This window comes from Choloepus didactylus, chromosome 21 (assembly GCF_015220235.1).
Source record: "Choloepus didactylus isolate mChoDid1 chromosome 21, mChoDid1.pri, whole genome shotgun sequence".
In the NCBI taxonomy this organism is placed as follows: Eukaryota; Metazoa; Chordata; class Mammalia; order Pilosa; family Megalonychidae; genus Choloepus; species Choloepus didactylus.
The window spans coordinates 7879248-7951336 of NC_051327.1; the positions used below are offsets into that span (position 1 = coordinate 7879248).

Here is a 72089-nt window from a genome sequence, read left to right on the forward strand (position 1 = left end):
AGTCACCCACTTCTTGGGCTGCACCACTTCTGAAATCTTTCTTCTCTTAAAAAACACTAGATAGTGGAGTCTAGACTGAATACAGAAGAACATTAAAACAGGAGGAGATTAACAGATAGGGGGGAAATAGAAAAAAAATAGCATTTCTCAAAGTGTTATCAATTTACATATTCATTAACTATATATGAATAGCCATTAGCCAATGTTATGTATTACTCTTTTTAAATGTTCACCAATCTTACAGATGAAAAAAGTGTTTAATTACTCCTTTAATATGCATTTCTTAGATTACATGTGAGGCTGAATATCTTTGATAATATTAGCTTTTGTATCTTTTATTTTGTAAATTGCCTTTTCATTTCACTTATCCATGTTTCTACTGTGTTGTCATTTTCTTATTGAGTAAGAGTTCTTTCTATATAGGACAATAACCAGGATCTCCCTTGCATAACATAAAAATGCAAATATATTCTCCATTTTGTCTTTTATTTTTTGCTATTTCTAAAGAGTTAATTTAAAAATTTCCTGAATTGTATATCTGTTTTCTTTTTCTTTACGGTTCCTAAGTGTGTGTGTGTGTGTGTGTGTGTGTGTGTGTGTGTGTGTGAGAAAGAGAGAAAGGGGGAGGAGAAGTGAGGGGAGAAAGAGGGAGAGAGAGAAAGGGAGGGAGGGAGGTTGAGAGAGGTTGAGGGAGAGGGTTTTGGTTTTTTTTTCCTTTGCATCTGTTACATGTTATATAAGTTTTTTAATATAAGTTACATATGAACATGTGAACATACAGAACATGAGAGGAAGACACAAGTTCACGTCAGCTCCTCTTACACTCTGACATCCCTCCCTGGACGTAACGAACGCATAGTTAACTGCTTGGTGTGCTTCCATTCAGTCCCTTTTCCGTGCACTTATAATATAACCACACATACATTTAACATAATAGGACAATATGTGTATTGTTCTGCAATATCCTTTATTCACTACATTGGAAAATTGTGACTGTGCCCACTAGGTGGGGGTAGAGAGCTGTAAAATGGAGGATTAAACTTCAAGTTCTTTTTCAATCTGAAATCCAGTTTGAAAGACAGAATTTCTTCTTGTCTTTTTCCTACCAAAGTGAAAATTCTTTAGAGGCAAGGGCTGAGCCTTGTTCTTGAGGTCTGCTATTAGCAGAGAATTGTGGAAGAAATGAATCAAAAAAGGCACACTTACCAAGGTCTAGGAAATATGGTTCCAAAGATCTTAAACACAAAAACCAGAAACAAGAACCAATAACGAACTAGTAAATACAGTTTGGCATTGTTAGTTGGCACAAAGAAGCTGTGGGGATGGGAATCTTACAAAATGGAGGAACCTTGAAAGCCTTATGGTAAGTGGAAGAAGCCAGTCACAAAAGCCACGTATTGTAAGATTCCATTTATATGAAATGTCCAGAACGGGCAAATCCACAGAGACAGAAAGTCAATTAGTGGTTGCCAGGGGCTGAAGAGAAGGGAAAATGGGAATTGACTGTTAATGGAAATTGGGTTTCCTTTAGGGGTGATGAAAATGTTCTGAAATTATATAGTGATGATGGTTGTACAATCTGGTGAATATACTAAAAGCCATTGAATTGTACACTTTAAAATGGGTGCATTATATCTCAATAGAGTTGTTCTATTAAGAAAAGAAGAAGAAAGAAAGCAACACTGAGTTAGCAAGACAGAAGCACAGAAAGTCATTAAAGTGGCAGCTGGGACATTTTGAGGAACACATTTTGAGAGAGTTCCTTTTTAGAAAGGACAAGCTGGGGACTCAACTGTCCTAGAAGAAAGAAAGGCTTAACCTTCATGAAAAGAGGTTTTAGATAGATTTGAGAATTTCCAAGATTTCCATTCTTTTCAATTTCACACTTGGTCAAAAGGCCAAGAATGACCAGAATTTTCTAGTTCCTGTTTTTGAAGGTGTTCCAACAAGTCAGGTTCAAACATCTGAAAGAATGTTTAATGAAGTAACTTCTGAGGTTGGTTCCAAGCTGGAGAAGTGAGTGAATTAACGAAATCACCTATAAGACACTTAAAGTTAAACTGTGTCCTTGGGCTTAACCATGTAACTATCTTTAAGAGTTATTTTGCTGGAGACTGAGCAGTTTCTAAGGTTATTCCATATAAATCCTAAGATGAGATACAGAGAGGTCCCACGAACCCCCTTCTCACGCACCCTAAAATGAATCTCCCTTCATATCATTCAGGCTGGTGGGTTCTCTATTAAAGAATAAGGTCAGTGGACACAACACTTACTTGAGTAAGTGAAATTCCTGTGGAAGTCAAAATATGATTCACTTCGGCTTTTTATTAAAAGGTATCATGTCAGTTTTGCAAAGAACCCATAGAAAATAGATTTAGAAAAGGGGTACAAAGGCAGATATTGTCCCGGCCCGTGGGACGATCAACGGAAGCTCCAAGTCCTGTGAAGGAAGAATGGTATGGGACAAGAGACACGAGGAATGACAGCAAGACAGGTTTCCGATCAAGCTGCAAAATTTTATTGAGGAGGCTGAGCATATATACTCTAGGGTAGGATGGGGGTGGCTAGTAAGGACGGGTGGCGATCTAGGATTGGCTGCTGCTGTTGCTAGGGTGGAAGGCAGATGTACGGGGATTGGTGGTTGCTGTTGCTGGGGTGGAAGGCAGATGTAGGGTTAGTGCTTTTGGCGCGAACCGCTTCCGTAAAGAAGGCGGAGGGCAACCCAAGCTGTTGTTGCATCAGCCCTGGTGGCCATGTTTCCGGCATTGCTGAAAAGTGGACTTCATGCATGCTACCTTAATCGCCCACAACAGATATAAATAGGCACTTGGTGTACTCTGGACTTGTTCTATCAAAAAAAAATATAATGGAGCTCCAATCATAACTAAAAAAATTTCTAGTAGTCACTTTAAAAAAGCAAGAAGAAACAGGTAGAATTGATTTTGATAATATACTTCATTTAACCTAATATATCAAAATATTATCATTTCTACATGTAATTGATATAAAATTTAATTATTTATAAGATTTTGACATTTTTGGGGGGTACATTCGTACATTTTTTTGTACTTTGAAATCTGGTGACTATTTCACACCTACGAACATCTCAATTCAGACCAGTTATGGTCCAAGTGTTGTAGCCACTTACGGCTTGCAGTTGCCTCATTGACTGGTAAAGATCTAGATGGAAAACTGGAAACACTTCAATTCCCAGGAATCATTCCACCAGAGTCCCCTTTTCCTGACATTCTGTAGTTATACCAAGCTACTCTAGGGTCTCTGAAAGAATTATGATGCTGTCTTACCTTTGCTACCTTCTGTTCCTTTCAACTATAATCTTCATCTCACCTTCTTGTTTGACCAATGCATCTACATCCTTCAGTCTCTTCTTGGATATCACTCTGTCTCGGGGTGCCTTCACTGAACACCAAGCAGGGCCAGGCCAGGACATGTAAGCTCCTTGGGAAAGTGAAGGATTTGGGGATGCTCCAAACCAAAATTATTTTATGTTAGCCCCCTTTTTAGATGAACTGCTGCTCATTGCCAGGGAAGAGAGAAGGAGGGTATCTGACCTCATTGTGAGGGACAGTTTAGCTCTGATTCAGCTTTGAATATTCCACTCAGCAAAATGAGCCCTCCATTCTGGAAATTTAGTGCCTACACTGAATTTGTGGGTATAGCCACCTTCAAGGCTGCTGGGGTTACAACCCAGTCCAGTTGCCTGATGTCTTAGTTTGCCAGGGCTGCTATTACAAATACCACAGATTGGCTGGCTTAAACAAGAGTGCATTTAGGGTCTCACAGCTTTGGAGGCCAAAAGTTGACAGAGGTGTTGGTGGGCCATGCATTCTTGATGTCTGTAGTGTTCTGGTGGTGACTTGCCTGCAATCCATAACTCAATATGTCTCCATCACCTGACTGTCAGTTTTCTTCTGTCTCCTATTGTCTCTTGCTACGACTGTGTCCAAATTTCCTCTGCTTGTAAGGACTCCATAATATTGGATTTGGCCCACACTGACTCAGTTTCTTTCTTTGAAGACTCTATTTACAAATGAGTTACATAATGTCTTTGTTGGGGATGTGATTCAATCCATAACACCTGAGCTCAGTGGGACTTGGCTCAGGCAGGATTTGGGGTTTGGAGTCAAGAAAGCTGAAATGGACTGAGAAACTCAGACTGGGGCAGGACACAAAGCACTGAGGCAACTCCTGGGGGTTTGGAGAGGCCAGGACTATGCAACACCCAAGCCCACTGTGTATGTGTGTGAGTGTGCTGTGCATGGTTCCTGTGTGTTGGGGTGCATGCCCTTAGCAGTGTGATGTGTTTGTGTGTGTGACTGGTGTCTATATGGGCTGTGTGAGAGAGACGTGTGCCCTCAGCATGTGTGTCTGTATTTGGAGGATGGTGTGTGTGACTGTGTGCTGTGTTGGCACAATGTACCTGTGCTAAGTGGTTTGTATGTTTGTGTATGTGTGTGACTGTGTGGTGTGAATAGGGTGTGGAGGGAGTGTGCACTCATTAGTACACATGGTTTGTATGCATATGTGGGGTGGCACGTGTGACAGTGTGGTGTGTGTATGTGGGGGGTAGTCATGCATTCCTGAGTGGTGTGTGTACATGTGGTGTGCCCTTAGCATATGTATGTGTTTGTTTGTGTTTATGGGTGGTTGTGTGGTGCACCCTTGGAAGCGTGTGGCTTGCCTTGATGCGCGTGCTTGTGCGTGCGTGTATATAGGGTGGTGTGTGTGAAAGCTGTCCATGTGCCTGCAGCTGCCCTCCCCCTTCCCAGGCCTGCCACCTGCCCAGAGCTCAGCTGGCTGTCGTCCTGTCCTGTGGTCACTTCTACGTTCCCTCCTGTGTCATGGGTTTGCCCATCGTCCTATCCCCCAAATGGAACACACAATTCCACTTGCTGAAGTTCCAGCAAAATATGGTACAGGTCCTCTCCAGAAAAACTTTCCTAATTTTTGTAATCTGTTCTTGGCCTCCCTCCTTCCTGCTGTGCTCAAACTTGGTTTGTGAAAACACTTCACTCCCAGAGCTCTGTCCCTGTACACCAGTGAAGGGCAAGCCAGGCAGAGGGCTGGATTTGGAGATTAGAGAGTGAATGGCTAAGGCAGCCAGATTATAAGGTGGGAGTGACTCCAGGTATAATATTCTGGGTATGTCCAAGATTAAACCTAGTTTTGGGCTTGGACCAGATCTTTCATGGTGCCTTAAACACTGTTCCTTCATACAGGGAAGAAATCAGGGCAAATGAGAACAGGGTTCCCTCCATCCCCTCTGTTCCCATCAAGCTCTTTAGGATTTTCCCACATCTGACTCAAGTGTGCTATGCTCTAAGTATTCAAGTCTATTATTGCAGCTTGAGGTTGCATCATCTTTCTTGAAACATTTCATCCTCCTAGAAGATTTCCCCAATTCTGTCTGCAGTTCTGGAATGGGAGGTGGACACTGGGCCAGTGCTGCACCTACAATTATCCACACCTGATTCTGTTGACAGAGGGCGGGTCAGAGCTGTGGGTCCTGGATCTGTGAAAAGATGAAAAGTGGAAGGGTGGAAGGAAGGTCCTGGAAAGTGAAAATGAGGGTTGGGGTGGGGGGTGTAGTATAATGAAAAACTGGGCTGGTCTTTGTCCCAGTTCCTGAGAGATAGCCTCTAAATCTTTGAAACTTCCCATGATAGGAGTATCTTTGGTTATTCATGGTGGGCCCTCCAGACCACACCTGATCGTTCATATCCTAAGGAGATGACAGAGTGAGGGCAGCTACACCTGCAGCCTTAGGGTGGGGTCTAGTCACACCAGAAAGACCAACTATTTGATGAGGGGGTTGGAGCTTTGAGCCAGTCAGGTCATTTTCACCTCCCTGACCTCTGGGAAGGAGGGCAGCTGCAGACTGAGTTCAACTTCATAGGCATTGAGTCTATCAATCATGCCTACATATTGAAACCTCATATGGAGTTGGGACACTTGAAGCTGGGGTGACCTTCCACGATTGATAAGATACATTGCTGTTCCAGGAGGGTGCGGTGTTCTGACTTCATGTGGAGAAGACCCAGAAGCTTGCATTCAAGACCCTCCCAGGCCTTGCCATCTTTTGGTTTCTTCTTATTTGAACCCTATTACTATAATAAAACAATAATCAACTTTATAGTGTTTTCAGTGAGTTCTGTGAGTTGTTCTAGTGTGTTATTTAACCTGAGTGGTTGGTGGGAACACCAAATTTGTAGCCAGTTGGTCAAAAGTGCAGGTGACCCTGGGGACACCTAAATTTGTACCTGGTGTCTCACTGAGGACAGGGCCATGAAGGATTTCCCTTAACCTATGGAGTCTGGCTTCACTCTGGGTAGTCAGAATTGAATTGAGTTACTGCAGTATTTGCAGTTGGTGTCCGAAGCTGTTGGAAATTGGGGATTGAACTCATTGAAACTTTTTATAGGGAGTCACAGGAAGCAGTGGGCATTCTAATTAGGAGGTAGGTGCTGCCTCTGAAGATCTGAGGAATAATGAGGCCGCCAGGCCAAATTTTGTGTACATGTATTGTAACCGAGAAGTTACGGTTTAACAAATGATTATGAGTAATGAATCATTATATAGGTAGTTCCTTTTTACTTTTTGGTTATTAGTTGCCAGAGGGAAATAACTGAAATTGCTGAACTGTAATCCAGCTGCCTTGTTCTCTGATAATGATGGTATAAATGTATAGCCTTTATCTTGTGACTGTAAAAAACTTGTGACTGATCCCCACTTGTACCCCCTTATCCTGTTTTTCAACTTTAGAGACTTATGATCACTAAAGACAGCCCCTAATGTTTAATAATTAAGGGCCTTGAGTCAGCCCAGCATCTCAAGCCACTGTGCCCACTATCCTAAAACCTTCCCATCTTTTGATACTATAAAACTATCCGAGTTACTGCAGTTACTCGGGGAGAGAGATTTTAGGCTGATAGGCCATCTGATCTCCTGCTTGGCGCCTAGCCATAAACACTTTCTCTCCTTGAAACCCCAGTATCTCGGGAATTGGTCATTTGAGCACATTGGGCAGAGAACCCATCGCTTTTGATCGGTATCAGTATTGTTGCCATGACTCACTCCCTCTCTTCCACCTTCTCTCAGGGCCTCTATTTTTTTTCTTGAATACTTCCTACAATTGTACTTTTCCTATCTGATCTTTTCAGTTTTCTCCTTTAATAGGCAACTTGGTTTTTGGCATCTCTGATGAATATTCCACTCCATATGTAAAATCCTTGTTGGGGGTCTGGAAGACCCTTCTGTTACTTCCATTTCTCCCTTTTTGCAGCTCAGTCTGTAGTATCTCTAGCTCTGACTTGAATTCTCTAATCTTTATTTCCACTGGTTCAAAAGAGGGTACCATCGGCACCAGCAACTCCAGAGCCATCCTCATTTTTCCCTTTTGTGCCATTTCTCCTGTCTGCATCTCCAGATCCACTCTCCCCACTTCTTCATGCTCCAACTCTGCTGGATCGCAGAGTCTCTGTTAGAGACGATAGATATATGAACTCAGCAAATGTGCAGGATACAAAACTAACATGCAAACATCAGTTTTATTTCCATGCACTATCAATGAACAATCTGGAAAGGAAATTAAGAAAACAATTCAATTTACAATAATATGAAAAGAATAACATAATTAGGTATAAATTTAACCAAGGAAGCAAAGACTTGGATAATAAAAACTATAAAACAGTGCTGAGGAAAGTAAAGAAGACCTAAAAAAATGGAAAAATACCCCATGATGAACTTGTGGATTCAAAGACTTAATATTGTTAAGATGACAACATTTCCCAAAGCAATCTACAGATTCAACACAATCCCTATCAAAATCCCAGCATTGTTTTTTTTTTTCTATCGTCAAATTAATTTAGATTGCAAGGGTTCCCAAACAGCCAAAAGAATCTTGAAAAAGAAGAAATAAAGTTGGAAGACACACACTTCTTGATTTCAAACCAATAGTATTCAAAACAGCATGGTAGTGGCATATGGATAGACATATAGACCATTGAAATAGAATAGAAAGCCAGAAATAAACCCTCACATACATGAAATCAATTGATTTTCAACAAGGTTGCTGTTAAAAGAAATAAAACAAAACAGAGTTATTGTGGCTAAGAGATTTAACATGGAGTCAGAAGGTCATTCTGGATGTTACTCTTAGACAGGTTCAAAAATGGCCAAAGTATGCAAAGCCTCAAGCACCAATGTTCCTCAAAACCCCAAGGTTATCTGGATCATAAAACAAGCTACGAGTTAAGGAACTCAGTTAACTAACCTGAAGGACAATTAGAGTACCCCAAATATTCACCAATCACAAACAACTTGTATAATGCTCTTCTTTTCCTTTAAAAACCCTTTCCTAGAAATGCCAAGATGGGATATGATTTGGGCTGCTACCTGAATCTGTGCTCCCTGAATTGCAACTCTAAGACCCCAAACTAATGCCTTTATTGTCTTGTGGTTTAGTTTGTTATTTCTCTGTTGAAGTGCCAGCACCATTCAATGGGGGAAGGACCATCTTTTAAACAAATGCTACAGAGAAAACTGGATATCCACATGCAAAAGAATGAAGCTGGACCTCTACCTTACACCATGTACAAAAATTAACTCAAAATGGATCAAAGACCTAAATTTAAGAAGTAAAATTGTAAAATTCTTGAAAGGAAATATAGGGGAAAATCTTCATGACCATGTATTTGGCAATGGATTCTTAGATATGAGACTGAAAGCACGAGCAATAAAAGAAAAATTAGCAAATTGGACTTCAGAAAAATTAAATACTTTTGTTCCTCAAAGGACACTATCACAAAAGGGAAAAGACAACCCACAGAATTAGAGAAAATGATTGCAGATCATATATCTGATAAGGGATTAATATCCAGAATATATAAAGAACTTCTACAACTCAATAACAAAAAACAAGCAACCCAATTACAAAATGGGCAAAGAACTTGAATAGACATTTCTCCAAAGAAGATGTACAAATGACCAATAAGCACATGAAAAGAGGCTCAACATCTTTAACCATTAGGAAAATGCAAATCAAAACCAAAATGAAATACCACCTCACACCCACTGGGATGGCCATTATCATAAAAAAAAGAAAATAACAAATGTTGGCAAGGATGTGGAGAAGTTGGGAATCTCATACATTCCTGGTGGGAATGTAGAATGCTGTAGCCCCACTGAGAAAAGCAGTTTAGCGGTTCCTGAAAACTTAAACATTGGATTATAATATAAGCCAGCAATTCCATTGCTAGCTATATACCCAAAATAATTAAAAACAGAGACTCAAACAAATACTTGTACACCAATGTTCATAGCAGAATTATCCACAATAGCCAAAAGGTGTCCATCAATAGATGAATAATGAACAAAATGTGGTATATTGTACAATATAATACTATTCAGCCATAAAAAGGCATGAAGTTCTTCTACATGCTATAACATGGATGGACCTTGAAAACATTATGCTAAGTGGCATTAGCCAGACAAAAAAGGACAAATATTGAATGATTCTACTTTTATGAGGTATCTCAAATAGGCAAATTCATAAAGAGAGAAAGAGGAAGACGTTACCTGGGACTGCAGAGAGGAGAATGAAGAGATGTTGTTTAATAGGTATCAAGTTTTTGTTTGGGATGATAAAAAATTCTGGAAATAGTGGTGATTGTTAGACAACACTGTGAATGTACTGAATGTCACTGAATTGTACACTTAAAAATAGTTAAATGGTACATTTTAACATGTTTATTTTGCCATAATAAAAGAAGAAAGGAAAATTGATTGGATTTGGAGGTGGGGGCAGACACTGGATGAGACTTTGGAGTTGGTTTCCATGGGAAGGGTTGAGTGTATTCCATGTAGCTGTGGCCTGTACTTTAGGTGGATGTTTAGTGGTGATGTGAGTGGACCATGGGCAGATATTGTCAGTTGCCACTCCAGTTGTTTTATACTCACTCATCCTTGGTGACTGACATTGCCTGCCATAATAGAGGCTTGGTGACAGATAATTTTCCAGAATCTCTCGCAACTAGGGTTGACTAAGTGACCTGGCTCTGGCTAATGAGATGGGAAGCATCTGTTGGGGGGCATTTAGGAAGTATTTTACTCCTTAATAATTAGGAAGAGGAGCAAGGAAATAAATCTCCTTCCCACACACTTTTTTTCTGGCTTTGGGTATAGTCATGTAAGCATTGAAGCCTGTGACTTTACAAACCATCCCATGACTATGAGGTCCCAAGTGTGAGAATGGACATCAGCATCCTGAGGATTGTCTAGTGGAATAAATGAAGGAGCAGGGGTCTTTGATGATACGGTAGATCCACTAAACCAGCCATGGTGTATACTACCTCTGTATTGCTTTGTTAAGTGAAATAATATAAATCCCAAGTGTTTATGCCACATTTAGTTGCATGTTCTGTGACTTGTAGCTGAAAGCATCCTAACTTAGAAGTCCTTCCATTGTAAATATGTGGCTATATACTGTGGGGAATCTTCTCTGTTTGCTTTGAAATAAACTAATCTATCTGTTTACTTTGGAATTTTCCATTGAAATAATGCCACAAAGAAAGTCATGTTTCAAGGTTTTATAGAAAAATTTTTGTAAAATTATGATTGAATATTTGCTTTCAAAAAAGAATAAGTTGTAAATTTCCCTGGCAACACAAGACATGACTCCTGGGGATGAGCCTGGACCTGGCATTGTGGGATTGAGAAAGCCTTCATGACCAAAAGCAGGAAGTGAAATGAAACAAAATAAAGTTTCAGTGTCTGAGAGATTTCAAATGGACTTGAGAGGTTACTCTGGAGGGAATTCTTATGTGCTATATAGATATCCCTTTTCAGCTGTTAGTGTATTGGAATAGCTAGAAGGAAATACCTGAAACTGTTGAACTGCAACCCAGCAGCCTTGATTCTTGAAGATGATGGTATAACTATGTAGTTTACATGGTGTGACTCCATGATTGTGAAACCTTGTGACACATACTCCCTTTATCCAGTGTATGGACAGATGAGTAGAAAAATGAGACAAAAATTAAATGAAAAATAGGGTGGCATGGGGGGATGGAATGCTTTAGGTGTTCTTTTTTACTTTTACTTTTATCTTTATTCTTATTTTAATTTTTTTGGAGAAAGAAAAATGTCCAAAAATTGATTGTGGTGATGAATGTGCAACTATATGATGGTACTGTGAACAACTGATTGAACACTGTGGATGATTGTATGGTATGTGAATTTATCTCAATAAAACTGAATTAAAAAAAAAGAATAAGTTGAGTAGATAGCAAAGCAGAATGACAAATATTAAAAAAAATCCCCAAGGTTTTTATGACCTGTTCTTCTGAATATGTATTTAAGTTACATTTAGATCAAACTATATGTAAATGCCATTCTTTGAAGGTCAAAAATTTTCAGTATTGGTAATTTCATATGGTTCATGTGAACCTAAAATAATTTAAAATCTGAAATACATATGTGACATAATGCACAAAATGGCATCTCTGGAGATTTCTTATACTAAAAATCACTGTTGTATTTTATTTTTATATGCTTTACAGGAAATAAAACATAGTGGCACATATGCTTTCTTTACCCTTTTGCTGAAATATGTAAATAATCGTAGCATGTTTTACTGAGCCAACTCTGCTATGAACAGGAGCCATTAATTTAAAAGAGAGGTTTAATCTCTCTAGAAAAACTGATCTGTTTCAGTTATTAGTGTAAAATATTCAAAGCTTAGAAATAGGTTGACAAATTCAGACAGGATGAAATTGCTATGAAGTACTCAGTGTATTTACTCCTGAAGCAGAACATATGATTAGCCTATGACCCAGAGATTCCACTCTCATCTATGCTCAACAGAAAAGTTACCTAGATAACAAAAAAACTATTCTATAAGATTCAATGTTAATCCTGGACCTACTTTAGAGAATCTAGACATTTCCAAAAGTTTTCTTAATTTGATCAGGAATATATATCATAAAATAAACAACCTAATTAATAGTAAAATCTTTTTAACATTATAACAAAAAGCAAAAACTCTACCCGGTAGCCCAAATCATCACAAATCTTATACAAGATACTAAATAAGGAAATGAAACCTAGAAAAATATATGGGAATAAGTATGCATAAATAATGGAAAATAAAAACTTTGCATAAGTGCATTACTATGTATATAAAAGTATATCAGATCAGTTTGGTGGTTCTATATGAATCAGTATACAAAAACCAACTCCTTCCTCGTACATCAAAAATAAGATTAAAAATGTAACAAAAAATATCACTTCAAAATATCAATGAAAGGCCTCTAATATCCCAAGGAATTAGATGAACAAAATTACTGAATGAGAGTACTAGTTTCCAAGTGCATTGTAGTTTCCAAGCATTTTTGCCCTTCCTAGAGGAAAATTTCCCTTTCCTATCCCACTGAACTCAGACTTGAAATGTGTGACTTTCTGTGATGAATAAAATTTGGGCAGATCCAAGCAGAAGTAGCATGATCTGTAATAGGATTCTCAATCTCTCTTTGTCCTCTGCTTCCAACAGCAGCAGTGTCCCAGATCAGAGCTGCTTTTTCACCTGGGCCTCAGAGTAAAGAGATAATTCTAATGCTTAACAGATATACAGTATAATAAATAAATCAATCTTGTGGCTGCGAGCCACTGAAAATTTGAGATTCTTTTTACCCATGCAAAAAGTAGAAAGAGCTAACTGACACAGACATTAGTATTAGTTTGAATTGCCTTTTTGTAGGACATATCTGGTTAAATATCAGCAATTTCCTATGGACAGATAATGCTTTTAAATTCATATCTATAGATTAAGAGGGTTGCATGCAGGTATGATTTAGAGACTATCATGAGCCTGACAACATTATTGGCTGGAGTTTTCCTTTTCTTTCCCTTTAGGAGTGGGTGTGTGCAGAAGGTATGGAAGCAAATATTTGTGACCAAGAGGGAATACTATAGTAGATTGCATTATTGATGTCAGGTGTTTCTTTCCTCAGTGTGGGAGGATTTTACATTCCCACAAGAGTGACATTAAGCTTGGCCATGTGACTTGCATTTGAAAATGAAACATAAGCTCAAGAGATACTTCCCTTAAGCAGAAGGTTTGCAAGCCATGGTGTGGTCCTGCCAGTTCTCTTCTACCTCTGTGACAACATCACCAATGTCAAGAGTGGAGTCTGAGTGCTGGAGTGGGGACCCTGATTGATGGGCTTGTAAAATGAACATCACTTAGTGAAAGGGGCTGGTGCAACTAGTTACAAAACATATTTATATAAAGAGAGGCACCATGTTTCCGAATGAAAACTCTAAAGGAAGTACATATACATAAATTCTCCCCCAAATACATGCAAAGTTCAGGAAAAGTATAAAAATCTATATGGCAACAGTATTTTTAATGACATTTCCAAGATGATTTTCAAGTGAAAGAGAAATGTACAGGAAATTCAAGTCAACTTTGAACAGGAAGAACAATGAAAGAAGACTTGTGTTACCAGCTATCTAAACCTAGTGTAAGTTAAGATAGGACATATCAGTGAATACAGAATCAAACTCATAAATATACAGGGGTTTTTATATAATAAATGTAGCATTTCAAATTAACAAGGAAAAGAAGGAATAATTACCAAATGGTCATGGAGGAGCTAGTTAATTTACTTAGGAGAGGCTTTAATTTGAGAGAGGTAAATGGAGAAAATATGAAAATAGAAGAAGAATGCTACCGATAGGTGGGTTAGTAAAGACACTGTTGGAAGGAATGGCAACCATTCATAGATGTTACTCCAAACATCACTCTGAGAGAAAATTTAGGCCTGAAACACCTGGATGATTGTGAGTTATGGTACCCTGACACTATGAAACACAGGAGAGTCTCATGACTGCTGAAAATTGTGAAACTCATCCAATTTTTAGCTCATTATTTCATATCTTATTAAAGGAACAATTTAATTCAGATGTGGAGCCCAATTTACCCAAGACAAAAAAGTTTCCTCCTAGCCCCATAGAACTTGTTTTATCCCTTAGCAACATCAGGGTCTTCCTCTTGGGCCTTAGCAGTATAATGTAGCACTTGGGAGCAAAGATGCAGCCCAGGAACCCAGCACTGGAGGCCAAGATGGAAAAGATCTCCACAGCCACCATGGCCTTCCCTTTGGTGCTGTGATAGACAGGAAGGAAGGCGACCCAGACGCTACAGATCACCAGCATGCTGAAGGTCAGGAGCTTGGCTTCATTGAAGGCATTAGGCAGGTTCCTGGCCAGGAAAGCCAGTGTGAAGCTCCCCAGGGCCAAGGAGCCCAGGAATCCTAGGACACAGTAGAATGCAGTGATGGAGCCCTTGTTACACTCAATGATGATGCTGCCAGGCTCGGAATGAGTGTCTCTGTCAACGAAGGGTGGAGAAGTTCCCAGCCAGAGTCCATAGATAGTCAGCTGGATCAGGGAGCAGGCAGGAATGACAGAATTGGGGGCCCCTGAGACCAACCGCTGCCTCATCCTTCTTCCCGGGGTTGTAGCCTTGAAAGCCAGAATCACAGTACGAGTTTTAGCCAAAACCGTGGAAATGGCCATGGTAAATGCAACTCCAAATGCTGCTTGTCGGAGGATGCAGGTGGCTGTGTTGGGACGGCCAATGAAGACCAAGGAGCAGAGGAAGCACAGGATGAATGAGATGAGCAAGATGAGACTCAGTGTCTGGTTGTTGGCCTTGATTATGGGAGTATCTCGGCGTTTCACAAAGATCCCCAGGACCGCAGCAGTGAGGAGAGAGCCACAGAGCTGTGCAGGCCAGAGCTGCCCCCAAAGGGTCTCCATAAGCCTGGGAGATCACGGCCTTCTGGAGGCAGCGATCCCTCTCAGTATTTGGGTATTGAGAGTCTGGACACTTGATACACAGATCCATATCTGTTAAGAAATGCAAGATGTGAATATCTCTGATTTGGTAATTTTCACTTCTTCATGGATCCTGAAATTTTGCAATTTGGTTTAAAATTTCCTTCTTATAACTAATTAGCTAACAAATACAGGCTGTTAAACAGATAACAACACAAAGTTGGTAAAATAATCTACTTTATTCTTTTTTATGGAAACAATCTTATTGCGTGTTCACTCTTGCATTTTCTTCACAACATAACACTTCCATATCAGCCTGTTATCTATTATAATTACCTTCTCTGTGTCATACCTTGGGTTATTATATCAACACAGAAAGCATTTAATGAGAGACTGGAGTAAGACAGGCAGCCTGCTGTGTTCTGGGGATATAGAAGTGATCAAGTCTAGAGCCCTCACTGGCAGTGCTTCAAAATGACTGTATTTATGGTGTCTGATATATTCTTAAATTCAACTTCTCTTTATTTTCACTTGCTCTGTATTTTTCACATGTTAATTTCTCACTATGTATTGTAACAGTAACTTGGGTCTTTATCTTTCATCCAATCAACACCACTTAGACATTGTTAATATTTCTCAAAACAAAGTCTTAACATTTTATTTCTTTGCCTAAAATACTACAATGGTTGTCCTTAATCTTTAGGAAAATGTCTAAACTTCTAACAGGCTAAAAAAGACCCTTTCCAGTCTCAGTTTCACCCTCATCTCACTTCATCTTTTCACACTTGTAAATTTGATGCAAACTTACTTGCAATTCTCAAGTCACTTTGCTCCCCCAGATTTGTATGCCTGTGTGCAGACTTCTGCTCTCCAAGCTTCTTGTTGTTCCCTCTAGTCCAGAATTCAAATTCACACCTATGATTATAAATTCTGCGTGTGCCTTTTCACCTGGGAAGCACCCTGAGCTGTTTTGTTTACCACCTCCAAGATTTCAGAGCACCCTTCCCACACCTCTATGAACTTTTCATATCTTGCTGAAATTCTCTATTTATTTACCTATTTATAGTATTAAGGATGATAAATGACAGCCTTTTTTTTGTTCAAAGAAAAAATATGAGCGTTAGATAAAATGGGATTCAAACTGCAGCTTGTCTACTTGTAGGAATGTGATCTTATTTATTTCAGTTACTAGTAAAATGGTGTTGAGGATGAAATCCTTCCCCCTTAGGATGTGATGTGGAGTGAATGCAAGTACACGTAATGGGCCTGTAGCACCTTTCATCTCTCAATAAATGGCAGTTATAGGTAGCACAACATTTCCACATATCTATGACCAGTTCATAGTGAAGGGCATTTAAGGTTTTTTTTTTTCTTTTTCAATAAAAGAATGAACAACTGGAGAGGCAGGGCAAGATGGCAGATTGGTGAGCTGTATGTTCTAGTTACTCCTCCAGGAAAGTAGGTAGAAAGCCAGGAACTGCGTGGACTGTACACCACAGAGCAATTTGACTTTGGGCATAAGTCATACAACACTCATAAACACGCCGAACTGCTGAGATCAGTGAAATCTGTAAGTTTTTGTGGCCAGGGGACCCGTGCCCCTCCCTTCCAGGCTCAGTCCCATGGGAAGAGGGGCCATCAGCTCTGGGAAGAAGAAGGGAGAACTGCAGTGGCAGCCCTTATCGGAAACTCATTCTACTGATCCAAACTCCAACCATAGATAGACTGAGACCAGACACCAGAGAATCTGAGAGCAGCCAGCCCAGCAGAGAGGAGATAGGCATAGCAAAAAACAGCAAGAAAAACTCCAAAATAAAAGCAGAGGCTTTTTGGAGTTCTGGTGAACATAGAAAGGGGAAGGGCAGAGCTCAGGCCCTGAGGCTCATTTGCAAATCCGGAAGAAAAACTGATCTTTCTGCCCCCTGGATCTTTCCTTAATGGCCCTAATTGCTTTGTCTCTTAGCATTTCAATAACCCACTAGATCTGCGAGGATGGCTTTTTTTTTTTTTTATCTTTTTTTCTTTCTGTTTCTAGAATAATTACTCTAAGAAGGCCAGTACAGAAAGCCTCAAAGACTTGCAATTTGGGCAGGTCAAGACAAGAGCAGAACTAAGAGAGCTCTGAGACAAAAGGCAATAATCCAGTGGCTGAGAAAAGTCACTAAACACCACAACTTCCCAAGAAAAGGGGGGCATCTGCTCACAGCCATCATCCTGGTGGACAGGAAACACTCCTGCCCGTCGCCAGCCCCATAGCCCAGAGCTGCCACAGACAACCCAGTGTGATGGAAGTGCTTCAAATAACACACACACACCACAAAAATGGGCATGGACATTAACCTTCCCTGCACCCTCAGCTGGTTGTCCCAGAGTTGGGAAGGTGGAGAAGTGTGAATTAACAAAGTCTCATTCAGCCATCATTTCAGCAGACTGGGAGCTTCCCTACACAACCCAGCAGCCCAGAACCACCCTGGGGGGATGGCACTCACCTGTGACATAGCACAGTCATCCCTCAACAGAGGACCAGGGGGCACACGGCCTGGAAGAGGGACCTACTTGCAAGTCTCAGGGGCCATACGCCAATACTAAGGACTTGTGGGTCAGTGGCAGAGACAAACTGTGGCAGGACTGAACTGAAGGATTAGACTATTGCAGCAGCTTTAAAACTCCAGGATAACCAGGGAGATTTGATTGTTAGAGCCACCCCTACTCCCTGACTGCCCAGACACATGCCCCATATACAGGGCGGGCAACACCAACTACACACGCAAGCTTGGTACATCAATTGGACCCCACAAGACTCACTCCCCCACTCACCACAAAGGCAAAGCAGGGGAGAACTGGCTTGTGGAGAACAGGTGGCTCGTGGATGGCACCTGCTGGTTAGTTAGAGAAAGAGTACTCCACCAAGCTGTAGATCTGATAAATTACAGATAAGGACTTCAATAGGTCTACAAACCCTAAAAGAACCCTATCAAGTTCAGCAAATGCCAAGAGGCCAAAAACAACAGAAAATTCTAAAGCATATGAAAAAACCAGACGATATGGATAACCCAAGCCCAAGCACCCAAATCAAAAGATCAGAAGAGACACAGTACTTAGACCAAGTAATCAGACAACTAAAGATGAACAATGAGACCATAGTACAGGATACAAAGGATATCAAGAAGACCCTAGAAGAGCATAAAGAAGACATTGCAAGACTAAATAAAAAAAATGGATGATCTTATGGAAATTAAAGAAACTGTTGACCAAATTAAAAAGATTCTGGATACTCATAGTACAAGACTAGAGGAAGTTGAACAATGAATCAGTGACCTGGAAGATGACAGAATGGAAAATGAGAGCACAAAAGAAAGAATGGGGAAAAAATCAAAAAAATCAAAACGGACCTCAGGGATATGATAGATAATATAAAACATCCGAATATAAGACTCATTGGTGTTCCAGAAGGGGAAGAAAAGGGTAAAGGTCTAGGAAGAGTATTCAAAGAAATTGTTGGGGAAAACTTCCCAAATCTTCTAAACACCATAAATACACAAATCATAAATGCCCAGCGAACTCCAAATAGAATAAATCCAAATAAACCCACTCCGAGACATATTCTGATCACACTGTCAAACACGGAAGAGAAGGAGCAGGTTCTGAAAGCAGCAAGAGAAAAGCAAGTCACCACATACAAAGGAAACAGCATAAGACTAAGTGGTGACTACCCAGCAGCCACCATGGAGGCGAGAAGATATATTTAAAATTGTGAGTGAGAAAAATTTCCAACCAAGAATACTTTAACCAGCAATGCTCTCCTTCAAATTTAAGGGAGAGCTTAAATTTTTCACAGACAAACAAATGCTGAGAGAATTTGCTAACAAGAGACCTGCCCTACTGGAGATACTAAAAGGAGCCCTACAGACAGAGAAACAAAGAAAGGAGAGAGAGACTTGGAGAAAGGTTCAGTACTAAAGAGATTCAGTATGGGTATATTAAAGGATATTAATAGAGAGAGGGGAAAAATATATATGACAAACATAAACCAAAAGATAAGATGGCTGATTCAAGAAATGCCTTCACGGTTATAATGTTGAATGTAAATGGATTAAACTCCCCAATTAAAAGATATATATTTGCAGAATGGATTAAAAAAAATGAACCATCAATATGTTGCATACAAGAGACTCATCTTAGACACAGGGACACAAAGAAATTGAAAGTGAAAGGATGGAAAAAATATTTCATGCACGCTACAGCCAAAAGAAAGCAGGTGTAGTAATATTAATCTCAGATAAAATAGACTTTAAATTCAGGGATGTTTTGAGAGACAAAGAAAGCCACTACATACTAATAAGAGGGGCAGTTCAACAAGAAGAAATAACAATCATAAATGTTTGTGCACCCAATCAAGGTGCCACAAAATACATGACAGAAACACTGGCAAAACTAACGGAAACAATTGATGTATCCACAATAATTGTGGGAGACTTCAACACATCACTCTCTCCTATAGATAGATCAACCAGACAGAAGACCAATAAGGAAATTGAAAACCTAAACAATCTGATAAATGAATTGGATTTAACAGACATATACAGAACATTACATCCCAAATCACCAGGATACACATTCTTCTCTAGTGCTCACGGAACTTTCTCCAAAATAGATCATATGCTGGGACTTAAAACAAGGCTCAATAAATTTAAAAAGATTGAAATTATTCAAAGCACGTTCTCTGACCACAATGGAATACAATTAGAAGTCAATAGCCATCAGAGACTCAGAAAATTCACAAATACCTGGAGGTTAAACAACACACTCCTAAATAATCAGTGGGTTAAAGAAGAAATAGCAAGAGAAATTGCTAAATATATAGAGACGAATCAAAATGAGAACACAACATACCAAAACCTATGGGTTGCAGCAAAGGCAGTACTGAGGGGGAAATTTATAGCACTAAATGCATATATTAAAAAGGAAGAAAGAGCCAAAATCAAAGAACTAATGGATCAACTGAAGAAGCTAGAAAATGAACATCAAACCAATCCTAAACCAAGTAGAAGAAAAGAAATAACAAGGATTAAAGCAGAAATAAATGACATAGAGAACAAAAAAACAATAGAGAGGATAAATATCACCAAAAGTTGGTTCTTTGAGAAGATCAACAAGATTGACAAGCCCCTAGCTAGACTGACAAAATCAAAAAGAGAGAAGACCCATATAAACAAAACAATGAATGAAAAAGGTGACATAACTGCAGATCCCAAAGAAATTAAAAAAATTATAAGAGGATAGTATGAACAACTGTATAGCAACAAACTGGATAATGTAGAGGAAATGGACAATTTCCTGGAAACATATGAAGAAACTCAACTGACCAGAGAAGAAATAGAAGACCTCAACCAACCCATCACAAGCAAAGAGATCCAATCAGTCATCAAAATTCTTCCCACAAACAAATGCCCAGGGCCAGATGGCTTCACAGGGGAATTCTACCAAACTTTCCAAAAAGAACTGATACCAATCTTACTTAAACTCTTTCAAAACATTGAAGAAAATGGAACACTACCTAACTCATTTTATGAAGCTAACATTAATCTAATACCAAAACCAGGCAAAGATGCTACAAAAAAGGAAAACTACCGGCCAATCTTCCTAATGAATATAGATGCAAAAATCCTCAACAAAATACTTGCAAATCGAATCCAAAGACACATTAAAAAAATCATACACCATGACCAAGTGGGGTTCATTCCAGGCAAGCAAGGATGGTTCAACATAAGAAAATCAGTCAATGTATTAGAACACATTAACAGTTCGAAAGGGAAAAATCAAATGATCATCTCAATAGATGCTGAAAATGCATTTGACAAAATCCAACATCCGTTTTTGATAAAAACACTTCAAAAGGTAGGAATTGAAGGAAACTTCCTCAATATGATAAAGAGCATATATGAAAAACCCACAGCCAGCATAGTACTCAATGGTGAGAGACTGAAAGCCTTCCCTCTAAGATCAGGAACATGATAAGGATGCCCGCTATCACCACTGTTATTCAACATTGTGCTGGAAGTGCTAGCCAGGGCAATCCAGCAAGACAAAGAAATAAAAGGCACCCAAATTGGAAAAGAAGAAATAAAACTGTCATTGTTTGCAGATGATATGATCTTATATCTGGAAAACCCTGAGGAATCAACGATACAGCTACTAGAGCTAATAAACAAATTTAGCAAAGTAGCGGGATACAAGATTAATGCACATAAGTCAGTAATGTTTCTATATGCTAGAAATGAGCAAACTGAAGAGACACTCAAGCATAAGATACCATTTTCAATAGCAGCTAAAAAAATCAAGTACCTAGGAATAAACTTAACCAAAGATGTAAAAGACCTATACAAAGAAAACTACATAACTCTACTAAAAGAAATAGAAGGGGACCTTAAAAGATGGAAAAATATTCCATGTTCATGGATAGGAAGGCTAAATGTCATTAAGATATCAATTCTACCCAAACTCATCTACAGATTCAATGCAATCCCAATCAAAATTCCAACAACCTATTTTGCAGACTTGGAAAAGCTAGTTATCAAATTTATTTGGAAAGGGAAGATGCCTCGAATTGCTAAAGACACTCTAAAAAAGAAAAATGAAGTGGGAGGACTTACACTCCCTGATTTTGAAGCTTATTATAAAGCCACAGTTGTCAAAACAGCATGGTACTGGCACAAAGATAGACATATAGATCAATGGAATTGAATTGAGAATTCGGAGATAGACCCCCAGATCTATGGCCGACTGATCTTTGATAAGGCCCCCAAAGTCACTGAACTGGGTCATAATGGTCTTTTCAACAAATGGGGCTAGGAGACTTGGATATCCATATCCAAAAGAATGAAAGAGTACCCCTACCTCACACCCTACACAAAAATTAACTCAAAATAGACCAAAGATCTCAATATAAAATAAAGTACCATAAAACTCCTAGAAGATAATGTAGGAAAACATCTGCAAGACCTTGTATTAGGCGGCCACTTCCTAGACTTTGTACCCAAAGCACAAGCAGCAAAAGGAAAAATAGAAAAATGGGAACTCCTCAAGCTTAGAAGTTTCTGTACCTCAAAGGAATTTGTCAAAAAGGTAAAGAGGCAGCCAATTCAATGGGAAAAAATTTTTGGAAACCATGTATCTGACAAAAGACTGATATCTTGCATATACAAAGAAATCCTACAACTCAATGACAATAGTACAGACAGCCCAATTATAAAATGGGCGAAAGATATGAAAAGACAGTTCTCTGAGGAGGAAATACAAATGGCCAAGAAACACATGGAAAAATGTTCAGCTTCACTAGCTATTAGAGAGATGCAAATTAAGACCACAACAAGATACCATCTCACACCGATTAGAATGGCTGCCATTAAACAAACAGGAAACTACAAATGCTGGAGAGGATGTGGGCAAATTGGAACTCTTATTCATTGTTGGTGGGACTGTATAATGGCTCAGCCACTCTGGAAGTCAGTCTGGCACTTCCTTAGAAAACTAGATATAGAGTTACCGTTCGATCCAGCCATTGCACTTCTCGGTATATACCCGGAAGATCGGAAAGCGGTGACACGACCAGATATCTGCAAGCCAATGTTCATAGCAGCATTATTCACAATTGCCAAGAGATGGAAACAACCCAAATGTCCTTCAACAGATGAGTGGATAAATAAAATGTGGTATAAACACACGATGGAATACTACAAGGCAGTAAGAAGGAACGATCTCGTGAAACATATGACAACATGGATGAACCCTGAAGACACAATGCTGAGCGAAATAAGCCAGGCACAAAAAGAGAAATATTATATGCTACCACTAATGTGAACTTTGAAAAATGTAAAACAAATGGTTTATAATGTAGACTGTAGGGGAACTAGGAATAGAGAGCAATTAAGGAAGGGGGAACAATAATCCAATAAGAACAGATAAGCTATTGTGGGTAAATTTAACATTCTGGGAATGCCCAGGAATGACTATGGTCTGTTAATTTCTGATGGGTATAGTAGGAACAAGTTCACAGAAATGTTGCTATATCAGGTAACTTTCTTGGGGTAGAGTAGGAATATGTTGGAAGTAAAGTAGTTATCTTAGGTTAGTTGTCTTTTTCTTACTCCCTTGTTATGGTCTCTTTGAAATGTTCTTTTATTGTATTTTTTTAATTTTTTTTATTTTTCATACAGTTGATTTTAAAAAAAAAGTTAAAAAAAAAAAAAAGGAAAAAATATGTAGAGCCCCCTTGAGGAGCCTGTGGAGAATGCAGGGGTATTGGCCTACCCCACCTCGATGGTTGCTAACATGACCACAGACATAGGGTACTGGTGGTTTGATGGGTTGAGCCCTCTACCATAGGATTTACCCTTGGGAACATGGTTGCTGCAAAGGAGAGGCTAGGCCTCCCTATAATTGTGCCTAAGAGCCTCCTCCCGAATGCCTCTTTTTTGCTTAGATGTGGCCCTCTCTCTCTAGCTAAGCCAACCTGAAAGGTGAAATCACTGCCCTCCCCGCTACATGGGATCAGACTCCCAGGGGAGTGAATCTCCCTGGCAACGTGGAATATGACTCCCAGGGAGGAATGTAGACCTGGCATCGTGGGACAGAGAACATCTTCTTGACCAAAAGGGGGATGTGAAAGGAAATGAAATAAGCTTCAGTGGCAGAGAGATTCCAAAAGGAGCCGCGAGGTCACTCTGGTGGGCACTCTTATGCACAATTTAGACAACCCTTTTTAGGTTCTAAAGAATTGGGGTAGGTGGTGGTGGATACCTGAAACTATCAAACTACAACCCAGAACCCATGAATCTCGAAGACAATTGTATAAAAATGGAGCTTATGAGGGGTGACAATGGGATTGGGAAAGCCATAAGGACCACACTCCCCTTTGTCTAGTTTATGGATGGATGAGTAGAAAAATAGGGGAAGGAAACAAACAAACTAACAAACAGACAAAGGTACCCAGTGTTCTTTTTTACCTTAATTGATCTTTTTCACTTTAATTATTCTTGTTATTTTTGTGTGTGTGCTAATGAAGGTGTCAGGGATTGATTTAGGTGAAGAATGTACAACTATGTAATGGTACTGTGAACAATCAAATGTACAATTTGTTTTGTATGACTGCGTGGTATGTGAATATATCTCAATAAAATGAAGATTTAAAAAAAAAGATGAATAAAAAAATAAAAAAGAATGAACAACTGCTTTAATTTTCAAAAAGCAACAGAATAAGAAAGCCACATTTTCATCTCCCCTAAGTACAGATTTCCAGGTTTCACTGATAGTAATATTTCTTTGTTTCAGTCTATGGTTTAAGCTTTCTGGCTAGCCATCTGAGCACCATCAAAAGTGTAAAAGTTTTTTGTGCCTTTGGATGTCCAAAGAATTTGGTTTTTATGCAGTCAAACCTGTTTTAAATGTTATTGGTAATATTTGCCATTGGCTTATGCTTGGGGAATTGACCCAAAGATATTTGATGCATATCTGCTTTCTTCTATGTTTCCTGGTATATTGGTGTTTTAAAATGGGAAAAGAATCATATGAAGAAGAAAAGGGAAGGAAAAGTGGCATTACAATAGAAAATTTTCTGATATTTATCTGTGCTATGGAAACCTGAATCCTTTTAAATATATTCATGTTTGTAAGTTCAGTGCTCAATATAAATAAAGTCAATGAAGCTAGGTTAAAGTATTCAGCTAGTCTGTTAAAAGTTCTGGCATAAAGTTATCCTGGCTACATTAGTCTACATTTTGGGGGAAATTGCCATTGAATGTATTTGTGTTTTCAAGGTTAATAGTAATTGTGCCGGTTTGAGTGTATTGTGTCCCCCAATTGCCATTATCTTTGTAGTTTTGTGGGGCAGATGTTTTGGTGCTGGTTAGATTTGCTTGGAATGTGCCTCACCCAGCTGTGGGTGATGATTTTGATGAGATGTTCCCATGGAGGTGTGGCCCCACCCATTCAGGGTGGGCCTTGATCAGTGGAGCCATATAATTGAGCTGACTCAGAGAGAGGGAACTTAGTGCAGCTGTGAGTGATGTTTTGAAGAGGAGCAAGCTTGCTAGAGAGGAATGTCCTGGGAGAAAACAGTTTTGAGGCCAGAGCTTTGGAGTGGACGCCGGCTGCCTTCTTAGCTAGCAACGGTTTTCCAGAAGCCATTGGCCATCCTCCGGTGAAGATACCTGATTGCTGATGTGTTACCTTGGACGCTTTGTGGCCTTAAGACTATAACTGTGTAGCGAAATAAACCCCCGTTTTATAAAAGCCTATCCATCTCTGGTGTTTTGCATTCTACAGCATTAGCAAACTAGAACAGTAATATTTTCCAAAATTTTTCTATAAATTGAAAACCTAGTCCATTTTGTAAAGTCTTAGCAACAAAAAGAGATGACAGGAAGAAATCTAGCTTATGTTTTCCTTTTAAGACTTGGCTAAAAGAGATGAAGATATAAAGAATTTTGTCCCAATTAACTAACTAGTTTTCCTCATACCAATGATTAACTAGTTTTCCTCCTACCAGTCATTAACTAGTATGTGTGGTTGATGGATTTCAGACTATTAGTATCAGTGTAATATTAAAGAAGTTACTTAATCTCTCTGTCTCAATTTTCTCATCTAGAAAATGGAAATAATAATATAATAGTGTCTACATCCTGGAATTGTGAGGGTTGAAGGAGTTAAGATACATAAAGCACTGAAAATAATGCCTGACACATATCAAGTGCTATCTAAACACTTGATGTTATTATTTCTTCTGTCACCAATTTGTTTATTATGTGGCATGAAACTCCAGGATTCTCTGTACAGTTTCATGGCTCTATTTATTTTGTGTTAATATCTCATTTCTTTATTATTCAATGTTTTAAAAGTATATTTTAATATCTTGAATTTTGAGCCCCCAATTTTAACATTGTTTGTCAAATGCTTTGGATACTTTTTCTGATTAATCTTCCAGGAAAACTTTATAATTCATATAAGGGTCAAAATATTTATTATCATTTCTGTAAAAAAGGAATTTGTCTTACAGTTAATTTATCACTATTTGATATCTTTCAAGTTGAGACACTTCCAATCAATACTCAAGTCAACATTAAATACTCCATAATATTTAATATTTCTTTTCCTATTAGACATGCATACTTCTTGTGAGTTAATTATTAGATATATTAATTGTTTTTGCTGCACTAAATGGGATATTTTTCTACTCCATTATAAATGATTATTAACTAGGTATAATAATTGCTATTTTTCTGTAAGTAATTGGTACCTCACCATATTGCTAAATTGCATTATTAATTCTAATAACTGTTCATACTTTGGTTTCTTGATAGATAGACATATCACCTATCAATAATATTAATGTTTCTTATTTTCTATACTAAATATTTACTTTCTCAATTCTTACTCCACTGAGCATATCTTCCAAATAATGTTAAATAATAGTGGTAAAATGAAAATCATTATTTTTTACTAGCCTTTCAGAACAATATTGAATCCATCTTTAATGAAATTTTGGCTTTATAATAATCTTTGTATAAGAAGGTGTCAGAAATGGGATCCCCCATCTCAGTTTCCCAGGACTGCCGTAACCAAGGACCACAAACTGAGTGGCTTAAACAACAGAAATTTACTGTCTAGCAGTGGGGGCCAGAAGTCCAAAATCAAGGGGTTGGAGGGGCCATGCCTCCTCTGATGCCTACAGGGGAGAATCTGCCCCTGCCATGCTCCTGGCTTCTGGTGGTTTCTCTACAATCCTTTGGCTCCAATCTCTGCCTGTGGCCTCTTCTCCCTCTGGTATCTTCTCTCTCTGGTGTCCAAGTCTCCACTCCTGTGAGGACACCAGTCATGTGGATTAAAGGACCACCCAGTCCCATCTGGCCTCATCTTAACTAATGATACCCTCAAAGACTCTCTTTTCAATAAGGTCAATTCACAGGATCAGGGTTTGGGATGTGACTATGTCCCTGGGGAGACAAAAGTCAACCCACAGGACCATTCAATTATTTATATTCTTTTACTTTATTTTTTCAGACTTGAATGTTCTACTAGATGAAATTGAATATGTAGTACACAAAAATTTTACTAGTTTCTTAAGGGTTTCACTACTGTTTTCATCTGCTTCTGAATGGTCTTGGAAACAATCATGACTTTTTAAATTATGTGTTTCTTGAAGTTTTGTACTCCCCAGCAATTTGATACAACATTAAATAATAATAGTATGAATACTAAACTTTTGTTTTGCTAGCAAATATAATTGGGGGCATTCTCTAAGTGTTTTCTTGTTTAATAGGTTTGTTGTCTGTGCTAAAATATTGGTCTATGGCTGCTGTAACAAATGACCACAATGTTGGTGGCTTAAAGCAAGAAAAATTTATCTTCTCACAGTTCTGAAGGCCAGAAGTTCACCATCAGCATCACGACCATCAGGGTGGGCAGGGTCGTGTTCTCTCTGGAGGTTCTAGGGGAGATTCCATTCCTTGCCGCATGCACCTTCCCACGACAGTCAGCGTTTCCTGGCTTGAGGCTGCGTCCCTGCAATCCCTGCCTCCGTGGTCACATTGCTCCCTGCTCTGCTGTGTGCACCACATCTTCCTCTGCCTCTCTCAGAGAGACTAGGATTGGGTTTAGAGACCCCTGGGGAATCCAGGAAACTCTCCCCATTTCAAGATCCTTCACTGAGTCACATCTGCAAAGTCTTTTTTTTTCCCTTGTAAATTAATATATACATATTCCAGATATTAGGATCTGATGTCTTTGGGAACCACTATTCAGTCTGCTACAGTCGGTTTTTGGCTAGTTACTGTTTTTCTGTCCTTTTACAGCAATGCAACTTACTGCTTACATGATCACGTGTGTTCAAGCCATATTGAAAGTTCATTTCAGTTATTTTAATATAAGAAGAGAAAGTGATGCCATTTATATGATCTCTGCAAATAATTTTTTCCCTTCACTAATCTGAATGTTTACCTGTCAGAATATAACTCAAACACTTTCTGCAAGAATTCCCTGAATTCTATAAGTAAATTAAAAAAAACAGTCATGTTTTGCTCCATAGGTTCTTAAACAATAGTACTTTTACCATAATGATTATGGCAACGACCTAGGATGATTTCACTACAATTTTGCCTCTTGCTTTTCTGTGAACTACAAGAGGGTAGGGACAATTATTGAAGGTAGCATAATTACATTCAGCATTTTGCTGAGTATATAAAACAATATCATAGTGCAGCATTTTCTCATTTTATTTATTAAGTCATTTCATATTCACTCATTTATTAATTTTAAGAATCTGTTTGCAAATACCCACTACTCTCAGAAATGGTGCAAAGTACTTGGGAGATGGAAATGATACAAAAAATGCCTTAGACATGATTAGGTGAAGAAGAAAAAGCAGTGTACCTTGACAGAGGGAGAACACATGTCAAAAGTGATTTTCTTGAAGAAATACCTGAGTGTGTCTAAAATATGAAGAGGAATAAGCCAGAAGGAAGCAGAATGTCACATGAAGGGGTTCGTGTTAATCACAGTAATGAAATTCTTGAATAGCTGAGTGAATAGCTTTGACTCTAAGGTCCTATTTCAGATACTTTTTGTTTTCTTGGACTAATGGTGGTAAGAGGGTGAGAGAAAGATTAGAGGAGATATCTGTAGACCTGTACCTGTTTCATTAGAAATCTCATTTTCTGGGCAAGGGGTGCAGTCAAAGCAACAAGCAGCCTTTCCCTCTTGAGGGGTTTTCCAGAATCCAGGATCGCAACTTTTGCTGCATATAGAGTGGGGTGTCTAAAAAAATCAGAGGAGAAATATTATTAATATACATAAGTAATATCCTGTTGGCAGTCAACAAAACTAAATTAAACTAAATTGGCTGATTGGAAGCACTCAAGCTTAATGATATTAAATACAGCCAATTTGGGAAACATATGCTTTATGCTATGTTTCATAACATAGTTGTACAATTGTTAAGGAAAATTACTCAAGTTACAAGGCAAATTATACCCACATATGTGACTTCTAGGCAGTAAAAGGGGGTGCAGAATCTCATGGCATTGCTTTTTCTAAATTATTTATGTGTAGCTGTGTAAAGTCAAACTGTCTCCTACCAACCTCTTTAAAACCGATGGCCCACTCTATGGCCTCTTTATTTATGGAAAAACCTTGACCCTGTGGAGCCTGTGGAACAAACTGTCCTACTTTCACCTGTAATCCAATTCCATGAGGAAAACTCCCATAGTTGAGTATATCATATGTGGCCTTAGAGATTCTTTTGTCATCCAAAAGCATATGCTCACCAGCACTCTTGTTAAAATGGACATCCTTCAGCATGGAGTGGAGCTACAAGACATGCATAATTTTGTGAATAAATAGAGTTCTGGGTTTGAGGACACCTGAACTGGATTCACATTAGTGAAACCTGTTATATATATGACTTTGCAAACAAACTCTTAATCTCTTTAATTCTTCATTTAAAAATTACTCCAACTTCTTAGCAGTAACATAAAGTCATGCACATGAAGCACATGTTAAACTTAGTATCATATGAATATACATCCTTGAAGGATGGCTTAAGGACAGAAAGATCAAAATATTTTTCTATGGAAGAGATTCAGTCAAATCTTGCTTACATTCAATGCAGCCTCCAACATTTGACACGTTTAGAGTTTCAGTCTCATCTGAAAAATGGATGTAACAGTATCTGTTGCCTAAATTATTGCAGAATTAAATGGAATATTCTTTAAATTCACCACCATAACAACTAGCAGTAAGAGGATACTGAGACCTCGTCCCATCCCCATTACCATTTAATGACTCCACATGCTACATTCAGATATACTTCAGGTTGGAGAGATATTGAGGGAACTTTGTTACACAAGGTATTGCTTTAGATTCACAGCTGACTATATTCCATCTCTGGCATTTGTACTTTCTTCTGATAACCATTTCTACAGAAACAGGTTGAAACCAAACTAGGTGGGATTCAAGTCCCATCCTAGACAGTGAAAAATCACAGGTGCTTCTCAATATCTGGTGCAAGTAACCTAAGTATACTGTTTTGCTTGAGGTCTTGTTGAGCTTCTCAATTACATTTATGCATATGCATGTGAATCTACTCAACACATGTGTTGAATCAATGAAGCCAGACTATTGTAAAACACTACCTGCCAAGGGTGAAACTTGACTTTATTTCCTATTTCCATATAGTGCCTTTCCACCTGTTGAAGAAGCATTTCATGCAGGGTTTGGCCAGGGCATACACAGCATTATAGACATAGTAACTCCATTCAGACATGGTTGTGTCAAACTGGTGCAAAGGCAGACTCCAACAAGGCATTTGGTGCACAGCCCTCCAGTTTATCACAGTCAGATTCAGAAATTGAACAATCAAAATATATAAGCCATAATTTACTGAGATAAAAGTCTTCTGGGTATTTGGAAGGGTTTGCTATCTGGAGAAAATGTTTGAATACAGGGATCTCACTGTGGTTGTGAGAAAATGTTAGTGTCCCATGGAATGTGTCAAGCATGGAGAATCTCTCACTGGTGGTAAAATCCCATTGTGATGTTGTGATCCAGACTCTCCATGTCACCACGTAAGTCCATCTATGAAAGTTCAGACCTAGAAATGAATCTGTGTCTCCATAAATGACAACAACCCTTGCTGATGACTCTTGGATTCTGAGGAGGTATTTGATGTCCAGTATAAAATAACTTCTCTCAGTGACGGAGATCATTTCCACAAATTCCACACCGACCTCATTTCTCTCCATCTTGTCCTCTCAATTCTGACAGAAATTGAACACCTTTCATATCTTCTGAGGCAACCAGCCCAACCCATGTCCAGTGGAAATGCAGCATTAATAACACCATGCCAATGGGCAGAGAAGTATCTTTGGGGGCCATTTGACAGAGTGATGGAAATTGGCTATTTTCATGCAGAAGAGGCTCAAAGGGGCCATAGATAAGCGAAACAATGAAAGGACGAGATCATCATATCTGAGTTCAATGGAAGCATATTGCAGTGAATTCACTCAGGAAGTTTGATAGCTCTTAATGGGTATTTAATAAAGTACAGAAGGGAAGATTTTTTTCTTTTCAGTATCACTGCAAAATGTCCCTTGGAGAGTTCTCTAGGAAAATAACTTTCATTCTGAGAGCTTTGTTGAGATGAATAGCTCACACAAACTCCCATAAACCACCTCCCGTAAGGTTTTTTAATATTTGTGTTTCCTTCCATGGTTTCTCTCCATTCTCTATCTCCACCAGAAATAAAAGGTATAAACTCACACACACACACACACACACACACACACACACACTCAGACATTTCTATATTCAAGTTGTACTCCCTGGCTTGAATAAGCACAGTTTGCCCCTTCACATCTTAGCCACCTGAGAATGGATGAAGAGGGGTTGGCATTTCTCCCTTTTCTCCTCACATCTGACAACACCTATTGAAATTTGTAGAGTTCCAGCAGTGTCCCCATTTGAGCAGAGATTGATGAAGTGGTTCCTGTAACAACTGCTACAGACTTGTTCTATCTTTCACAGAAATAATTAGGGATGGCCTTCTCAGGGCCAGACAGCCATATCAGACAATTCTCCAATGTCCTTTGTTCACTGGGCAAGGCATTGTAGAGATCAAATCCCAAGGACATGTTAGGTAAAAGATGAGGGTTCTTGTTGATATTCTCAATAGCAAAATCAAAGGCCAGAACATACTGGTAGTGTTTGGAGAGAAACCTGCAGGAGTACATAAAGATGCTTAAGGAAAACTCTCAAGTCCCATCCTTTGACATTATCCCTAATCAGGGATCCTACCTTGGTAGGAGATGGGTACCCAGAAAACTTATTCTATGTGCACCAATAGCTGTCACTCCCATCACCCTTGGCATTTGTACTAATATACTCACCATACTCTATTCTCCAGATGTCTTTAATTTAGTGCTAAGTATTCTGAAGGTGGTAGTCAGTACCCAAAATAAAGTGTTATTAATAGAGTAGTAGATCATAGTTAAAGTAGATTTCTCAGATGTGTTTAAAAGGTTTCAGTTCTCAGACCCATGCATGTGTGTTCATTTTTGCACTGACAGGTACTTCATATACATTCTTGTTGCTGTCAATGGAACCATGATATTTCTGTGCCAAACACTAAATCCTATGAGAAAGGACTGGGTTAGGCAGAGAGGAAGAGCATAAGTAAGATGAGACAGGGTCCAGCAAAAGGCTTCTATCACATGCCTTAGCCTCTGCACGGTCAGAGACTCAGGGATCTGCACATCTAAAAACCAAGATACAGGAATGGGGTTTCACAGTTCTCATGGGTGGGGCATTTGGGAGAGAAGCACGAGTCATTGAGAGAAGCATGTGATGATGCTGATCCATGCCTCAGAGGGTTGTAAGAGATTAAAGAGATAGGGCTTCTCAAATGTCATCATCAGTAAAATTAAAAAAAAAACAGTTTCATATTGATCAATGGAATTGAATTGAGAATTCAGAAATAGGCCCTTAGATCTGTGACCAACTGATTTTAAAAAAATATTATTTATTGTCTATATAAAAAGTGATAATTACCATGTATGATTTAACAAATAGTTATGGAACAAATTTCAAAGAATTTTATGGGTTACAGTTCCACAATTTCAGTTAATTCCTTAATTGTGAAGTATAACGTATACAGAAGAGTGATAACTTTCAAAGTAAGATTTAACAAGCAGTTATGGATAAAATTACAGAGAATGTTGTGGGTTACAGTTCCACCATTTCAGTTATTTCTTTCAAGTTTTTCTAATACTGCAGATTCTCTCTCTATATATATATATATATGTGTGTATTCAGTATTTTAATCTTTTGTAAAATCCTATCTTGTCTGTTGCTACCCCTCCTTCTCATTTGATCACTCTCTCAATCCTCAGGGATATCTGGACAGTGACCCCCCTAAGTTGCTCATATTGAAAAGGGGTGTTGAAATTATGGGGATGGAGGATGCATGTGGTTGACATTCTTGGAGAGGTTGTTGCCTCTGGGTTTGAAGACTTATGTGGCATAAGCACAATCTGGAGGATTTAAGTTTCTGTAAAATAAACTTAGTGAGTGAAACTTGTATAGAGTCTCAGATAGTATTCTTTAGGATTTTGGGGACTACTGTTGATTTGGGCTAGGCATATTGTGCTCATTTGGAATATCTAACTGAATTTTGCATAAGAATAACCTCCAGGATAGCCTCTCAACTCTATTTGAAATCTCAGACACCAAAACCTTATTTTGTTACCTTTCTTTTCCCCTTTTGGTCAAGAAGGCACTCTCAATCCTTGTGTCAGGGTCAGGCCCATTACTGGAATCTGTGTCCCACATTGCCAGGGAGACTCAATCCCCTACAAGTTACATCCCACATAGGGTGGAGGGTAATGAATTTATTTGAGAGTTGGACTTAGAGAAAGGCCACATATGGGCAACAAAAGAGGTTCCCTGAAAGTGACTCTTAGGCACAACCGTAGGTAGGCTTAGTCTCCCTCTACTGCCATAAGTTTCACAGGAGCAAGCCTCTAGACTGAGGGCTTGACTTAGTAAGTAGGGGGTTCCTAATTTCATGTAACATATATTCTGTCCAAGATAAAAGATCAATGTCTTACATTATCTTCACTTAGTTGTACAGTCATCCTCACTCTCAATTTTAAACAATTATTGTAATGCCAAACACCCCAAAGCTCTTATCACCCTTAATTATTTATCCCCAGTATTAGTGTGGTACTAGTAAGGTATTCCTATTACGTATAATCCATAGAATGCAATAGGTACTTTTCCCACATACCACTCTGTTTTAACTCTTTGTACCAGTGTCATACATTAGAATTAGATCATGCAAGCGCTTATTTATATTTGTAGTACAAACCTGTGGGACACACGCCTTTAAATAACCCCTTTCAATCATGTTTGCCTTCAATATGGCACTGATACTTATAATCACATTAATGAACCATTATCACCCTTGTCCTTTCCCATACATATGGAATATTATTCAGCAGTAAGAAGGAATGAAGTCATGGAGCAGGCAAAAACATGGGTGAAACTTCAGGACATTATGTTGAGTGAAATAAAGTCAGACACAAAAGGAAAAATATTGAATAATCTCGCTAATATGAACTAATTGTAATATGTGAACTCACAGACATAGAATATAGAATATAGGAGAGAGAATGAGGCTAGAGAATGGGGAGTTGGTTAAGATGTACAGAATTTTTAACTAGTTTGAATTTAAATGCATAGAAATGGAAGAGGTGATGGAGCACAAATTTTGTGTTATTGTGTTGAATTGTGTATGAATGTGGTTAACGGGGAAGTTTAGAGCCATATATATCACCAGACGGAAAGCCAGAGGATAAAACTTGGGACTATATAACTTGGTAAATCTTGTAGTGGATGATGACTGTGATTAACAGTACAAATACAAAAATTTCTTCCATGAACTAGAACAAATGTATGAAATTATCACTAAGAGTTAATAATAGAGTGGTATATTGGAAAAACACACCTATTGCAAACTATGGACTATATTTTACAGGAATATTTTAATATTCTTTCATTAACAGTAACAAATGTACCACACCAATGTTAGGGATCAATGATGGGTGGGAGGGTGGTGATAAGGGATATGGGATATTTTGGGTTTTCTCTCCTTTTCTTTTTTGAGTAATGAAAATGTTCTAAAATAGATTGTGGTTATGAATGCACAACTATGTGCTGGTACTGTGAGCCATTCCTTGTATAATTTGGATAGATTGTATGGTAAATGAATATATTTCAATAAAATTGCATTAAAAAAGAAAAATAATAACAGTCTCTCTGCAAAGAAAAGTCTGTAAGTCTTGCCTGGTATAAGCAATTTAATGGTAAAACAGTGGAGTAACTTGTGATTATTTTAAGCCTCTTATCTAAGTTGTTTAGGCCAACTTTTTTCACACATAGTTTTGTTTTTTTTGTTTTTTGTTTTTGTTTTTAACTTCTGTGCATGTTTATTAAGGTACACCTACTTATTTACTAATATTTTGCATTTTTCCTTTTCAGTATTCTTCTCTGACCCTATTCCTTTTTTCTCAAGTGTGTACTTCGGAAGTTCTGGATGCCTTCATCTTTCATGTTCTGCAATTTTCATGAAAACCTTTACATGATTAATCTACTTTTCTTTTTCTTCTTGGGTATGATTTTTACTTTCTGAATGTAGTCTTTCGTCTGTTTCAGAAAATGATTGAACATTAGCTATTCAAATATTGTCTCCCTAATATCTCCTCTCTTGCTTACATGTCCTCATTTGACTTAGAATTTTTTAAACTGGGTGTAGTCTTCTTCTGTCTTAAAAGCTATTGTTGATGGGTATTTTAGTTGTTTATAAACTTATATTTTGCAGTTTCTTGTCTGTCCTAAATTCTGACTAATTTCTTTTATTTATCCTCCAATTTATTTTCTCTTCACCTTTGTATAAGCTCTACTAAAATGCATTATATGAATCTCTCAACATTTATACATTTATTTATAATGTTTTTAATTTCATAAAATGTTCTTGGTATTCTTGGTGGATTCTTTTTGCATGCTCATTACTGTGATCCCATTGTGTTATTTTATAATTTAATAATAGTTTATTTTAGGGGTCTGGTAATTACAGAAGCTAAAGTCTGTATGGCTCTAAATATTTATTTTTATACTGAGTGGTATTTATTGATGTGCATTCTCTTATATGTTTGGGGAAATCATTAGTACATTGAGAGCTCATATTTGCTTGATTTTAATGTGTGCATAATCTGGGCCTGTACTGAGTATTTGTCTCTCTACAGAGGATTCCTACTGCATTCTGCATCTGGAGGGACTTTATCAACCAAGGTGGCTGCCAGGCCTCTGACCAGACCCCAGGCTTCCCTCTCTCAGCTCACGAGGCCCAGGCTTCCTTCTGCTGTTCTGTTAAGCTCCCCCTTTGCAAATGCTAAATAGTTCAGTGCTCACATTTGGGTTTTTTCAGTTGCTCTTATTTTTGTCCCTGGGATTTGCATTTACTTTGTATGATACAAAAAAAAAAAAAAAAAAAAAATGCATTGAAATTTAGGATTCATTCAGTTCCTAGTTGAATTTTATGAGGACCTTCACAGAATCCCATACATCATACAATCAGAAATGGAAGTCTCACATTTCTTTGCTATTATTTTTCAAAACATGTGTTCTTTGTGTGGAAAAAAAATCTTGGTATTCTACAAAATAAGCTGTGGTATAGAATGTTTTACCCACCAAATATCATTGAGCATATAGAAATTTATATTTTAAAATGGTTTTAATAAATGATATTTTGAGGAATTGGTTAGATATAAATAAGAGCTATAGATTGGAAAATAGTATTGTATCAATGTAAATGTCCTGGTTTTTAGAATAATACTGTGGTTATAATAAAATAATGTATTTGTTAATGAATATAATATTTTGCTATGAAATACTATTAGGAAATATCTGCAATATATTCCCAAGTGGTTTAGAAAAAAATTAAAGGATGGTGGAAAGCAAGGAGGAAAGCCATGGCAGCATATTGAATTTCTTATTGAATATAGTAAATATAAAGAAAATAAAAAATAAACTGAAACATAGACATGTATTATATTTAAAAGGCTACACACTATATATCATTGAGGATATATTTTTGACCTGCATGTATAAAACATTACATGCAAATTGGTTCAGACTCAGCAAATTAAAATGAACCATAGATAATAAGAGGACTATTGATGGTATTCAATACAAACTTTTACTCAAAGAGAATTTACAGAAGCAACATTATCCATTTCAAGTAAGAAATTAACAGAGACAAAGGAGGTTAATTCATAAAATGTGTACACTTGATATCATAGTGTCAATACATAAAACAAAACTTTTAGAAATGTGAGAACACATGGAGGAAACTAAAATCATATAAAAGAACTAAACACAAATAAATAGATAAAAAATAAAGGAATATATGTATTCATAAATCTTTCATTTATTTATCTCAACTGTTCAACACAATAAGGAGAGAATATGTATTTAAACAAATATTGTTTATATCCTTGGCCAGTAATGTGCTAAATTAGCTTTATAAGAGAAACATTTGGGGAACTATTTAAAAAGAGAAAATCTTAGATACACCACTAACATTTCTCAATAATTTTCTTCCCAGGTAAGCAGTCACTAGAGAAAGCCAATTAATCTCAAAAGTAGGGAACAAATAAAACAAAACAATTGTAACTCAAAATAATTTCACCAAATGACTCCTTGAATCAAAGAATAAATCAAACCAATAATTTCAAATTGGTATTAAAGGGTTGAGGGAAGAGACAGACAATATCCATATACACATACATACAATACAGTATATAAGAATGGATTTGACAAAAATTGCCCTGAATGCTTTTAAGAACATTACTGAGGGATACAAACAAGACTTTAAAATGAATATGTGTACATGTCATTACTCTCCAAATAAACTATAAAAGTTACCATGGTAAAAATGTAGTGATCAAATGGAATTTAAGGACAATGAAAAATAATTTAAAAAATGTTCTGGGAGAATAAATCTTCAGAAAATTATTGAAATATAATAAGAGGATAAATGAATTTCCACATACCAAAATTACATATTTTTAATTGGTAATAATAGTTCAATATAATTCTGTTTTAACCAGGAGAGACAGATAAGTCCATGGAATGTACAAACCATAAAGAAATAGACTTGTGTATAAAAGAAGGAGTTTGCATATCATAAGTTAGTATTCAAAACAGTAGAAAGAGGATAAGTTTTTCATTTAGTTGTGAAATTTAACTCTTTGGGAATATATGAACAAGTTTTATATCTATTCACTATTTAATGAAAAATAAATCCAGGTGTTCTAAAGAGTTCAAAAAGGAAAGATGAAGTGATAAATCTAAGTAAAATTAAATTCATAAACTTATAAATTGTGGGTGGCATGATACAAATGCAGGAAGAGTAAGGGAAAAAGACAAAGAGATAGAACTCAATCTGTAAATGGTTTCATTTCTTCAATGCAACAAAAGGAAAGTTTTTTACAGGAATCAACAATCTGGTGCAATATATGCAGCACATTTAGAGTTCAATTTTTGTTAAGTATATAAAATGCTCTTACAAAAGTAAAAGTTTTACTGTCCCTTAGAAACACTGCCAAAAGGGTATAAAAAGGCAATTCAGCAAGAAATAATTAAGGCCAAAAAACCACATAAGCAAACTGATCGATCAAAATATTAATAACAAAAAGTGCAGGAAGTGTGACAGATGGCTGTTCATGCCCTGTGTTAGTGAAATTATAAATTCATCCATTTAGACAGCACAGTGGAAATATGAATAGAAGCTTTTAAATGTACACAAACTTGTGTCAGCCCTTTTGCTCCTAAGAATGTATTTATTCTAATCAGAGAAGTGTGCAAAGAAACCTGCATAGGAATGCTTCTTGTGCTCACATTGGCAATACCAAAAATTTAAAAATAATCTAAAATAGGTGGTAGATTATTCTATGCCTATAAAATGTAACACTATGTAAGCCTAAAAAGCAGATATTTACTTCTCAATACAGAAATATACATTTGATATATTGATGGATAAGAATAGCAACTTAAAGACTAGAGAGAATATAATCCTATTTTAAAATAAATTCACATTTTATAGCATGTTGGAAGATTTAAAACTCTCACTCAAAAATAAACACGGTCTTTTGAGTGCAGACAGGCAGGAGATTCACAGATCTCTGAATAAGTCCACCTTCAAGGTCTGTGGGACCCCTAAGGTTTTTCAAGATATAAGCAGATTGCAGGAAGAAATTTAATCTTTCACACTGTGACTTGGAAAAATGACTCTTTCTCCAATCTTACATGGCTTATGCAACCATATAAGTCAAATTCTTTGCACTCTTTCTGCAAAGAGATTCAAGAAGACAAGTTTCCTGACATAAACACTCACTCAGATCCTGAAGCTGTCAGGCAGGTCAACAGTGAATGATCAACAGCATGTAAGAACTGGGAGTATAAATATGTATAAACTAAATAAACTAAATACAAAATAAACTAAATACAAAACTAAAAGTGTGCTGAAATAAAACCCACTTGATAAAATCCTGAAATAAACTCCAATCCCTGTCCCTAGAGCAGTAAGAGAAGCTGAATTAAATTGAAGGGACCAAATCTAATAAATGAGGCATATCTCATCCCAGGCTTATTATCAGGAGGGTTTGCAGCCCTCCCGGCACAAATAAAGAAATACAGATATTTTGCAACTAAACAGGTTTTTGTCATAGGAATCATATGACACCAGTGGTTTCTCTATAGGATTACTAGCATTTTTTCCTTTCAAATGAATTCTAATATTGTAGAGAATAGTTGCCATAGCCTTGAGGTTTGGCTTCATGCCAAAACCCTGGTGTCTGAGGACTCTCACTTGCCCTCCCTCTCCTGGTATCTGGAATAGCCATGGCAGGAGAGTGAGGTCAGGGCCTGTGGAGTTGCCTGAGAAGCCCTGCGAGGAACAAAGAGATGTAGGAGAGACCTTAGGTCAGGTATAGGGAAGGGCAAAGAAGATGGCAGAGAAACCAAAGGGAAGAAAAATGGATTTCTCATTTCCAGTTTACAAAGAGGGACATCGGTAAAAATCCATTAGTTATAGACAACGGCAGGGTAGGGTAGGTTTCCACAATTTAGAGCACTTTGGCTGAGCATCTGCAAATGACACAGACCTCATTCATCACCCATCACCACTAGGCAGAAAAAAAATACATAAAAGCAGATACTTACTCTTGGAGAAACACATCTGTGCTAGGATGGCTATAAAACCACTTCCACTCTTTTAATAATGTATAAAGAGGGAAAAACCCACGAATAATCAAGTCTCCTTCCCTGCATACACTGGGCTTCATTTTCATAAAGCAGGGCAGATCATCTATACTGCACTCAGAGAGTGGCAACTGCAGAAATGTGAGAATAAAAATCAGAGGGCGCATCTTAGAAGCATTTCCATAAATGTCATACAAAGCCCTTAGTCTGTGATAAAGTGTGATGCAGGTTGGGCTAGTATGAATCCAGCTGCTTCAATCTGTGCTAGAAGAAACAAAAACGGATGACTAACTGGTCTTTTCCTCCCTGTTGGGTAACACAATAGAATGATTTCTTGCCCTTGTCTAAGACTAGATTAATCTTTCATACAAAACAAGTGAATATATATGGATGCACATTTATATGGATATAGTAGCTAGAAATGCCCTTAAATCCCTTATTGTGGACTACAGAATCATCCTGACTTACTTCATTTAGCCAAAGCCCTGTTCCCCTCAGAGAGTAAGAAGATCTGGGGACCACTTCTTTCCTGGGACTCTGCATCTGAGCCTCTGTGCCCAGGTGAAAAACAAATGGAAAAACATGTTTGGTGATCAATTTCTCCACCCCACTAGGCCCTAAAAAAGGAATAACAAAATCCTAGTGACCAACACCTTAGAGGCAATTATTTTCCCCAACTGATGTCAATTGCTAGTGTCATGTAAGGAGCTAACGTTTGTTGCACTGGAGAACAATGACATGGGATGACAGGTCTGAGGGTGCCCTGTCCATAGGAGGCTGCACAGAGCCCCACAGAGGTCAAGGTGGGACAGGGCAGGTTTCAGAATGAGGCACAATTCACGCTCTGTGGGAAACACATGGTCTTGTTCCATAATGTCACCAATGTTGTCTGAGATCCATAGTCCTCTGCCTGAGCCAGTGACAGTCATCACCAGTCAACCAATTAGGGTCCAATCTTAGGGTTAAACCATGCAGTAATTTTAACAGGGAAATATCAGTATAGAGAATTATTGACTATAATAGGAGATTGGAGGAATGAGAGATTTCTTAGTGAGAAGTAAAGAGAACTGTAAAGAATTCAGAAATACATCAAAGGAGCAGCTACTGACCCTATGATTGAAATAGATCCCAAGTAAGACCCCTCCCCACCTAGGGCTGAGATCCAGACCTCACTGGGGGACATACTGCCATGGTTCACTGAATGGCAGAGAAGTCATGGGGAGCTGTGCTGGTGGAACTTGCCAGATTTCTGCCTTCTAAGATGCTTGGAAAAGCTGTTCATGGAAAGGTGTCTCACTAGAAGTCTGCTATAAAGCCACCAAAGAGGTGGTTGGTAACATGTGGAATAAAGAAATATATGTTATGTTAACATTGAATAAGCGAAGCTTTGGGTTATATCGCCTGAGGCAAAACAACACAGAGCTAAACATTTACACAGAGAATTCAGCCTGAGTAAACTCTACGTCGGTAAACATAAAAAGTTTCATAATATATTTTTTTAAAAAATCCACCCACTTTTCTTAAACTGCATTATTTTTTGCTTTTTCTGCTTTGAGTTTTGTGATTAATTACATCAACTTTCAATTTTATTTTGCTACAGTGTACACAGTTAAGGCAAAAAAAGAAATCACTATACTTGGCTAATTATTGGTTCTTTGAAGTAATGGAATTGATCTAAAATATTTTTATAATTAATATTTATAAATATAAAGAGGAATGTGATTGTGTTTATCCACTTTACTTATGAGAAAAAAATTTAAAGCAGAATAAACTAAAATCTGTGCAGTTTAATGTCATGTTTGATTCCAATTCAATAACCAGAGTTCTAAGACCATTTCTTTGCAAGCCTCTGGTGTGTAGGCAACTGCTCCCAACATCATGAAGCCAGAACCTAACAGAAGATTTGAGTATCTGCTTTCTACTATGGAGCATTATTTAACCTAGGAACCAAATCTATTTTCTCTAATTGTCAGTGGAAGTGGTGGGTTGCCATAACTACAAAGTAAAGAGTGATACTGCAGAGAAGAAAAAAAGACTAATGAAAATTTAAATGACAGATTCAAAGATATTAGGAAATTGCCCCACCAGGGAACTGGGAACTTATCAAGCTGCCAGTCAGAGTAATTGCCCTGCAAACATATCCATCTCTGGGCCAGAAGGTCTCTTCAGGTTTGCCATATGCCAACTCTGTGAGGTTTCAGAATTCTGATCCTGATAATAAGTGGATCCTACTTTTCAGGGCTGTTTCCATTAGTGTGATACATGTGGACCCACTCAGAGATGAGCAGAGCATACCTGCGACTTGCCTGGCAGGAGAATTGGGGACAGTGCCTCTGGAGAAGGCTGGTGCTACAAATTGTGCCTCCTTCCACTGCTGCATCTCCTCCTCCATCATCTGAGGTCAGATGATAGTTTTAAGGCAAGCACGATCCATCAACTCAGTGCCCCTACTTCCCCTTGTGAAGACATAGTGGGTCCAAAATATTTTCAAGAAGTCTAATATAAGGATTTGTGTTTGTTGGGGGGAATCAATAAAGAATTTACTGAAATATATCAATAGCATAATCACACAAAATGATTAAAGAAAGGGGTAAGGTGAAAAAGTCTTAGAGAAAACTGAAAATTCTCCTAGTAAATAAATGGAATTCACAATGAATTAATAATCCATCCTTCTATGTCACTTACTAAAATAACATATTAAGATTTAACAAAATCTTTGCCGGAGGAGAAAAGTATGTACCCGAAGAAACATCTTTTGTCTACTATGGTTCTGTGCAGCACACATAAGAAAAGGGCTATGAGTTGGTGTTTGTGTGCTGAAAACTGTGTATTTGGAGCTTTTAAGAACCATAAACTTGATTTAAAGAATGGTTTCAAAGGGTAAAAAGAGAAATGCATAACAATTAAAGACATGCAGTTAAATTGGTTTGTTTTGAACTGCCTCTTAGTAATTGAGAGTTCATGCTTGGCAAAACCCATAGAAGCAGATTTAAGACTTAAGACAGTGTAAGTGAATTCATGTAAACCCAAATATGAGTCCTCAAAGGGAAAGGACAACTACTCTAAAAACATAAGACCTGATTTTAAAAAGCAAACAGAAAAAGACTGATTATTCTGGATGTCATTTTTATTTCCCAGCCCACTTGGTTCTTTATTTTTAGTAGTGTTTCGTCTATTTAAGGGTCGATATATCCAGCATATAGATCCATGGCTAAACATTCAGTGAGGTGCGGCCTGTTTAGCAAACCCGAGGGCAGGGGTGATCAGGGAGCCTGAGAAAGAGACAAAAACGGACATGCAAGCGAGGCCTGGCTGTACAACAGGAAGCGTCCAAATAGCCTGACAAGCTCCTTAGCTGGGCTGGGGTTTGGGGGAAGGAGGGGTGGGGCAACTGCCTACTGAGAAAAAGGAAAACATACCTATTTCCCAGTCTCCTGGGCTTTTTGACTTCCCTCTTCTCTCTGCCCCTGACCTCCTTACCAGGAGAAATAGCACGCACCTACCCGGAAAGCCAACCTGGGTTCAGCTAACACTTGTCAAGTCTTTGGAGAGGCTGCCCCTGGCTCCCACTGCCAGGACCCTGGACAGCGGCTTCCCCTGGGGGCCTGGTTGGGGCTGAGCATAAATAAGTTCCCTTCAGTTCCGGGTGAAAGGACGCCCATGTTTTTTGTGGAAGCCATGCTGCCATTCTCCGCAAAAGTCTTCGTGGCAGCCCCCATGTTCAACATGCCACGGCTTAAAAGTCATGATTTACCATCCCCTGAAACTGATTCCCCATCACCTTGGTGTTCCCTTCTTAACAAGGTTGCCAAAATCTAATAAAATGCCTCGTTTCCTTCCTTACGACAAGGTCCTGATTTTTTTGAAAATATATTTAATTAGAACTCTGCATCCCAAAATGTCTGAAATCTGTTTTGAATTATAAACTTGTAAGCATTCTACTCAAACCAATTTTCTTTTAGTAGAAACCTAATGGCGTCATCAAAGCCACACTGGTGCAGGGATTCCATTTTCCTCTTGCTCGGTGGAAAAAGGGCTTGGTTGAGCCTCACCAGGTTGGCCACCGACAGCTGGGATGGAAAGACAGAAAAGTGAGCCATAGGTACAAGTAAATGTACAGTGTGTTTTATGATATATGCATTCTCAATAAGAAAAGCAGTACAAAAAACTAAACTTAAAAATGTGACTCCAGCCATAGAGTAAATCGGGCATCCTCAGCCTCGGCACTCCTGACATTCCAGATGGGGTCCCTCTTTGTGGTGGGGCTGCCCTGTCTACATCAGGCTGTTTAGCAGCACCCCTGGCCTCTACCCATTAGATGCCAGCAGCACTTTGCCCCCCAGTTTTGACAACCAACATGACCCCAGCCATTGTCAAATGTCCCCTGGGGTGCAGAATCACCCCCAGTTGAGAGCCACTGGGATGGAGAAAGGCAGTCCATATTCATAGGTAAATATTTTAGATAAATTTGGGTCCCAAGATTTTCAGCATATTTTAAACAGTAAATGATCTAAGTTCAACTTGACTCTGAAATTCTGCCAAGTTTATTAACCTGAAAAAAAAATGAAGCAAAATAAAATGTTAAACAAAGAGATAGATAATAAGCAGTAAGAGGACAGCATACTCACAGTTTTGGGGAACCCTGATCGTGTATACATGATAGATGGCAGGGAGTAAAAATATTAAAAACACACTATTGTGAAGATGTTTGTATACAAAATCATCACTGAACTGTCTCAAATATTTGGGACACATGCTAAATTCTTGGGGAAAGTTTTTGATTAGGACTGTTCAAATACAATTTATTACTCACAATTAAGTTCTGATTGGCGACATTAATGTACAGCTCTGGCTGCCCCTTGTCCTGTGGGGAGATGTCTGATCGGCCACCAAAGGGCGAGACGGTGACCGTCCGCCCTGTAGGCAGAACAGGAATGCTATCGGTGAAGCCACCGTCCACCTCTGTGGGAAGAAGCGCCCAAGTCAGGCCATGGCAAGGACACATGACACACGTGAAGAAAATGACCATGGGTTTCTCAACAGGGTTTTCTTTCCTTCTAGTAAAACCCATGCCTTGGAGACACTGTTAAATTACTACTTGTGTATACTAATTTGATTGGCGATTTATTTTGGAAGCAAAAAAAAAAAAAAAATCTCTGTACACATGGTCATTTACCAATATAAGAAGAACTCTGGACAGAATTGGGAACTCTCTCCAATTGCTTAAAGGCCTTAGTTAAATCATTTTTTTTTTACTGATTATAGTGCCTGTGTAAGAAGCCATGTGGAGTTATTTTGGGAGTCACTATTTAATCAGAGTGGCAAGTCACGTTTACTACTGACAGTGAACAAAACATCCACCACAACGGGAGGTTCTGTTTCTATTGTAAGAAATGGAAATTGCATTTTCTAGCAGCAAATGTAAAATAAACAGAGGAACCGAAAATCTTTCTATTACTAGAGGGGCTGCTGAGGACACGGAGCAGGAGGTGTGGCCTTAAAGAAAGGGAAGTGCTGCATAAAAAACTAGGGTTGCTCAGAGGAGTTCTTGTACTTGCAAGCGCACCCCAAAGAGAGTGATAGCTAGAGCAGATAAGAGGCATTTCCTTACTCTGGAAAGAAATGAAAGCGCGCACAGGGTAAGGATGGGGTGAAGGTGAGATGTGCAGGAGGTGCCACAGTGGCCCCTCTATGCTTCTACGGACAAGTACACTGAGGCAGGACCACCAGAGAAATGAAATGAACATTGCATATGCTATCAATCCCCAGGCGAAGGCGTCTCCATCCATCCACAAACCTATGCATTTACACAGTGTGCTCCAGCAACAGACAGGCAAAGATCAAGTTCAAATTCCTGAAGCTATGGTTGTCATTAGAAATACCCTGCAGAGGATATGCCAAAAAATATACAGTCCAGAAATAGGGGAGACTACCTGACACAGAGTATTTAGCTGAGAAATTCACAAATTAAGTTTCACTTGAACATTTAAAATACAAAAGTGAGCAAGGAGGGAAAGACTGGTTGATAGAAGATGTCTCAACCAAGTAGTTCATTCATTTCTTCTAACATTTCATTCACTTCTTCTAAGGTGTCTCTTGGGTTTTCTTATTTTTTTTCCAGAGCTAGTGACTAAATGACCTACACTGTACTATTTACAATGGCCTTAGCCAGCCATCAGTTCACCCAAAGGGGACAAAAGAAATAACTAACAAATAAGGCTGGAATAAAACTTTTGAAAGAATTACATTTTAGTGAAGGAGTAGTTCGGGTTAAAATGAAATGGAACTGGATAATTTGCATATTGTCATTATTTTGAAAAGAATATAACACACACATATATAAAAATATAAAAATACAGATACAAACATTCATATCTGTATGTGCATATATGTGTGTGTGAGTGTGTATATGAAGTTACATAAACATCATCTAAAAAAGTAGAAATTTACAATAAGAAGCCTCTCCAAAATATCTGATTCTGTGTCTTTATTGCCTGAAAGCTTAATTTTGTTTCTGAGAGCTTAATTTTGTTTTTGTTTTTTCTGATTGTGATTTCTGGAATAGAATGATACCAAGAAAAGAAAAAAAAAAGACATTCAGTAATTTCCCAATTTGATATTCTCAGTAGAAGAACCAATGACGTAAAATCTATATAGGTTTCATCAAGGAAAATTAAAAATATGTACCATGTGTCATATAACTTTAAGTAACAGCTCAACTGACTTATTCAACTTAATGAAAAGAAGTGCAATCTGGCTCATTAAATTGAAAAGTGTTCTAATTTACATGGGGTTAATGACTACGGTTTCAGGCAATGGGAAATCCTTTTTCCAAATAATGTTCACTCCTGTTAGCTCTTATTCTAATGGATAAATGATTAAGGAAAACGTAGAGCTTATCAAATACCTTCATGGGATTTGCAGTGATGCTAGCTCCCCCATCACCCCAGACGATATCCTACAGGTAGCAGCACACCTGACTGCCTGACATGTGCTTTCTCTACCCAAGAGAGAGCACTCCAAATAACCACACATTCATTCAGAGTGTGATCTACCAACATTTCTGGAAGCAACAACAAAAGTAGCAAATATTCCTCAACCTCCAGATTAAAAGCTGCAATATTTTATATCTCAGGTTCCAGCGATAATTTAAAATTTTGTGCTTTAAATAATTCTGTCCATGGGTCCTCTGCTGTATACTCCTAAAAGCCATCTCTACATTCTTGCCCCTTGGGCAGCACCTCCATGAGCTTCTATGATTCCAAAATCATACTCAAGAAAGATAACTCTGCTGGCTCAACCCCATTAGCATTTTGCTGTATGTTCATTAAGTTTTTATCCTATAGCACCATCTTCCTCAAAGGAAAGGTGAGTTCAAATACATAAAAAGTACCTAGGCCAAGTGGGTTGCAAATCAAATCCTGCTAGTTTTAGCATTGTGGACACTTAATAATGCTCTTGTCCTACCTCTTATGCCTTTTCCTAACTTTGACCTCATTCTAAAAGTCTGCCAAGTTAAGGTAAATTCCTGAGTCTGAAGAAATATGAATAAACAACTGTGCAGTAGGAAAAACAAAAACAAAAACAAAAAAACCCATGCACAACTGGGGTTATTTTCTAAAGATTACAGCACTAAAAGTCAGGATTCATTGAATCAGTTCTAAAGAGAGAGTGGTGCCTGTTACACCCAGCTAAACCAGATTATTTGTTTGTCAGGACTTGTTAAACGTTGTTTGATATGCTGATATATTAAGGGTACATATTAAGAAATTGCCCTATGGTTTATAAATTTAAGCAACTAACATTATAGAATTTAAGTTAAAAACTTAAAATCTTAAAAAAAAAAAAAAAGGAGGAAGCCTGAGATAATAATCTCTATTGAAAGGGCCTATTGATTGGGAAGTAAATAACTGAGCATCTGCTGTGTGTTTCATAGCCCCTGGGGAAATACCGGTGATAAAATTGATTTTGGTGCTCAATTTTCTTAATGTGTATTTTGCTCAAAACACAAGGAAATAAAAAAAATCTTTTATTGGAAAAATGCATGAGATGTTGATATCTGTAATAATCAACAAACATCATTATGTATGGTTTAATGGTTTGTAAATCAATTTGCCATATATCATTTCATTTAATCTTTACAAGAACCCTAAAAGGTAGGTAGGTCATGCTAGGGTTTTCAGTTTCTTCATTTTACAGAAGAGGAAACTGAGGCTCAAAAGATTACTTGCCCTGTGCCAGGAGTTGGCAACCTATGACCCATCATCTTTTTATGTAAATATTGTGCTACTGGCACACAGCCATGCCCATTCTTTTCCATATCATCTATGGCTGCTTTCACACTTCAAGGGCAGAGTTGAGTGGTTGTGTCAGAAGAGATTGTACATCCCACAGCACTGCAAATATTGGCTACCTGATACTTTGCAGAAAGTATTTGCCAACCCCTGCTGTAGAGTATAGAGGCAAAAGGTACATGGAGCTGGTCTTTGCGACACTGAAAAATTCAGCGATGGTTGATGAGAGTAGGGCAGATCATATTTTTGTAGGGATGGGGCAGAAAGAGTGCATCAGGGGAAGTAAATGTGGTTTCAAGAGTCATTTTATATTTGCAGATATGCCTTCTTTGCCTTCATGATTAAGACTACGGACAGTCGTACTCAATAGAATGTTCATGGTTGGTGATGCTCAAAATAGAGGGGACCGAGATGCTAGGCGAGTTTCTAGGTCAGGGGACAGGATATCCCAGGTGTGGTGAGGGAAGACGAGGGAGAGAAGACATGTGAGGTGTTCTGTTCAAAGGGAGTCAAGTTAAAAAAAGGAAAAAAAAGCAAGAGAGTTTGAGAAACCCTGCCCTACTGACTTCTGATAAAGAACGATGTTTGGTATATTGCTATCTGTCTTAATTTAGGGTTTTCTGAAGGTTGATCAAAAATGTCTCCAAATATCCAAATTTGAGAGACTCTAGGAGGTTGTTTAGCACTTGACAACAAAGTATTCCCTGGAAGACTAGCAGATTCTTCAAAAATCAAATAGACAAGCTGCTGAAAAAATAAGAGCTTTTATTTTAGAATAATTATAAGTTGACAACCAGATTTCCATCAAACCAAATCTAGCTGGTAGCCATACCTACTAACACTGTTTGCTATGACAGTGACTGGTGTACATTTTTGAGTGAAATACCTGAATCAAGTCAAGGACTGCAGTTGACAGTTTTACAAAAACACATAATAACAGAGAGTATTCCACAATGGTTTGCCCATGGATATGACACTGGGTCAATAATGAAGAGATCAGTAATCCATAGCCTACCCAAATGACCAATGGAAAGGGAGAATACAGTGGCAAATTCCCTATATATGGTCTTGAAATATTATAGATTTTAAAATATTTGAATCTTTGACCAAAAAAACCCACAAAAAACACAAAAATCAAACTGTAGCTTTATCTTGTGATTTGCATATATTAGTTCTAGAGACAATCATATTCTGATTATTTTAGTCCCTTGTCAATGCCAATGCTATCTCTTTTAAAAACTTAATTAAGAACTCCTTCTGAAAATTCTCATTCCTGTTCCCAAATTGATGACAAGAACCTTTGTCATCAATTATATATTATATATTATATTATTTATATTATATTATATTATTATATTATTATATATTATATATTATATGAAAATATAACCTGAGAGTATGAACATTCCTGTAGCTTACTTTATCACTGAAGAGGCCATATATTCTGAAAGGAAATTCATTAGGTAAAAACATAAGATTTAACTTCAGTTTATGTCCACTCTTTCATTTATTCAACTATTAATGAATATCTACTATACCTAGGGTGCTAAAAATGGTCTTAGAAAATGAAGCAGGAGAAAAGTACAAAAGAAAAGAAAAGGAAAAAAACCCACTAAAACATAAATAGGAAAATGACATTCTCAGAGACATAAAGCCACTTCAAACAAATCAAGAAGCAAATCTATTATTTGTTTGGTTTAAGTTAATCTTAAGTCTTGTTGAAGCACCATGCTTCTGAATGATTAAATGAAGGATTTCAGAAAAAAATAGGAAGATTGGGTCCACGAATCAATGGTGGTAAAACCCAATTAATTAAAAACCAAAGTGAAAGCAGGCTTGGAAAGGGGAAATCTGAGGATTGGAAAAATCACAAGAGCAGAGCTTGGGCTGGGCTGCCTCTTAGCTGCTGCCACACCAAACCGCTTTCTCTGCCTTCGTGACTTGATACCATGAAGAGCAGTATTGCCAAGGCCATTTTGCTCCCCCTGCTGCGTCAACCTCAGCTGCTTCAAAAAAAGAAAAACAAAACAAAACCAAAAAACCCAACAAAAACAAAACAAAACAAAACAAAACAAAGTCTGAGTTCCATGAAAACATCAATATCCAAAAAATTAGTTGTTTTCAGCATGCCTGAATTTTTTATGTAACTTAAATCCTGTAAGAAGTTCATACTCACAATAAAACACTGCATTGAAAGCAAAGTTAATTTATCTCTGAAAAGGGCAAGGAAAGAGTCTAGAAAATCACTTGGCATAAAAATCCTATTAGACTGTGGGAGGAGATCGGGCTCGTGGGGAATAGGTCATAAGCACAGAACAACGACACTTGCAAATTGCGGCTTTCTGGCATTTTCAATGACACAGGGTTTCCGAGGTGTTCTGTCAATCATTAGTGTGCATGGGGGTGCCCTCAGTGCAGACTTCATTAAACACTAAAGGAAAGTTGCTGCTTTCAGGAGACCTGAGGTCAGTTTGACCAGTCATTATCAGGCATCTCTACGCACAGGCAATGAGTGATCGGCTGTCCAAGGCCAAGGGACTTCACCATCTTTCTGGCAACTTGGGGTCTCTGTATTCCCTGCTGTTTAATTGTAGCTCCTGTTCAATGTTCTTGTCCATGGATTCAATTCCATAATGGAAAAGTTAATTGGGAAAATCTAGTTCCTCATACCTGGCACTTTTAATGGTTCCTAGCCTTCCAGGCACATACTCAAGAAGTGGGGATGGGATGGAAAGAAATAAACTGAGGGAAATGTTTCTAAAAAGGAACTAAAAAGGCACAGCAGAGATAGAAGCATAAATGTTCATACTGGGAAAGTTTCCCTCTTTCAACAAGTGACCTTAAGGACCTCCATGTCTTAGTTACCTCATCTGTAAAAATGGAGGTAATAACCCAAGAGCAGATAGAATTAAATTATGGTGCATATAATAGAAAGTAATACTAACAAGAAAAGATTTACTTATTTTTCTTTCCAAAGAATAGTGGAGGGAAAACTGGTCAGGCAGGTTTAAAATATCACTCAGCAGCCAGGCCCTTTCCAGCTCACTCTTCTGCCATCTCTAGGGTGTGCTCTTTGATTGCATGATCCATAATGGTTGCTTGAGCTCCAGTCATCACATCTAAATTCCAGGAAGCAGGAAGGAAAGAAAGGCACATGGCCTGCCTTCCTAGAAGTCCTACAGTAATTCAGCTTACCTCTCATAAGCCATTACTTAAATGGGGGGAAAGGTGGCAACTGAAGTCTTTTGAACTACACAGCAATATGCCCAGCTAAAACCTGGTATTCTGTTACTAAGGAGAAAGAGGAGTGTGTTTATTGAAAGACAACTAGGAGTGTCTACCGCCCAAGTCATCTTCACAATACTTCATAATATGTTATAATAATACTAACTTCATAACTCTGTGGTTGGTATTTTAAAAAGCAAAATGTTTAGCACAGTCTTGGAACTTACTGGGCTTCTGGGACTAGGCTCTGTTCTATCCTTTTTTCCAAGCCCCACCTCCTTCAATCACTTAAATAATGTATCTACATCTCACCTTGGTCACTGCCTCCTAACTTACACATATATCAGCAATTCTAGTGACTTTGACCTCTGAACACCCCTTTTATGATAACATATAATCTCTTGAAATATTCTAGGATTTTTTTTACCATTATGCCATTCGTGTTATGATTACAGTATATTACAAAGCAATAATTTGAATTAAAATTGTTCTTTTTCTGATCATTATAAATTAAAGTTATAAAGTTGACTGTGAGAGCATCTTTAATTGTATTCAAGAGATATAGGTAAAAATAAATGCTTACGTTTATTTGTATAGCAAGGGGGCATGCTATTTGACTTATTTTTAAATAATTATGTAATCAAAATTGTGATAAGTCAAAGTATTCAAATGACAAAACAGATAATGTTTTCTTTGGGAACTGAATATTTATTAGCTCAGGGATGCAGCATCAAAAATAGGAATTAACAAACTACTTTTCATGGGCTGATGTTTAAAGGATTTCATGTTGCTCTTAAAAAAAGAATGAAAGGGCATTTTTTTTCTAACTGGCCTCAGTTAGAAAAAACCCTTTGAGGGGGTTTTAGACTGTTGTTTGAAAGAACATCTCTGCAAATAATAAGAGACATTCTGTCTTAGCAACCACCTGCCCTCCTGCTATATAACCTCTGTACACCTTGGCCCCCTCACTGTCCCTTTTTGACACCACACCAGTGCAGAGGAGCCAAGTATAATATGGGAAACAGGGAAGAGGCTTGTTCGGAAGACCAGGGACTCTCAAGGAAACATCAGGAACAAAGAGATCTGAACATAGATAAATACCTAATCAATAAGCTAAAGGAGTCTTCAAAATTAATTAATTGGCTGTGAGCCTTCAAATCCTTTGAGTACAGACCCTGGCCTGGGTCCTCTGAGTGAAGGCATGAATGAATGAATGAATGAATGGACTACCTATGTAAAACAATGTGTTTATTCATTTATAGATAAATAAATACATATTACGGTACGTGAAACAAATGGCATTCGTGGCATTCACTCAAACACGACTGAGCCTGCTCATCTCTCTTATGTGTTAACTAGATACTGTGCGCGATTATAAAATGCACGTGCTGGGAAATGCATGCGGTGGAGGCGTGGGCTAGGGTACAACGTGCATAGGACAAACCCGGTGTAGAATGCAGAAAGAAGCTAGCTAAAAACCACCAGGCAGCACTGAGGGCAGTCTGGGATTGGTTGTTCATCTCTCCATCTCCCTAAAAGAACTTGCCTCCTGCCTCCAGGGCCAGCAGGACAGAAGGCAGCTCTCCTTCAATAAATACCTGTTAGCCTCACAGGATTAAGTGCATCTAAGGCATGGAAATCACAACAGAACCTGGAGAAGGGATCCTTACCCAGCCAGAGGGGCTCCTGTGGGTGGGACAGAAGGACGTGATGCAGCACTGTTTTGGGGCCTGGGTGGGTGGCACCTGATGTTGTCTCTCAACCTGAAGGTGCAGTCTGCATCTAGCTGTTTACAGAGGGGACTGTGAAGAAGGCTATGGGGTGGAGTAGTGTTTTTTTGCTTTGAGTAATATATATTAATGACTTCAAAAAGATCAAAGATGTTTCAAAAAGATGAAAATAAGGGCATCTAGTCACTCATTTGATACACACACACACACACACACACACACACACACACACACACACCCCAATATGTGTATACAGATAGATTTCAAAAAGAGGATTTTTTAAATGATGAAAATGAGTTTCCCCAGCAATCATTCCATTCTTTGGATCTTGACAATAAGGCACCACAGTCCCTGTATTTGAATGTTCTTTCTGTTAAATACAAACAAAACTATTTATGGAAAACACATAAACTGATTTGGAGTCTCGAGAATAATTATGAACTTGGATCTGTCAAAGGCAATGCATTAATTCTGGGGATTCCTGGTAATTGTCCAGTTCTGAAAACATTACCTGCCCTTTGTACTCCACTGCTTTCAGCCCTGCATAAATGGGCACTGTCCTAGTTTGCTAATGCTGTGGTATGCAAAACACCAGAGACGGATAGGCTTTTATAAAATGGGGGTCTATTTTGCTACACAGTTACAGTCTTAAGGCCACAAAACATCCAAGGTAACACACCAGCAATCAGGTACCTTCACCAGAGGACGGCCAGTGGTGTCCGGAAAACCTCTGCTAGCTAGGAAGGCAGCCGGCATCTGCTCCAAAGCTCCAGCCTCAAAACGGCTTTCTCCCAGGACGTTCCTCTCTAGCAAGCTTGCTCCTCTTCAAAACATCACTCCCAGCTGCACTCAGTTAGTTTCCTCTGAGTCAGCTCATTTATATAGCTCCACTGATCAACGCCCACCCCGAATGGGTGGGGCCATGCCTCCATGGGAACATCTCATCAAAATGATCATTACCCACAGCTCAGTGGGGCACATTCCAAGCAAATCTAACTAGCACCAAAAACCATCTGCCCCACACAAGACCACAAAGATAATGACATTTGGGGGACACAATACATTCAAACGGGCACATTCCACCCCCTGGACCCCAAAATGACACTATCTTTCCAAATACAAAATACATTCATTTCATCACAATATCACAAAAACTTAAATCATTTCAGTAACAAAAGGTAAGCACAAAATCCCATCAAAATCAATTATAGGCATGGCCAGTCCTAAGGCATAATTTCTCTTTAGCTGTGGATCTGTGAACTTAGAACAAGTTATGTGCTCCCAATATACAAAGGAGAGACATTCATAGGATAAACATTTCCATTGTCATAAGGAGAAACAGTAAGGAAAACAGGGTTAACAGAAGCAAAACAGTTCCTAAAACCTGCAGGACAAACTCCATTAGATTTCAAAGTCTGAGAGTCATTAACAGAACAACGTTGCATCCTTGGGGCTTGAGAGAGCGGGAGCCTAACCCTTCCCAAGGGCCTTTTTGGCAGCTGTTTCCTCTCCAAATGCTTGGGTGAGTGCTCCAACATATCCACACATTGGGGAGACCACCTTCTCGGCCCCACCCTCCTCAAACATCGGGGCAGCTCCCGGATTCCCTTCCATCTCCGGGGCACACGCTCAACCCCTTCAGAACAGTGTGGTGGCAGCCAGGCTCTCCCCAATTCCCTGTGAATGTGCTCCAACCTCTTTGGGACCTGAAGTGGCAAAACTCTTCAGAGCATCGAGGCGCCCACCCTCGACCTCCAGGGCAAACTCACCCTTTCCATGTGTGTGGGCTGCTCTGCTCTCCCAGCCCGAGACCTCTTGACTCCAGACCTCAACCTCCATGGCTTTGTCTTTGAAGAAATTTTTCTTTCAGTTTGTTCCTTGTCTGTCTCCTCCAGTCCAGACCCGCAATGGCTCCATCTATAAAGATCTCACAAAAATTCTGTTGGCTTTGCATGAAGCATGCAGGGGTCAAAGCCATCAGACAATCGGAGTTTCCACAAATCCTTTCTGCTTAACTCCTTATCCAATCTTGGCTTGTCCTCACGTTGGGCTATAGCTTCTGGGATTCTACCCACTGGAAGCCCGTAATTTTCCAAGCCATCAACTTCTGGTTTCTTTGAACCCAAGAGTTCAGTTCTAAGTTTCTCTCTCTCTGCTTGCATTTTACTATAAGCTGCAAGGAGAAGCCAGGGTATATCCTCCACACGTAGTCTGGAGATCTCCTCAGTTAAGTATTCCAGGTTGTTGCTTTCAAATTCCTCCTTCCATCTGACACCAGGACTCAATTTTGCCAAATTCTCTGCCACTTTAAAACAAGGATCGCCTTTCTTCCAGTTTGCAACAACACAGTCATCATTTCTGTTCACTTCATCAGAAGTATCTTTAGTCCATATTTCCACAAACAGTCTCTTCAAAGCAGTTTAAGCCTTTTCTATCAAGCTCCTCACAATTCTTCCAGCATATTCCCCTTATCCATTTGAAAAGTCATTCCAACATGTTTGGTATTTGCAAACTCAGCAGCAAAATCACCCCACTTCTCTGGTACCAAAATCTGTTTTAGTTTGCTAATGCTGCAGAATGCAAAACACCAGAGATGGATAGGCTTTTATAAAACGGGGGTTTATTTTGCTACACAGTTACAGTCTTAAGGCCACAAAGCATCCAAGGTAACACACCAGCAATCGGGTACCTTCACCGGAGGATGGCCAATGGTGTCCGGAAAACCTCTGCTAGCTAGGAAGGCAGCCGGCATCTGCTCCAAAGCTCCGGCCTCAAAACGGCTTTCTCCCAGGACGTTCCTCTCTAGCAAGCTTGCTCCTCTTCAAAACATCACTCCCAGCTGCACTCAGTTAGTTTCCTCTGAGTCAGCTCATTTATATAGCTCCACTGATCAAGGCCTACCCCGAATGGGTGGGGCCACACCTCCATGGGAACATCTCATCAAAATGATCATTACCCACAGCTCAGTGGGGCACATTCCAAGCAAATCTAACCAGCACCAAAAACGTCTGCCCCACACAAGACCACAAAGATAATGGCATTTGGGGGACACAATACACTCAAACCAGCACATCAACCAAGGATGATCTGATGGAGAGACTTTAAGAATTCTTAGACATTTCTGGCACATCTTCTGGGTGAAAATTACAGCACATGAATAAAAATGACAGCAAATCACCAGTCCTAGTGTCACCTGATTAGACTGCTTCACCACAGTATTCCTCTCCAAAAGGGGTGTTCAGATATCAACTCCCAAAATGTGAGAACTCTGAGCCTTCCTGCCTCCTTTAGACTTTCAACAGGTTTTTCTTATATGAAGGTATACATTTCCAAGCCATTACATTACCTACAAGGAAGAGAACAAAAGCACTATGTAGAGTTGGTCTCCTGGGCAGGGAGGTACTTCTGTCAAGCAGTTACTGATTTCAAGTGTTCCTTGAAAACAGTTTAAACCACTTGGCTGAGTTCAGTTATGCTTATTTATAAAATGCCTGACATTCCCACAATACCAGCTTTGCTTCCTTGTTAAGAGCAGTGCCTTCTGTTTACCAGTGTAATGCCCTGATTGATAAAGTCAAACCGCTATCAGGGGACTAGGGAAGTTTTATAACCACACCAGCATCTATGCCTTACAGTTTGTAATGCTTACAGGATGCTTTGGGGATTTTTCTCCAAGGATAAATCAATCCCTTTAATCTCGTTGCCATCTATACATCATGGAGGTATTTTGCTCTGTGGTTTTGCCTATTTGCAAGATAAATTGAAGTCTTTCTTTTGAATCCCAAACCAGAATATGATGCACAGAACTGCTCATTAACCTCAGACTCCTGAAAACCCCATCCCAGTCCCAGCCCTCCAACTCCTAACTCACCAACATTTTTTTTTTTTTTTTTAGCTGATAGGGATTCCCAAATATGTTGTTGTCAGAAAACCTGCTATTAGGGAAGGTTTCTCTTGAAATTGGTCTTTGGAGAGATAGTGGTAAGAGCAGGGACTTGACCAATAAGCCTATCCTTTCTTTCTAGGGTCTTTCTTTTCCTTTTTGCCTCAGGAAGGGAAGTTAATATCTACTACTATCCACCATCCTCCTTAAAAACAAACTTGCAAATAATCCATCTCACCATTTACTGATAATAGTGATTATTTCATATGACTTGAATAAATGAGATTATGTTTCTCTTTAAGACAGGAGAGCAGTTAAAATGTAATAACCTTGAACAGCAGTATTATTTTTAACAAGACTCGTTTCTACACAAGGTACAGTCAAAGAAGAGTTACTTCTCTAATACATTCATCTGAATATTGTTCCTTTATTGCTGTATTTCAATTCTTCTTCATATTTTTTAATCTTTAAAATGGTGTGCTTCAGAAGTAGGTGCCTCTGTCACTGTCTAGTTCCAATTTTCAAGACAGAAATTTCTGAGATGATTAAAAATGCTTTTATGCAAGCAATTGAACTACACTTCCCAGGAATAAAACTGCTTCTCAATAAAATCTACATATAATAGCCATGATACTATCAATTCCAGATTTCGGAATGATAATTTCTGCATCTGAGTGGGGGATTACTTTTAGAGCAGCCAGCTGCTCTAGTGATGTTAAGTGCCTGCCTTAACATTAGAATCAGCTCTGTAAGTGGCTTGACAGAGAGTCTGGGTTGAGTCTGAAACCTGGGAATCCATTTGTTTCTTCAGTCTTCTAATAAGATTCTAATAGAGATGTATCTTCCTATTTGTAAGATTCTGGTTGTACTGAGCCAGAATGCTTGTCTGCTTTGCTCTGTTTCTCTCCATGGTTGTGCATTTCATAGACCTATTCTCCTTAGTTAAGGATTTCAGACGAAGCTTGATAAAATTGGTACTTGGTGACTGTTATCAGTTGAATCATCTTCCTCAAAAAGGCATGTTCCAATCAAAACCCTGGTCCCTTGAATGTACCCTGTTTGGAAATTGGATCTTTGAAGATGTGATTAGTTAAGATGAGGTCAAACTGGATTTGGGTGGGCCCTGATCCGACATGACTGGCATCTTTAGAAGCAGGGGAGAATTTAGGATAGAGAGAAAGACACAGAGGACAAGGCCACTTGAAGTTGGATGGGGCAGAGATTAGAGTGATGCATCTACAAGCCAAGACTCGCCAGCAAACACCAGAAGCCAGGAGAGTTTTGGACGGATTCTTCCTTATGAATTTCACGTGGAGTGTGGTCCTGTTCACACCTTGATTTCCGACTTGCCAGTCCCCACAGTCGCACGGGCCAGTTCCTTAAATCTCTCTCCCTTTCTCAAAATAGATGCACATCCATATCCTGTTGGCATCTTTGAACTGTCTGGACATCACAGCACGTTCTTTCTTTGCACACATGGCTCCCTTTGTCTTACTGCTGGTTTCCCAGTCCTGTCCCTGCTTTCCTCCTCTTCCTTGGGCATCCACTTCCAACACGACCTACTGTTCAGCACCTGCCAAGCACAGTCATTCCACCACCATGTTATGACACTCACTACACCAAACTAGTTGCTTTCTGGGGTGAATCTCTCTGTTACACCACGAGCTCTTTAAAAATCAGATCAGGCTTGATTCATCTTTGCATCTCCAAGATCCCGAACAGCATTAAGACCTCAATAATGACAAAGTAAATATTTGCTCAAGGTCTTTGAATTCACCTTTCCTGCCACTTTATTCCCATGGCCCCACTTTGACTTTGATCTTGAATTTCACACCACCACAAAGGCACGGCTTCTCCTCTCACAGCATCCTCCTCGTACTTCCTCTTCTCCATCCTAAAATTGATCTACTCGTCTTCTCATTTCAGGTGCACATGGTGGGCATTTTATGAGCACTCAAGCCTCAGAGCATTTGCTCACGTGATTTTCCTTGTCTAAAATCCTTGCCCTCCCATCTTACCCTCTGTCCAGTTCCATGTGTCCTGCTTCTCCATCAGTGTTTACCTTGATGCCTGTGTCCGCCCCTGCTTTCCTAATGCTCTCTCAAGTTCTCAGGGATGCTGGCCCACTGGGAAATGATTTCAATGCCAGGCCATGAGGCCTTGTTCAGTGTGTCCTCCTGAATCCACAGCAAGATCAAACAGTGTTGAGAAGAGAAACCTGTCTCCCCTTCTGGTATAGCCTTTATTGGTGATGTGTCAGGAGGCTGCAGGCACCAGGGATTCAGCTTCTGTTTTTATCGGCCCTGCCTGCCATCTCTCCCTCTTTCTCTTCTTATTTCTCTCTCTTTTTAAAGTTTGGTATTTGATTGTCAATTTGAAGGAGAAACAATAATGTTAGCTGTGAAAGGATGGCCACTGGTGGGCACTTACAAGAATGAGACTTCCCTTTTTGGATGTCCCTCCCTGACTCTCCATCACCATCTATTTTTACCTGATACTCTCCCATGAATTGCGGGACTAATATCACCCTATATTCTCCATTCTCAAGAGTCCTGACTGTTCCTCTGCCTCTCAGCCATCACACCAACTGCTGCCGTCACTGACCATGCCTTTCTCCCTCCCCGATTTGCTTGTTTGCCTGACAACTCCCTGCTGGTCCTTCCGACCCGACTCACTGGGTTGGCAGCTCCAGCTACACCCTTCATAGCAGGGGCAGAAATTGAACCCCTCCTGCCTGTCTTCCTGCTCCTCTATTATAATACTTAACAACACGTACTTCATCTTTTGTTTCCTTATGTGAGCCCCTCCAAGGTTTTGGAGTTTATCTGGCTCCTCTTTGTATTCTTAGCATCTCACAGAGTGCCCAGTACATCCCAGCTGTGGGATAAATAGTTACTGAAAGGTACTTCTATGTGCAGACAGACTTTAAGGATCTACCTACTTTTTCAGCATTGGGCTACCTTTTGATTAACAGGGCATTCTTTGATGAACAATAAGCACAACCATCAGCATTAACAAATATTTTCAAGAATTGAATTACTTATAAAGAGTAAATCTTCCCATTTTTATGAGCTTGCATTATCTTGTAAATGAGTTAGTGTGTGGCTTTCACCCACATTTTAATGAGAGGGCTGGTAATTTTCTTTAGGTGTGGTTTGATAAAGTGTCATTAGAGTATGGTTATGTGGTTCTTTTAAAAATTAGCAAGCATTTGAAAGTGCTATGGAAGAAAGATTCTTGTTTAAGTAATTCCAGAGCACCAGGGTTTAGTGGAAACATGCTTGGCTCACAATCTGGAGACGTGAGTCAGTGTCCCAGTTCTGCCTTTAGTTAGAAGTGTGACCTGGGTGTGTCTCTTAAACATACAGTTCTCTTATCTGTGAATTAGAATATCTCATATAACAATTTTACAAGTTGTTTTATAAGCATAGAGCCCTATAAAAACATGAGTTTAGTAATATTGTTACTTAAATTTATTTCACTACATTTTCAATTGTATATAGTTCTGCTACTGCTGTGTGTGATTATGGTTGTCATCTTAGCTTTTTATTTTCTTCTTCCCCTTCTCCCCCTCCTCTTCCTCCTCCTTCTTCTTGTTTTGAGTGGTCCAGTCTTGTGATAGATATAAGGTTTTGTTCAAGAATTCATTAAGGTGTCCCCTACCATAAGGAACTTTGGGAATTTTTGTTTGAATATCATTATCTTTTAGAAAGGAAAAATTATAGAGAAAAGAAAAGGTGAAGGAAGGGGAGCTGAAATGTATGGGCCACTGCCCTGTTTCGGACTCTCTTCCTGCTTCTTTCTCCCCAGTGGCTCATTTTATCTTCCCGGCAGCCCATGGGGTAGATGCAACCAGCCAAATTTTTCGTGGGCTTCTGAAACCAGAGTGCCACAGGCTTTATTTTGCTAGCTGCCAAAACAAACACCATACAAGGGTTTGGCTTGACCACAGGACTTCACTGGCTCACGGTTTCAGAGGCTGGGAGGCTTCCTTGCTCCCAGGGTCAGTGTCTTCTGGCTGCTCTCACTCCTTGTGGTCCTTGGCTTTCTGTCACATGGCAATGCACACACCTGTGTCTTCTCCTTTCTCTTCCTGGTTCCATTGACTTCCAGCTTCTCACTCTTCCCATGGCTCGCTCTCTGAATTTCATTCTTGCTTGTAAAGGACTCTGGTAATCCAGATTAAAGCCAAAACTGATCCCATTGGCCATACCTTAACTAAAAGTAACAGCTTCAAAAGGGGCTATTTGCAATGGGTTCCCACCCACGAGAATGCAGAGCAAGGCCAACAACATGTGAAACTGGGCACACTATTCAATCCACCACACCACAGAACAGGGTTTTTTACCCTATGCCTGTTGGACCCAAAGCCCATGCAAAGGACGTTAGTGTAGGCCTCTAAAGACTCAGCCGTATGGAGGAAGTCAGAGAGTGCTTTGAAGCTATGTTTTTATTGTTGTTTTTGTTGTTGTTTTAAAAAAAAATCCCCAAAACCTCAGTCTCCCTGAGTGAAAACCCCCTCATCCCCCCAATTTTTAAACAGCATTTGTACCAGCATGTGACATAGCCATGCCCCAGCTTCTGTTCTGGCTGCTCATCTTGCCAGCTTTGACAAGCTTAGTTCTTAAAGACAAACAAAATAAACTCCTTATAGAGAAAAGGATTGCTGAAGTTGGACCCACTAATCCATGTTCTTTTTAATTTCTTTGTTTATTTAGTTTAGGCACTGATGTTTCGTTCATATAAAAAATTCTTCTGTCTGAAATCAAGTGTGCCTATTTAATTCCCTTCAAAGTAATGAATTATTTTCAAGGAAATTCTGTTTCTGTTGAGGCCTTATTTCTATTCTTTCAGCTCACTGCTGTTTATAATTTATTAACAGTTCTGTTCCTTTCTTGAGAATACTGCCTTGCCATATGTGTCTAACTTTGTTTTTCATGCGGGTGGTTTTCTTTTTCTTTGTTTAATTTCTCCGAGACTTGTGTGCACAATGTAGTTTTTCATGCACCTCATTGTTTTTGAGGACACTTCATAAACCGCTATTCTTGTCACTCTCTCAGCAGAAGCATCAGGTGAACTTTCTAAGTCTGCTTCTTGCATCACAGCATGTATGCATGTTTGGGGGAATTCTGTGGACTGTCTGACACTAATCACGCTGGTTGACAATTCAACATTGATTTCTGATTTTTTTCTCTTAGTTTTTCAAAAACACATAAAAAACAAACATGCACAGCCTAAGTCTGTTTTTATTTTTCTCCTTAAAAAGATTTTCTGGTCTATTTAACATGACATGTGTCTTCATAAGTCTAGTTTCTTGTGTTTAGGTCTTTTATAACATTGGTTTGGAAAATAAAATAGGCATCTACAAACCTTTATATGCATTCGGTTGGTTAAAATAAAGCCCTTCATTTAATGGAAATATGGTGTGCCAATGAGCATTTGGAATATTGGAGATTTGATATTGTAGATACTTGATTACAAAAAGCAGTGGTTCTAAACTTTACCAGTTGGATGATGACATCATTTTCTCTTATTTCAAACTTTGCTCACCTAATCCTGCTGTAAGAGAAGTTAATGAAATCAGTAACTTTGAAAAGTAATTTGTTCTCTAGCAAGAAGATAGGAAAAAATATTAATGGTATAAACATACATATATATACATATATTTGATGGTAATACATGGTTAGGCAGTTACTCAGTTAACAGTAGTAGGATGTGTATAGAGGTGAGGAGAAACTGAAGGGCAGAAGGGAAGGCCCCTCCCCCTGAGAAGAAGCCCCTGTGATCCCACCTGAGATTGTAGCTAATTCCAGGACAAGACAAAGTGTAAACCTAGAATGCGGGCCACAGGTAACAGCAAGGGCTTTTTGTATGTGGTAGCTCCAGTTGTCACTGCATGGTGGATGTCAGCCCTGAAGATGAGGACAGTCCACCACGTTTATGCAAGAGAAGGTAGACCTTGCATCCACCTGGGAGCTGGGGGGAAACGCCAGCAGGTAGGGTTCTGTCTGGGACTCGGGTTCATCCCCCAACCCCAGCAAGGAACTGAGGTGGGAAGCCAAAATTAAGGCAAGAGTCAACAAGCAGCCTTCATGGTAAGCAGGGCTATACTCAGCAGTTCCTAAACTTTCTTACTATTATCAAGGCAATGTGTATTCACAGAGAAACACACACTTCAAAATACAGATGAGGAAAGCTAAAATAAGTAAAACCCACAAACAACCATCCGATAGTAACCAAGATCCACCTGCGAGTTGTTGTTGTTTGTATTCATGGGGGAGTGTATTGCCATTTCCCTTTGAGATGGTTGTAGATGTGCTATGTCACAAAATCAGGGCTGTGAATCATTGAGATTCATTGGTCTACAAAGTGTAGGGTGGAATACGACCCATGGGACAAACGGAATGCCAGGTTATGGCTTTTGGACTGCACTTGTGGGTAAGGGGAAAGCATGTAACATGGGAAGGGAGATGGGACAGGGAGAGATGAACTTTGAAAATGTTAATTTAGTTAACGTGTCAAGGATTCTGTGAAGATAGAAATAGATTTACAGGTAATAGGTAACTTAGCAGATAGTTCGAAGCTGGAGAGAGTCCATGATGTCCTGAACTGGAGTGGCGAAAGTGGGAATGAAGAGGAAGAAAAGATTCAAGAGCTCTCAAGAGGTAGAATGGGCATAAGGTGGCATTTGATGGGAGCTGGTGAGTGAGAGACAGATATTGAGAGATTTTAAGTTTTATGTCCCAGTAACTAGAACCATTGGAAGCTGACACAACTCACATGGGTTTGGCTGTGAGACAAGCCTGAACTCCAGAGCTTGGCATTCAGGGCAAAGGGAAAGAAATGGGAATAATCTGAACCAGGGCTAAGGACCTAACTTCATTTTGGCACTGGGCCCCAGGAGGATGGCCACTAGTCTAAATTCCTATTTCTCATAAATTACCTTTGCTTCATTTCTACAAATTCTTTATGATCAAGGAAGGTCCAGGTGCAGTGTCAAAATAATGACCCGATTAATGAAATCTCTATTTCTATGGCTTCTCACGGATTCCTTTGCTATCCTTCTTTGGTTCAAGGTTCTTAGTGCAGTGTCCAAAAGTCTAATGCAGATATTCTACTTCCCCAATGAAAGCTGGCATTACAAGTGCACTCCAGTCCAAGAAAGATGTGTTAGCTGAAAGCTATTACAAGAGAGCGTCAGATGGGTTGAGCCCTCTACCATAAGTTTTACCCTTGGGAAGACGGTTGCTGCAAAGGAGAGGCTAGGCCTCCCTGTATTTGTGCCTAAGAGTCTCCTCCCGAATGCCTCTTTGTTGCTCAGATGTGGCCCTCTCTCTCTGGCTAAGCCAACTTGAAAGGTGAAATCACTGCCCTCCCCCCTACGTGGGACCAGACACCCAGGGGAGTGAATCTCCCTGGCAACGTGGAATATGACTCCCGGAGAGGAATGTAGACCCGGCATCGTGGGATGGAGAACATCTTCTTGACCAAAAGGGGGATGTGAAAGGAAATGAAATAAGCTTCAGTGGCAGAGAGATTCCAAAATGAGCCGAGAGATCACTCTGGTGGGCACTCTTACGCACACTTTAGACAACCTTTTTTAGGTTCTAAAGAATTGGGGTAGCTGGTGGTGGATACCTGAAACTATTAAACTACAACCCAGAACCCATGAATCTCGAAGACAGTTGTATAAAAATGTAGCTTATGAGGGGTGACAATGGGATTGGGAATGCCATAAGGACCAAACTCCACTTTGTCTAGTTTATGGATGGATGTGTAGAAAAGTAGGGGAAGGAAACAAACAGACAAAGGTACCCAGTGTTCTTTTTTACTTCAATTGCTCTTTTTCACTCTAATTATTATTCTTGTTATTTTTGTGTGTGTGCTAATGAAGGTGTCAGGGATTGATTTAGGTGATGAATGTACAACTATGTAATGGTACTGTAAACAATCGAAAGTACGATTTGTTTTGTATGACTGTGTGGTATGTGAATATATCTCAATAAAATGATGATTAAAAAAAAAAAAAGAGAGCATCAGAAAATGTCAGAAGAAGCAGAGCAGTGTGCTTAAGTATAACATGAAGATATATTCTGCATGATGCTTCAGAAGTAGCATGCACAAGTAACAGATGACTTGTATAAGGAAACAATAGAAGCAAAGTACCTAAGTCATTTTCAGCATTGGTGCACAGGGATTTTTGACTCACTGCCTATTAAGTTCTATTACATTATGACAGATGATAATCTCTCACATCAAGCATGATGTTAGAATGGAATTTAAAAGAAGTTCTTCCATTTCAATCCTCTGCCTCTAGACTCTAGCCATGACATTGAAACAGGATTTAAAAGTAACTCATTAATCCAACCTGCTCTCCTATCCAAGACGGAGTGGGCAAGTTTACCTCCACCACCTGCACTGGGGCAGTGTCGGTAAATGCTAGATCCTGAAACAGCAATGCTGCTTAAGTTGTGTGTTTCTTACTCAGGTCAAAAGCAACACAATCCTGACCACCCTTTCCCCGACCTTCCTTCTCTCGCATTCTCTCTATAACTTTAGTTAAGCAACAGTCGTAGTATCAGCCTGGATTTCAAACTCTGTCCATTTTCAACCTATTGCTGAACGTGTGTGGTATCAGGAGGCACACAAGCAGAGTGTTGGCAAGGAGGAGCTTGCATTACTCTCCCATCTTTGTCTACTCCAGCCCAGCGCCTGCTGTATGTGGTGATGCGCTTTGAAGCTTGTGTTGTCCACTGTGCGAGAAGAAAGAGCTTTCACGGCCCAGGGTGTGAGGAAACTTGCCAATGGATGTTTTCTTTCTCCCTTCTTCTTGTTGTAGAGGTGAGAGGACAGAGATCTGCTTCTCCCTGGAGATGTCCAGCCTTTTCTCCTTCTCTCTTTGGGTCCCTCTTTCTGGAGGGGCAGCCGAGTTGTCCTGAGCAGGTCTGGGTCAGTGTCTTAGTTTGCTAATGCTGCAGAATGCAAAACACCAGAGATGGATTGGCTTTTATAAAAAGGGGGTTTATTTGGCTATACAGTTACAGTCTTAAGGCCATAAAGTGGCCAAGGTAACACATCAGTAATCGGGTACCTTCACTGGAGCTTGGCAAATGGCGTCCGGAAAACCTCTGTTAGCTGGGAAGGCACATGGCTGGCGTCTGCTCCAAAGTTCTGGTTTCAAAATGGCTTTCTCCTAGGACGTTCCTCTCTAGCAAGCTTGGTCCTCTTCAAAACGTCACTCACAGCTGCACTCCCTTTTCTCCCCCCACCGAGTTAGCTCATTTATATAGCTCCACTGATCAAGGCTCACCCCAAATGGGCGGGGCCATGCCTCCATGGGAACATCTCATCAGAATCATCTCCCACAGCTGGGTGGGGCACATTCCAAGCAAATCTCTGCTCCACAAGACCACAAAGATAATGGCATTTGGGGGACACAATACACTCAAACTGGCACAGTCAGGTAGCTTTAGACAAAGGGGCAAGTGGTCACTTGGTCTCACACTTCCCTTCTGCTTCTCACTGGTGGCTGTGGTTTAGGTTGACTTCTTACTGTGAGAAGATTTTGTTCTGAATTTTGGAATGGATGTTGGACAAAGAAGAATGGCTTTGGTTTCTGATTCCTTAGATCTTAACCTAGGCAAGGAGAGGCCTATGGAAGGTTTAGCCAAGCTTATTTGGTTTCCACACTGTATTTTGGAAACAATTCTTTAATACAAACTTCTTTTGACTTGTTGGTCTTCTGTGCATACATTTTCCCTTGTGCACAGGGAGAGAAGTGGCTCGTTGAGGACAGGACTGGGTGTTCATGGTCTTATGCTTCATTATTAATATGTAATGACTCTTCCTATTTCATGCGCCAGATGGGACTGGTAATTGCCCCATAAGCATTCTCTTGTGACTTCACATACAAAAGCACAAAATTCCCCTTTAGGGAAGGTGTAACCAAACATCCTAGAAAAGGACTTGGCCCACCTGCTGAAAATGCTAACCACTCCCTGGGGCTGGCTTTCTTGCTGGGTTGTGGGGGCACGTGTAGGCTTCCCATCCTCATGTTCACCGCTTCCCGACAGGGTCACGCCCGTGCTTCTGCAGCAACTGTATTTTAAGAAGTTTCCTGGACTACCCTGCTTTCATGCTTCGTGATTGTGCCCTACCAAATGAGGAACTTTCCATTAGCTTGGAGATCGAGGTCCAAAAGGGTGTTCTAATGACCCCTCTTCTTTTGAAAGGGGGCCATTGTAGACCTTGAGAAATTATTTACTCTGATTTTTATATTTTTCTCCTAGCAGGGAGCCTTGGCATTTCTCAGTTCTGGGGACAGGGTGAAGGTGTGTAGAGGTAGGTCTCTAGGCCCTCAGCTTTCCCTTCTCCACTTTCTCACTGGCATAGTCTCTCACATTGCGCTGGTAAGGTTAGCCTAAGAGTCTGATGTACACCTGCTATGTTTGTCCCCATAATCCACCCCAAAGGAAGCTATGGCCCTGCCCACCCAAGGGAGGTCTCTACACAAGACATCTATAAGACATCTCTCATGAATGAACAGCCAGTCCTGGCCCTGTAATTCTCTCTAAAACCTGGCTCATCATCAGAATACACCAGGGAGCTTTGTAAAGACGCAGATTCCTAATATCCACCCTAGACTTCCCCTTCTCTTAATAAAAGAAGCTCAATTGTACTCCCAAGATTAATTTTGATTCTGAAATCAAAGTAAAGGACACTAGTATTATGATTAAACAGCTGAGTAGCAGGTGGAGGTTTTGATGATACATTGTCCACCTGCCCCAGGGACAAGAGTGTTTGAAACCTGTGCCATCAGGCTCTCCTGGACTTGCTGCAGATAGCAAGGGCAGTCCTTAAGTTATTCCTCAGTTCAGTAGATGAACACATTTATTTTACGCTTATATAACAGAATGATGTCTCTCTTTGGAAAAGGAACTGTTGTGTGGGGCATTATCCTCTGTACATTCGTTTTACAGGGAGACTCTTAGAAGGCAAGATTCCTTCTCTTATTTCCAAGTTCTTGATGCTCTAACCCCTTATCAGTTCCATCAATAGCTCCTAGCCAGTGCTTAGTAAATATTTGATAAAGAAGATAAATCAATACACAAACTAAATGCTTATATATATTAGAGAATTTTCATCTCTTTTAGTAAGGAGAAGGGAATTTCTTATAATCCAGTGTTTATTTTTTTAAGTCTCAATCAAAATTTCTGAATTGGAGAGCTTTATCTGATGACTTAATTTCCAATCCTGTCCATTATACTTAAAGAAGAGTGCCATGTTTAGCTACAGGTACTGTTAGATGGACAAATATATATATATATCAGAGTTGCTCTGTCCATAAAAATGGAAGAAACATAGTTGAAGGATTAAATGATATTCTAGTTATTAGCTATTTTATATTCCTTACCTTCATTTATGAAGATTTAAGCCATTTCATTGTGGAACTTTTTCAAGTCCCTTTGTAGGAATAGACACTTCTTCTGATATAATAAAAACAATTTTCAAATTAGAAGTCAAGACTGATTTGATAAGAGGGTCAAAACAGTCCATTTTGCTTTAAGTGTTGACTGTAAGATATTAAAATGATTGTAGACCAAGAAATTGATTTGCCCCTATATTTTTGTGTTTGGCCTATTGTATCCATCAGGACTCCCTCAGAAAAACAGAGCCCCTAGATGTATTATGAAAATAAAGAATAAGTTGGAGTGTGCTGGGCGTGTCTGTGTCCATCTGTCTGTCACTGTGTCCGTAATGACCTTCTGAGAATCATGGCTTGTACTTCACTTTCATTTTCACATGTTGTCCAAGCTTCTCTTTGACCAACTTTAATGCACAACCAGACAGGAAAGGGAGTTCTGAAAATGTTGGCCAGTTTGACACGGCACAAATTATCCCTCCTGTGTCTGAGGAGCAAGTGTATCTATGTGAACACTGTGATAACCGAAGACAATTCCTCAGAATAGCTTTGGTTAAATCCAGAGATATCTTTATGAGCAGATTAGTTTACTTAATGTGTTAATATGAACATAGTCTTAGGTTCTTCAATTTTCTCAAAGCTCCGAGATCAGAATCTCTATATAATTTTCCAGTCAGAGTCAAAGGTTCCCAAATATGGGAATCCTTGTTTTTGTCCGCATACTTTGATGGTGGATATAAAGTCCACTTGGCCTCACTCTTGGTTGTTGCATGCAGTTGTAACTTAGGGTTGATTTGGAGAGTTGATGTGATTCTGAGATTCCTTAAATGTATTCATTGTTGGGGTTCTCTGGTCTCCATTGAATTGCTATTTAGGAATTGTGACGGCAAGGATCAGTTTCATGATGCAGTGGTGCAAAACACATTCCTTCCATGACCAAGGCGGAGATAAGGAGAGGAGTGTTACTGTCACCGAGCCCACTGATTCCACAAGAGAAGCCTGTCTTTTTATGGGGAGAGAGCTCTGTCATGCCCAAAGGCGATGGGGGAGTCCCTGAGGGCCATTCAAATGAACCGGTGAGGTCTGCTTCCTATGCTTGTTACAGGCTCACAAGATAAAGACAGCTTCTTTCTTTTACTTGGTTCAGTCTATTAATGACTCATACAATGTATGTTTTGGATATTGTGAGCTATAACATGTATACTCCTGAGAGAGAGCTCTGTCACTTAGCTAAGAAACTTATTTTCAAATATTGTATTTTCAAATATTGTAAATTTTTCAACATTTCTTCAAAGGTATAAATTCAATGTAGTAAAAAATCTGCAAAATATTTTAAAGAACAAAAATGACATTTTAATAAATAACTTTAAAAATCTACTGTATGTATCTTATATTTAATGTAACAGATGTAAAGTATAACTTTCGGGTAACATTAAAATACATATTTATTGAGTGGCATATCATGACCCTCAAGAGCGGCATGCTAAAAAACTTTCTCACTATAAAAAAAATACATTTTTTTTTTAACCACAGCTGCTCTAGCAGATTTAGTTTTCTTTGAAAGCTGGCTGCAACATTATCTCACATCCCAGGTGGTTTTCTCACAATGTGGCATTGCTACGTCTCTAGAGGATGTGTGTGTGCGCGTGTAGATTAGGGTCTGCATCCCCACCCTCGAGTCTTCGTGGACCTTTGTGACACCTAGAGTAGGGTGGGGCCAGGTCAGAAAAGAACCCCAAGTATCCTCCTTACTCCCTTCCGATGCTCGCTTCTGAAATCCAACCTGCAGGCTGTGAGGAAGCCAAGCAGCGCATGGAGAGACCGCGATGATGAAGATCCAAAGCCTTCAGCCCTTGGCCATGGTGCGCTCCTGCCAGCAGCCAGGACCACCCCTGGCCTGAGGGTGGGCCCTCTGGCTGCCCTGCGGAGCAGACGAGGCTTCCCCACGGGGCTTGTCTGAGGTCCTGGCTCACCAGTCTGGTAGCATAACACAACGGCTGCTCTACACCACTGAGATCGGGAGGGGTTTATTACATACAGTGGAAGTTTGAAGTGCCCACTTGGACTGGCGTTCAACGGTATAATTTGAAACAAGACATAAACAGTAAAATTGACTTATTTAATCAAACAAGACTGGTGTAACTGAGGAGTTTAGATTCAAAAGTTCAAATCGGTGACTTCATTGTGACCAAAACTCAATTAATTTGTAGTTATTTAATCAAGTAATTTTTGTGGTCATATGTTTAAGCTACCTTGTTAAAACTGTAATTTTGCTAGTGGGTTAGGTATGGGAATGGATCAGAAATACAGATTACAAAGTCCCTTTTTTCCTTTTACAGTTGAAATGCATAAACTGGATATCCAATTTCTTGTCCTCCAATTTTTATGTTCTGTAGAAGAAAATTGTTAGCATAATGAAAAAAAGGTACTTAAAGGCCTAATAGTTGATAAGGATGAAAAACTAGTAACTAGTTTTAAAGTGCATCACAAATATAACCAAATATCAAATCATTACATCAAATCAATGAGCATTTATTTTTTGAATAATTCAGTTTTATTGAGATATATTCACATGCCATACAGTCATACAAAGCATACAATCAGTTGTTCACAGTACTACCATACAGTTGTGTGTCCATCACCAAAATCAATTTTTGGACATTTTCATTATCACACATACAAAAGTAATAAGAATAAAAATTAAAGTGAAAAAGAACTGTTAAAGTAAGAAAGAACACTGGGTGCTTTTTTTGTTTTTTTTGGCCCCTGTTTTTCTACTCATCCATCCATACACTGGAGAAAGGGGAGTGAGGTCCATATGGCTTTCCCAATCACATTGTCACCCCTTGTCTTCAAGATTCGTGGGTTCTGGGTTGTAGTTTGATAGTTTCATGTATCTACCACCAGCTACCCCAATTCATTAGAACCTAAAAAGGGCTGTCTATAGTGTGCGTAAGAGTGCCCACCAGAGTGATCTTCGGCTCCTTCTGGAATCTCTCAGCCACTGAAACTTACTTCCTTTCAATCAATGAGCATTTAGCATTGGAATATTACTGACCTAGACTTTGTTTTTTATAGTTAAATAACTATTTTATGAACCTGAAAATTATAAAGCAAAATTTACAGTATTTACAATGATAGAGGTATTTCTGTCTCATACGTTTTCCACAAGAGAAACTTTTTGTAAGCAAATTAAAAAACAGTGTGAAATGGCATACGATTTTGAATTAGAAGACTTGAGTTTGGATTCCAGGTCTGCCTCTTATTCTGTCATCTCAGTAAGTCCATTTTGACATTGTACCTTCAGCTAAGTCATCTCTAAAGGGATAATGCCAATACTGACCTTCCTATGAGGTGGCTGCAAAAGCCTCACAGAGCCAAGGTATGTGAAAAAATGTGGTCGGCTGTAGAGCTCTATGCAAATTGAAAGATGTCATAAAAGTATATAGCCCTTGCCTTAAATAGCTAGATATATACATTTTTCTTTTAAAAATTTATTCATGAGAAACTAAATATTCCTCAAATATTAATTCTAACTCCTTGACTAGTAAAACCAAGTGTAATTTCTTGTCCTATAATATGTCATTTGATAGCAAGACAGGATCATTTAAGGCCTTCATAGGTTTAATGGATAATGGAGATTAGAATTCTTTTTAAAGATGATTAGATTTGTCCTTGAATAAAAAGACATTGCAATGAAATTAGTTTTCAATTTGCTTGCTCTAGCCCAGCTTCCTGGGCTGTTTCCTAAATAATCACTGAATATTTGCTCTCTCTTGATATTCACAAAGAGATATTTTGGGAAG

General features: G+C 39.1%; 2 protein-coding genes across 2 annotated transcripts; both read right to left on the reverse strand.

Moving 5' to 3' along the window:
- Positions 1 to 7177: 7177 nt before the first annotated feature.
- Positions 7178 to 30852, reverse strand: LOC119518084 (vomeronasal type-2 receptor 116-like). The gene is given in 10 exon segments (XM_037815158.1): positions 7178 to 7498; positions 12067 to 12122; positions 14001 to 14803; positions 14805 to 14931; positions 28545 to 28668; positions 28993 to 29220; positions 30045 to 30127; positions 30130 to 30203; positions 30205 to 30653; positions 30655 to 30852. Coding segments are annotated over 10 exon segments (2397 nt in total). The 5' UTR covers positions 30787 to 30852.
- Positions 30853 to 43667: 12815 nt separating this feature from the next.
- On the reverse strand, positions 43668 to 44800 carry LOC119518085 (patatin-like phospholipase domain-containing protein 4). Its single transcript, XM_037815159.1, has 2 exons — positions 44543 to 44800; positions 43668 to 43799 (listed from the first exon to the last, which is right to left on the reverse strand). The coding sequence occupies exons 1-2, from the start codon at positions 44798 to 44800 to the stop codon at positions 43668 to 43670; spliced, it is 390 nt and encodes a 129-aa protein (XP_037671087.1).
- Between the last annotated feature and the right edge of the window lie 27289 nt (positions 44801 to 72089).

Excerpts from the sequence above, each read along its gene's own strand:
- LOC119518085 (XM_037815159.1), bottom strand. The coding sequence starts at position 44,800 with ATGGGTTTTACTAGAAGGAAAGAAAACCCTGTTGAGAAACCCATGGTC. Across the intron at positions 43,800-44,542 it reads TCGCCAATCAGAACTTAATT|CTGTCGGTGGCCAACCTGGT; the intron begins GTGAGTAATAAA and ends TTTCCATCCCAG.